Raw genomic sequence first — 72089 nt, forward strand, 5'->3', positions numbered from 1 at the left:
CCTGGCCTCTGCGTCCCCCGCCTATGATGTCTCTGTTTGAGTGTTTGTTAATTTTATCACCACTTTACCTTGCTGATGGTCTATAACCAGTGTCACCAACCTTTTTAAAGGAATAGATCCCTGACCTCGGCCTTTATGAAAGACAAGATCTACCTATTGAAGAATTTAAATAAAAAAACAAGCCATACACCAATCACAATTCCAATCCAGAATAATAATTACTTTAATTAAACAAGCAAACAATCATATCCTAATCATAATTTTTTAAAGCTCTTTTTTCAGGAAATTGACTGATATCTGATACTGATCTTTTAAAGCAAATTTATTTATGGGCTATTTGCTTTTTAAAAAAAAAAAAAAAAAAAAAAAAAAAAACCAAACTGGCCTTAAAAAAAATATCTTAAACCATTTGAAATTAGAGGCAACTACTATATTTTAATCACAATCCAACAAAGGTTGCTACGTACGTTGTACAAGCAGTTGTTGTTTTATTTGAATTAGATTGTAAGAATTCAGGATTTAAAACAAATTTTATTTTTGCTACATAAAACCATAGATATATTGTTTCCTTGGTTACAATTATATGGAGGTAAGAGGAGATTAAAACTCTATTGCCATCGAAACTTTTCTCAAGACAACTCTCTTCAGTGATACATTAACATAACCCCACAATTCAATATTTATATTTCTCTCCTATATTTTGACCATTGTGAACACAGTGGGGCTATTGTTCTCCCTGCTTGCTAACAGTATTTTCTCCTCTTTGCGCTCGTCTTCAGTGTCTCTGAGCTTTGATAATGTCCATTGCCCCAGTAGATTCCAGTACAAAAATATAAAAAAAATTGTGTTTTGTTCTTATTTTACTATTATTTTCGGGTTCTACTGGGACAGTGATAAAGAGCTACCAGTTGATCACAATTAATGGGTTGGCAACCACTGGTCTATTCTGTCAGTGCTGTGAGAAAGTTCATGAGTGCATTGCTTGCCTGTAATTTTGTACTAGACATAAACTGTTTATATTTTAATATGTTTTAAATTATAGGTAGGACTTATTTTTTCTTGATTTGTTTTCAGGATCTTGAGAACAAAATAATTGTATTTCTGAAGAATGAGCTAGAAAAGTTTAAGAAAATATTAAATAGAGAGAACACACAGTACTTTGTGCAGGACTTTACAGAGGAGATGTGTGATATCAAAGAAGCAGCTCTTGATATCACACTCTTCTTCCTGAGAGATATGAAGCAATATAAGGCTGCAGATGCTCTACAAGGTAAGAGGTTCATAGGCATAACAATTTGTCATTGTCACTTATAAAATGTAAAATGGTGCAAATCTTGATAAATATCTTTCTATTTTTTTTTTTGTTCTTTTTTTGTTTATTAGATGAGCTGGTCCTCTTTCATCAGCGACCACTAAAATCAAACCTGAAGGACAGATATCATTCTGTATCTGAAGGAATTGCAAAGCATGGTGACTCCAAGCTTCTGAAGAACATCTACACAGATCTCTATATGACTCTGAGTGTTAGTAAACAAGTCGATGAACAAAACGAAGCAGGACAAGTTCAGGCTGCTGACAAACGACATGAATCACGAGAGATTCCAGTTGAATGCAAAAATTTGTTTGAAGCACTTGAACAAGACAAAAAGATCAGAACTGTACTGACAAAAGGAGTTGCTGGAATCGGAAAATCCATTTCTGTGCAAAAGTTTATTGTGGATTGGGCTGATGGTAAAGAAAATGAGGATATTACTTTCATATTTCCTCTTGCATTTCGAGAAATGAATTTAAAGGAGAAAGAAACACAAAGTATGTCAAGTCTTATACATCAGTTTTTCCCAGAGATAAAAGGGCTGAACCTTGCAAGAAATGATAAATTTAAATTACTGTTCATCCTTGATGGTTTGGACGAATGTCGTCTTCCTCTGAACTTTGAGGGTAATACGATTTGCCGTGATGTATCATTACCAGTCTCTCTGGATGTTCTCCTCACACACCTCATCAAGGGAAATCTGCTTCCTTCTGCTCTCATCTGGATCACCACCAGACCAGCAGCTGCCATTAAAATTCCTCCCGAGTGTATTGACCGCGTGACAGAAGTACAAGGATTCAATGATGCACAAAAGGAGGAGTACTTCAGAAAAAGATTCACAGATGCGAATCTGGCCAATGAAATTATTGATAATGTTAGACAATCAAAGAGTCTTTTTATCATGTGCTACATCCCAGTCTTCTGCTGGATAACAGCCACTGTTCTCCAGAACATTTTAGAGGAGAAAAGAAATAATGATCTGAAAAATAATCAGCCTGATGATGACTCCAAAACACTGCAGAAATCAAATACTGTAGACACTCATAAAACTCTGACACAAATGTACACACACTTTCTCCGCTTTCAGATCCTGCAGAGCAGACAGAAGTATGATGGGCAATACACACCAGATGTTTCTTGGGATAAAGATGCCATGCTTTCACTGGGGAGACTGGCATTTTCATCAGCTGAAAAGAACAATCTGCTCTTTTATGACACAGATCTGAAAGAATGTGGTATTGATAAATCTAAAGCATCAGTGTATTCAGCCATGTGTACCCAGATGTTTAAGGAGGAAAGAGGAATCATTCTTGGTACCACTTTCTGCTTTGTTCACTTGAGCATTCAAGAGTTTATTGCAGCCCTTTATGGGCATCTGTTTCTAGACCTCAACAAGAAAAGTGTGTTTGATCATCATGAATCTACAGAACAGGAAAACAAAAATGAAACCATGATTGATTTGCTCAAGACTGCAGTGGACAAGGCACTCGCGAGTGAAACTGGACATCTGGACCTTTTCCTTCGCTTTCTTCTTGGTCTGTCACTCCAGACCAATCGGCTACTCTTACGAGGTCTATTATCACCGCAAGATGGCAATGACGAGAACTACAAGGAGATAGTTCGATACATCAAGGAGAAATTGGGAGATAAGAAGATGTCTCCAGAGAGATCCATCAATCTGTTTATTGTCTGAATGAACTGAATGATCAAACTCTGGTGAAAGAGATTCAGACGAAACTTAGAGAAGGAAGTCTCTCATCAAATCTTTCACCTGCCCAGTGGTCTGCTGTGGCCTTCGTTTTGTTGACATCAGAGGAAGAGATGGAGGAGTTTGAGCTTCAGTGGGTGATAAAATCAGACGAGTGTCTCTTTAGGCTACTGGAAGTTGTGAAAATCTCCAAAAGAGCTGTGTAAGTAATATAAGTCATGTTTTTGCATCTTGAAAAAAAATCTCTATAGTTCTTAATCATTCATTTAAATTGGGTGATATGATATTTTTACACAGTACTCAGAATACTTTGTATTCTGTTTTTTTTTTTTCATCCAGGCTAAATGATTGTGACTTAACAGATGAGAGCTGTTCAAATTTGGCTAAAGCTCTCAGATCAGATAACAATCTGATAGAGCTGAATATGAGCAGTAATAATCTACAGGATTCGGGAGTAAAAAAGCTCTGCATTGGATTGGAGAATATTATGTGTAAATTGGAGATACTGAAGTAAGTTGTGACAACAGATAAATGCCATTATTGTTTTAGATAATCTTTAAACAATTGTGCAAAAATTAATAAAATATATACAAAAAATAAAAACATAATAACTATCCAATTAACCACCTAATTATCTACTAAACACCGAAAATAATCTTAAATATGACCAAATATGACCTGCTTTTTACCTTACACCAAAATGTAAAATAAGTCTCTGATGTCTCCAGAGTGTGTAAATGAAGTTTTAGCTCAAAATACCCTACAGATAATTTTCTATAGCTTGTTAAAATTGCCACTTTTAAGCTATGAGCCAAATTGCTGCATTTTTGTGTTTGTACCTTTAAATGCAAATTGAGCTGGTGCTCCTGGAGAAGAGGGTGGAGCTTCTAGGGTGCTGGCCTTTGCAAAATAAACATCCCACTATTAGTAAGTACAAGTCTGTTAAAAGTCAGTCATCTGATTGTACTGTGCATAATAATACGCGTTTATGAATTACACAAACAAGAAGCACGGCTCGATAAAAGTAACTCATGATGCTTTCACGTGTTATCACAAATACACCGCTTCATATTGCTTTCACGTGCAATTTTTAACTACCACATTCCTATTTACAGTCATTCTGGTAGCACATGAAGGCAGCATCAGTGAAAACAGACAAGGGTAGCTTTAGCAACATTAGCCTTACAGAGTGCAAAGAAGTGCTTTCGGAAAGGCATTTCAGAAAATAAACATGTAACTTACTTTTTCTGGAGCTAACATTTGCGCACAAAGCATTGGTATTGATCCCTAAACATAGAGAGGACTTTTTTAGGACTTTTTTAGGGTATTGATCCCTAGACATAGAGAGCACCAATTTTTTCCCAGGACATTTCCTTAAATTAAATTGCCTCTGGCGCTGACATTGTATATCGCCAATGCTAATCTTGCTCATAAATTATATACCTCAAAATCTAAATCAACAAATTAACAAATATCCCCTGTTTGGCACTGACATCGTATGTCGCCAGTAATAGCGGACTGCTGCTTCTCAACCAGGGCTGTGTCTGTGCTAATAGAGCAGAGATCATCGCAAATGGGCGGGACTTCTTCCCCTATGATGATGTGTACTTAGGGAGAATCTGAAATTGCTTGTTCTGAGAGGCTGTTCACGATTTATTAGGATTATAAACAAATGAGTGGGTGGATTTTTACCATTATAGACTGGTTGTTTTCACACAACTGTGGCAGTGTTTAATATTAATATTACATTTTCTCAAAGACGAAACGAGACGTAAAAAAAAAGTAAAAACCAGTTTTTAATGACAAAAACTACAACGAAAAATATACTCTCATTTTCGTCAGCAAATAAAAATGAGACGGAAATGTTAGGGAAGGACGATTTGGGAAGATATCATCTAGTCAGACTTACTCAGGAGGACTAATGTCTTATGTGGTAGTTACGCACATTTGTAATAACACCAGCATCAAAGACTTTTAAAATAAGATGAGCTCAATAAAACTCACTTTCAGACAGCAGCGATTGTTTGAAAACTTCTCTTTGAGATACAGTGTGGATTCACCATACAAGGCAGAATATATTTTATTTTATATATTTTTATTTCATATAGTTTATAAGCTTTAGCTGAACCTGATATGCTAAATTAAGCAAAACAGAAATAAAAAAAAGTAATGCAGTAATAAACAGTTTAACTAAACCCTTTAGATTTTAGTTGACTAAAACTAGACTAAAACTAAAACAGTTCAAATGATTAAAATATGATTTAAAACTAAATCAAAATTTGCTGTCAAAATTAACACTGCGCTGCGGTCACACAACTGTGTTCAAACTCCTTATAAAAGGGATTTTTGCATAATAGGTCCCCTTTAATTTACATCTTTTGTTTGACCGATAAGGATGTTTAATGATAAAAATCATGGTGGTGTTGATCACCCCATGAAAAATTACCTGCTCTTTATCTTTTTTCAGTTTTTTTTTTTTTTTTTTTTTTTTGTGGAAAAAAACATGTTTTTGTGGCCAGGCTCATATTAAAAGAAACAAGGAAAAATTATATTTATTGTAGCATCAGCATAGCTATATGTTAGCCAGTCATAAGACATGTGAGAGACAAGACACATGTGACATGAGAGCATTAAAGACAAGTGAATTGGGAAATTAGTGGCAGCAGAATATATTTACTGTAGCATCAGCATTTTTGCCTAGCTGCAGTAAAGTACTTATCACTACTCATTAAATATTATAGCTGCACTACAACTACAGCAAATTTGAGAATGTCTATACATTTACAAGCTGTTTATTTTCAGGCTCAGTAAGTGTGATCTAACAGAGGAAAGCTGTTCAGCTCTTGCTTCAGTTCTCAGTTCAGACTCCAGCAGTCTGAAGGAACTTAATCTGAGCAATAATAAACTGAAGGATGTCCATTAGAATACCCTCTACCACCTACTGAAAAATAACTGCCAACTGCAAAAAATAAAATAAAATAATATTAATTCAAAAATATATTATCATTCACTGCCAGCACTTTTAAAAAAAAATGCCAGTCACCTCCAACATTTTTGAAAATTTAATTTTCACAACATTTTCATGGCCATTATAATATTTTGGTGTGAATATTACACAACAGATGTTCTGCTTTTTAATAAAAAATAAGATAAAAAAATAATGATAATCATTGCATTCTGCATGATGCATTCTGTTTTTATCAACACTTCAAATCAAAAAGCAAACAGTTTGAACAAATTCATGTTTCTGTCAAATAGTATGACAATGCTACAACAAATTTTGAACAATGTTTAATGATCACGTTATTTTACATTTGCGTCTGGTTACATATTCTGTTGCTCATATTTGCTTCTTCATGTTTCGATACAGATGTTCAATATTCTTTACTGATAAGAGTAACAAGAAAGCCAACAAATTCTGTCAGTAGCAGGGAAGAGATGTTAAGAAACTAAGAGGAATAAGCATTTATTGTTCAGTTCATTTCCAGAATAATAGATTAATTAGCATAATGGACTATTTTCATTCCTGATTTAGACTCTCAGACTGCAGTATCACTGAAGAAGGTTATAAAGCTCTGGCTTCAGCTCTGAGATCAAACCCTTCACACCTGATAGAGCTGGATCATCCTGGACAATCAGGAGTGAAGGAGCTTCTTGATTCTATAAAGGATCCAGAGTGTAAAGTAAAACTCAGCTGAAGACACTGAAGTGAGATGTGATGAAATAATAAAAATATATGAAATGCAAATGAATAAATTACAGAAATATGATATAGAACACAGTTTGCTTGTTACACCAAATTTTTTTCAGTCAAATTGAATTTGCTTCACCTTCTCTTCTGCAGGTTTTTTGGGTTCTGCTGCAGATAAAGCCTGTCAGTATGTGACTGGAATTGTGGGTAAAAACCTGTTACTCCTGAGAGAGCTGAATCTGAGTGAACATAAACTAGACTTGAAGCAGCTCGCTCCTCTACTGCACGATAAACACTGTAAACTGAACAAACTGGTGTAAGTTTTACCACTATGATGTCACATTTTAGTTAGTATTTAACCTGCTGCTGAGTGTTTTTTTTAATTTATTTGATGATTTAATTACCATATGGTGCTTTTATAATATTACCATCATCCACTGTCATGTGTAATACATGTAATAGTAAAAGTAGGGTCTAAAACTGAAAATTAGTTTTCTCTTTATGCAGTCTGAATAACAGCGATATCACAGATGAAGACTGTCGTGTTCTGGCTGAGGCTTTAAATTCAAACCCTTCAAATTTGAAAGAGCTGGATTTGACTGGAACTAAACTCAGAGACTCAGGAATGAAGATCTTCTCGACTCTGTCAAACAACAAACAATGTAGACTGGAAAAGCTTAAGTAAGTAAATCTAAACATATAACAAATGGACAGTGCTGCAAAACAAGGGATTTATGAAAATCTCATTAGTGAATAAAATTTGCATGCATAGCTTAGATTTTATTCTCTTTTTTGTTCTCTGTTCTACAGATTTAATTGTATCTGTATTACAAAAGAAGGTTGTGCTGCTCTGACTGCAGCATTTAATTCAAACCCCTCAAACCTAATAGAGCTGGATCTGAGTGGGAATAAACTAATAGACCCTGGAGTAACAGAAATCTCCACTCTTCTGGAAAATTCACAATGCACACTAAAGATACTCAGGTATGCATGAAAGCCCTTTAGCTAAGAAATCCATTAGTTAGAAGGTTAAGGGAAACCTTAGTGCAACTTGGGTTGCAATTAAGAAACCTAAGGTCAACTCAAGGAACCTTATGGCTGTCATTAAGTATTCTCCTTAATTATTAAGTGTTCCCTTAAGTGTATCTACAAAGTCTTACTAACCTTTTTACCTTAATAAATTTAAGAGACCAAAAGCTCCCTTAAGTCATCTTAAACTCATCCGCCATGGCTGATTTTATGTTAACTGAAGATGAGGAAGTACCAAGGCACATTTTTAATCATCTAATTAGGCACGTGTTTAAATGATTGAAATTTGCACAATCATTAAAATCACACTCATTTTGATAATGCAATTATTGAGGGAGTATCGGATTTGTGCTCTTGGAATCCTTCGTCTCACCACTGTCCAGTTTTATGTTTTCTGTGCTCTTGGTATTCTCCATAACAGAAATATATTTGTACAACTTGGTTGTTTTGTTGTTTATTGTGAGATGTAGTAACTATAGCAACCACGGTGCCCACTGCTGTGTGTTGCCAGAAACTACAGTGAAACACTTAGTATAAACACTTAAGGGATGACAGTTAAGAACTTTGTTATGAGATCTCTTAATGAGATCCCTTGCCTCAGGATGGGGGCAGTTCCCCTCAGGGATACCCTTAAGTCAGAATAGGACTTTCATACTCTGGTAATTAAACTTTGACATTACAATGAGTAGTTAATATATTTGGTTGTTTTTGTCTTCCTCTAGACTCTCAGACTGCAGTATCACTGAAGAAGGTTATAAAGCTCTGGCTTCAGCTCTGAGATCAAACCCTTCACACCTGATAGAGCTGGATCTCACAGGAAATGATCCTGGACAATCAGGAGTGAAGGAGCTTCTTGATTCTATAAAGGATCCAGAGTGTAAAGTAAAACTGAGGTAAGATATGATGAAAAAAATTAATCAAATCATGCTTATTATTTATATTATTATTTATGGAAATATTATTTAATTATTGCAGTCTGTTGCATCAAAAATAATCAAAGATAACACAAAGTTAGCTGATATTTTTCAATCACGTTAAGTTTAGTAGTGAATTGAATTTAACTTGTTTCATCTTCTCTTCTGCAGGTTTTTGGGTCCTGCAGCAGATGAAGCCTGTCAGTATGTGACAGGAATTGCTGATAAAAACCAATCAAACCTGAAGTAAACTAGAAGACTCAAAATTAAACAAGAATACTCAAATACTAAAAAACAAACACCTCAAACTCAGCACAAACACTTTAAAATCATAAAACATTACATGATCATTCAAAACGATTATATGCTCTGCAAAGCATCTAATCATTTTCAGAGTCTAATCAAATGCTGTTATTGCTGTTCTTTAAAGTTTTTGAGGGCTCTTAGATGAACCATCATTTAGATTTATCTTTCTGTTATTTTAGTTGTTTATGGCTAAAACAAACTAAAGAATGTTTCCTGTCTTTGTTTTCTTTCTCTGCAGGCTGTATAATATCAGTATTACAGAAGAAGGTTGTGCTGCTCTGACATCAGCGTTTAATTCAAATCCTTCAAACCTGATAGAGCTGGATCTGAGTGGAAATAAACTAGAAAACTCAGGAACAAAGAATATCGGTCCTTAAAATACACAATGCAGATTGGAGAAACTCAAGTGTGCATTTTTATTTTCTGAATATTAATACACATTTGTTAATGTTCCTTTAACCAGAATAATTGAAAATGAAAACAGTGGCTTAAATTTCAGTTTTACTATTTGGACAATTTAACTTTTCACGTGTCACATTTAAAATATCGTAATAAATTACGTAACTGAATAAATTATTTAAATGTGGTTTAGTTAATGTTGATTTCAGTAGTTTGTTATAATGCATGTTAAATCCACTACTAATCTTTATCCAAACAAACAATAAACAGCTTATTTTTGTTTAACAGACTCTCAGACTGCAGTATCACTGAAGAAGGTTATAAATGTTTGGCTTCCGCTCTGAGCTCAAACCCTTCACACCTGATAGAGCTGGATCTCACAGAAAATGATCCTGGACAATCAGGAGTGAAGCTATAAAGGATCCACCAAAAAAAACAGAGATGTAATCTAATATGAGGTAAGTGAGTGTCTTAAAATTATAAATCATGCAGTATATTTGGATGGACACTATTAGGGGTGACCACGAATATCGACGAATCGATGCTTTGTTTTGAGGAACCAATCTAACAGTCGAATATTCACGGGTGTTATTTTTTGATTATGCCATTTTGACTATATGGGGGAGCTCAAATGTCTGATTTCACATAGAACATACCGGTGTTTTCTCCTCCAATAAGTTAATATACAACCTATCAACCAATATAGATTTATGTTTCACTTTCCATAATCCGTGACCGAAAAGTGAGTGAATAAATCCAACCAATATAGATTTATGTTTCACTTTCCATAATCCGTGACCGACAGAGGAGCATCTTGGCGGCAGGGATTTAAAACTTTAACAAGACTCAAACTGGCACAGGCAGAGACTGGATTTTTTCTAACAGGTAGGGTACAAGTGATTTCAAAAACATTTCAGCCGGTGTATATATATCGTGGATATATTATTTGACCTGATTATAAGATGCATTTTCTGTTTTTTAGTCAAGCGCTTCATTGTAGTACTATGGTGATATCTGTTTTTTATTACAGTGCGAGCAGGTCAAACTACAATGCAGAATTAATAACTATGAGGGGGTGCTGTTATATACATACTATTATAATGAGAAGACCATTATACTAAAATGCTATGAATTTTTTTAGTTTAGCTGCCGTGTTTCTGCACATTGTTACAGCTCTATTTATTTGCATTCGGGCTCTTTTTGCAGATTTTTACAGCATATGTTTCATGTGCATTCGGGCCCCTTTTTGCAAATAGCCTATAAGTCTTAATATTAACATTATGTTTGTATAATGAACGAAGCGTATTCTATATGAAATTTTGACTTGAATCCCATTGATTAAAAACTTGCTATCAAATGCGTCACTCTTCACACGGTCACTTATGCTAACGTTTTAGGCTAACGTTATAATCAAAAAAATAAACTAACAAAATAAAAAAAAAAAAATATAAAAATAGCAATAACCTAAACAAAATAAATAAAAAAAAATCTTTAAATCAAAACATAATCGCCGACGTTACAGTGTTAGCTTATTTTTTAATCAAACATAAAAACACTATTTAGACCCGGTTTATATCTGCAAGGTGTTCGTTACACATGTTCCCTGTGTGTTAACATCAGTAATTATGTTAGTTGAATGTCTGGAAATTGACTCTTGTTAATGTATTTTGCCCCCGCCCCCAAACGTTTGATTCAACAACAACTATCAGTCGAATATCGGCAAGATTCGAAAATTCCGATTTCACTATGTTCTCTTAATGCTTATAAGGGGTCCTGGGACACTATAAATCAAATTCTCTTAATGCTTATAAGGGGTCCTGGCCCCCATCAGCACCCCCCCCCCCCCAATTCAAACATTGGTTAAAGGGCCACTTGAAAGGCAGTGAAAGGCAGCAAATACCCCTGATGTTGTCACTGTGGGGAAGGCAGTGGTGAAAGTATTATTCTGGTTGAGTACCATCTTTATGTACATTAGCTGGGCTCTTTAAAGAGGAACAGGTCTACAAAAGGCATACAATTTTAAGATTAAGTGATATAAATTGATAATCTGTTTTGTTTAGATTTTTGAAAAGTGCTGCTGCAGAGCAAGCATGTGAGTATCTCACTGAAGTTCTGGGTACAAGTCCATTATTACTGACAGAACTGGATCTGAGTGAAGATAAATTAAGAGACCTGGATGGAGAGAAGCTCTCTGCTCTTTTAATGGACTCTCATAGCAAAGTGGAGAAAATGAAGTGAGTGAACATGACTTTATACATTATAGCTAATGTTTATTTATTATTAAAGACTGTCAGTCAGATGTGTTATCTGAAATAAAGAGCTGTTGGTGTGATGTATGTTGAATATGTGCAGAATAATAAAAAATGCTGTTTTTGTGTTTCAGGCTGAATAATTGTGAGCTGACAGAGAAAAGCTGTTCGGTTCTAGCTACTGTTCTCTCCTCCAAAACCATCCTGAAAGAGATGAACCTGAACAACAGCCGTCTGCTGGACTCAGGAGTCAAAGAGATCTGTGAGGGACTGAAGAATCCTGTGTGTGAACTGAAGATACTCAAGTTAGTACATTTCACCAACAGCTACAATCAACACTACAACAATCACATGACATTTACACTTTTGGTGATGTGCAAAATTCTATGCAAAAGTAAGCATAGATATTTATAAATTCATTATTATTATTTATTTTTTTTATTATTATTATTTTATTATTATTATTTATTTTTTTTTTTTATTCATTTTGAACTCAGTAAGTGTAATCTAACAGATGAAAGCTGTTCAGCTCTTGCTTCAGTTCTCAGTTCAGACTCCAGCAGTCTGAAGGATCTTGATCTGAGCAATAATAATCTGCAGGATCCAGGAGTGGAGCTGCTCTCTGATGGCCTGAAAGAGAACTGTAAGCTAGAGAAGCTCAAGTAAGTTGATTTCTAACCCATTAAAGGTATCTGGATATTTTGTTTGTGCGCTCATATTCATATTTTTTTACATTAATTTGTACAAGGAACAATATTGTCTAGCATTTCTTTTTAGCAGTTAATATTAGTCAAGACATTTCTAGAATAACTGTTAAATCAGCTGAATATAACATTTTAATTCCCTTTCTAGACTTTCAGACTGCAGTATCACTGAAGAAGGTTATAAAGCTCTGGCTTCAGCTCTGAAATCAAACCCTTCACACCTGATAGAGCTGGATCTCACAGGAAATGATCCTGGACAATCAGGAGTGAAGAGAGCTCAATGATTTACTACTGGATCAAAACTATTCACTGAAAACACTGAAGTGAGACATGTTGAAATACTTAAAATTTATGCAGTCAATTTAATTATATAAATATTATTCAGAAATACAATTTGTTGCTGCATAAAAGTTAAAGTGATGTTATAAGAAACTACTGGGGATGTAAGCAAAATGTTTAGATTGTCATTGTACCTTTAAAAGGTGAGAACTGAACTGAATCCTGCTTCATCTTGCATTCTGCAGGTTTTTGAATTCTGAAGCAGAAGCAGCCTGTCAGTATGTGAAAAGAGTTTTGAGTAAAAACGCATTACTTGTGAGAGAACTGAATCTGAGTGAACATAAATTAGACAGCACACATAAAGTGAAGCAGCTCGCTGCTCTACTGGAGGATAAACACTGTAAACTGAACATAATTCAGTGAGTATATATGTATTTTTCATTTTCACTAATTAATCTTTATAAAAAAAATATCAAACAAAATATTTATTTGTTTTGCGTTGCATTTTCATTAACTGGTAAAGATTAACACTTGTAATATATGTATTCATTTAACAGACACTTTTATCCAGAGCAGCTTACAAACTAGCCTCATACATGAAACTTCTGTAAATATAAGAGTAAATTTAGACCAATAATACAGGTGTTCAGAATAATTCATCTACAATAAAAAGGAAAGTGGTTTATGCAGCTGATTTCAATTTTGTTAATGAATTAAATTTCTGACATTTAACTTACTGGTTAACTAATACGTTTTGTTATTATATGAAATTCTGAACACAGTTTCAGGTGGAGTGAACTCCTCTAAAGTTTCAGTTTACTTGCTGTAGCCTAAGCAGTCACTCAGCTTGCTCCTTGGCATCTGTCCACTTCCTCAACACCACCAACGTAATTCAAGTATATTGCAATCCACACTTATCTTCTAAGCACTAGTAGTCCTGAGGGTATATCAGAGCTTGAGTTGAAACCACTCTCTTGAGTCACAATATAAGTGTTAGATACTAAAATAGATAAATGCAAAGTTATCAGTTCACCAGAAAAAAAACACAAAATGTTTGGAAGTTTTAAACACCATTTACATGTGGTTTGGAGCAGTGAAATACACTTTCATGAATCCAAAAATTTACTTCAGAATGTGTTTATGACCAATTTATGATTTACAAACAAAAAATTAATTTTGCTTGTGTTTCATGAATGAGGCTCAATGCTATCAGAAACTATTAAAGATGTAATTACTGTAAAGTAGGTCTTGAGATAAATTGAATATTTTTTTTTTTCTTTTTTGGTTTTCTTTCTCTGCAGGATGAATAAAAACAGTATTACAGAAGAAGGTTGTGCTGCTCTGACTTCAGCATTTAATTCAAATCCTTCAAACCTGATAGAGCTGGATCTGAGTGGAAATAAACTAGGAAAGTCAGGAATGGAGAATATTTGTTTGCTTTTGAAAAATCCACAATGCAAATTGGAGAAACTGAAGTGAGTATTTTCATTTGTGTTTTCTTATTAAAGGGATCTATTATCCTTTTTATAGCTATTATTGTATTTAAACAATCTCTAAAGCACGGAATCCATGCCAGAGTTAATCTATCCAACAGAACACGCCTGCCTTAAATGTCTCCTCTCTAGTCCTGCTGTTATTTCTGTTATGTAGAGATACATTAGCATGTTGCACATTTATTTAATGTTCACATGCTGGCTACTTGAGCTCTCCCTCAAACAAAGGTAAGGCCAGGAAGACTATCACTATATCATGAAAACACTGTATGATTCATTGTGTCATTACATGGACATCCAAAGGCAAAGGAATTTAGTGGTTAAAGTTTATTTTTAACACTTTTAACTTTTGTTGTCTTCTCAACATTTTTATAATGACTGCTTATAAAAGAGATATAAAAAGAGGTATAAAATAATTAACACAGTGAAATTTATTGCACAAGTCATGCTTGTGAAGGTGGTTCAGGTTGATTAGCTTCATCTTGAGAGTCATTGTCAGACCTGGGCTCGGACTGATATGGCATAACTGATATTATAAAAGTTATTATGGGACCCAAATATTAATTTGTAAATGTGTGTTTGCTTGACTGAAACACTACTACTAGTGAAATGGTATTTTCAACTGATTTATTTATTTATTTATTTATTTTTAACCACTTGTTGTTATCTTTAAATATTGTATTTGATATTTGGAAATTCATATTAAAATAATCTTATTTAGTATCATAAATACACTATAATAGTTTTATTAACATTTTATATTAGTTTATATTTTTATATTTACCTTTTATATTTTCATTTTATTTTAACAAATAACAGATAAAATAAGTTTTAGTTTTCTATTCTATTTTATTAAGGTGTTTATACTTTTATTTCATTTAAAATTAAGGGAACAAAATGGTTTTAAAAAATGCAGATGTTATATGCATTTATTTTTTTCCCATTGGCCAATAGTTTTTCAAATATGAAGATGAAGGCACAAAGGCACAATTTGCAACTTTTTATATGATCTATTTTTCTATTTATATTTTTCATATTAATATATTTTTCTGTTTAGTTTTTAAGCCTTTATTTAAAAACAACAGTTTACTTATTTTTATGTAGCGCAGAACATGCTGTACATAACATAAGCCTTTTTTCCATTTACAGACTTTCACACTGCAGTATCACTGGAGAAAGTTATGAAACCTTGACTTCAGCTCTGAAATCAAACCCTTCACGCCTGATGGAGCTGGATCTCACAGGAAACTATCCTGGAAAATCAGGATTAAAGTGGCTTTTTAATTTACTAGGGAGTGGAAAGCGCTATTTAATGAACATCAGGTAATAACAGCATTCAATCATTTTAAAAGACACAGAAATGTAGTCAGCTGTTTGAAACATATTAGAGGGGACAGATTAGTTGATGTGAAACTGAATAACAGGAAGATTAATTAATGGAATTGCAATTAAAAAAAATCAACAGTCACAAAATTAAATTACATGAGTCTGACAAGTTTTGTTACATAAACTTAATGTCAAACAATTATTGCAATTTTGACAGATAATGGTTTTATTTATTTATTCTCTGAAAAGGGTATTTTCTCAGTGAAATGAGATGCAATTGTCACAACTAACTTAAATATTACACTGGACCCATAATGAGGATAAGAGTTGCAAAGTTAAACAGTTATCTAATACTAATTCTCTTCTAATTTCTGTAGCTTTTTGACAAGTCCTGCTGCAGAGGAGGCGTATCAGTATCTTACTAAAGTTCTGGGTACAAATCCTTTACTACTCCAAGAACTGGATCTAAGCACCATTAAACTCGGAGACCTTGAGTGGGAGAAACTCTCTGCACTTTTGATGGACTCTTATTGCATAGTAGAGAAAATAAAGTAAGGGATAATGACTTTTGACATTAAATCTCTTTTGATGTGTGGTCAAATTTACTGTGTCTCTGCAAACTTTTGTGGGTGAAGGCAGCTATGGTAACCCAGGTAAAATGGTTGTCACTTTGCTATCAAGCATAACACTAACTACATTGTGTAAATGTACTTAATAGTTTATTTATCTAAATACGTTAAAATGTTGTTGGTTTAAAACTGCATTTATCAGTTTTGTTATCTCTTTATGTACTCTAGGGGTAAAGGATCAAAATAGTTTTTTTTTTTAAGTACGATATTGGAAACTAAATTTTGTGATGCTGTATCTGCAACAATATCTAAAGAGCAATTTTAGCCTTTCTCAGGTACATGTAAGCATATGTGAATATCTGATAATCTGATCTATTCTGAGTAACAAATAATATTGATTTTGTGTTCAGGCTGAATAATTGTGAGCTGACAGAGAAAAGCTGTTCAGTTCTAGCTACTGTTCTCTCCTCCAAAACCATCCTGAAAGAGATGAACCTGAACAACAGCCGTCTGCTGGACTCAGGAGTCAAAGAGATCTGTAAGGGACTGAAGAAATCTAAGCTTGAAATACTAAAGTGAGTGTATTTGCTCATTGTGAAAACGCAAACCATCACTTTAATGCCAGGAATATAATAATGTAGTAATGTATGATTTAGCCATAATTTGTGAATTGGACCACAATTAATACATTTGATCTTTTCTGTAGACTCTCTAACTGCAGTATCACTGAAGAAGGTTATAAAGCTCTGGCTTCAGCTCTGAGATCAAATCCTTCACACCTGATAGAGCTGGATCTCACAGGAAATGATCCTGGACAATCAGGAGTGAAGGAGCTCATTAATGTACTAAAGGGTCAATCGTGTAAACTGAGGTGAGTATTCTTATAAATACACGATAGTAGTTTCAAAACTTTAGCAGTAAGAAAATTAAACCATTTATTTAAAAACATCTATTGAAGCTTTGATATGACTAAAGGGCCTTTCACAAGCTTGGGAAAAAAATACTGATTTGTTAGAATGGATGTTAATGGTTAATCGATTAACCAACCTTAAAAAAAAAAATTGTTCAGCAAATGTTTTTTTTTTTTTTTTTTTTTTTTTTTTGCTTTTAAGAAAGGCTACTCCAATTACAATTGTGTTAAAAAATAAACAATACAAATATGATAGTGGTTATCTGGAGCTGATGAAGTTTAATTTCACATCAGATCTTGCATGGAGCTAGATTTCTTATTAGCACACAAATAAAAAAAAGTACTATTGCAAGTTAAGCAATGGTATATTATTCTTGCTTTGTTCTTCATTAATCTGCAATAATTTAGAGTCTGTATCACTATCCAGTCACAGGCTTTGTTTACACTATATTAACCTGGACTTGGCAAAAAAAAAAATAATAATAAAAAAAAAATCATAACCTGAAATCATGGACAACTGACAAGCGCAAGTATAGAGACTAAAGAAGCAGTTGTTCTGTTCATTTGTTTATTATTATTTATGTTGGGGAACATACATGTTACATATCTATGTTATTAATAAATGTCTGTTTGAACATGCATTTTGTCATGTTCATAGAAAATTTTAATAATTCTAAAATATTCATGTCTAATGGCATGTAATGTTAATGTATTTCATCCTATGTCTCCAGGTTTTTACAAAGTCCTAAAGCAGATGAAGCCTGCCAGTATTTGACTACAGTTCTTCATATAAAAGACCCATTACTCCTAAGAGAGCTGAATCTGAGTAGACGTAAACTAGAACTAAAAAATGTGGAGCAGCTTGCTACTCTAATGCAGGAGAAACACTGTAAGCTCAACAAACTTCAGTAAGTATTATTTTCATTTATTTTTGTATATTTACAATATCTTTAATACATCAATATTATGTGTAAAGTGAGTAAAATGCAATAATTCACCGTAATCACTGAATGTTGGCATTAAGTACCTTGTGTTGGTAAATGTTATCTCTCCTGTCAAACATTTAGGCTGTGTGATTGTGGTCTAACAGAAGAAAGCTGTTCAGCTCTTGCTACAGTCCTGAAATCAAATTCCAGTCTGAAAGAGCTTGACATGAGCAAAAATAATCTGCAGGATTCAGGAGTGGAGAAACTTAGCCAGAATGGCTTAGAAAGTAAAAACTGCACACTGGAAAAACTCAGGTGAATTAAAGCATTACTGTAGTAAACTACAGAAAAGGAAAATACATGCTTTTGTCAGATGATAAATTATTCAGATGAGAAAGTAAAGATGATGCATTTTCTTCTCTGATCAGAAAAGGAAAGAATAAATTTATTTTTTATGATATAAGTAATGTATATTATTAAAGCTGTAAATGCTAGTTTTTGAAGAGTAATGTCAGTGTAACTCATTCTTTTCACAGAATATTTACTGTTCATATGAATGTAGTAGGTGGAAATTAAATTTAACATTTGTATTAAATGCATTATATGTATTGCATCTAACTCTGTGATTTATTTTCTTTGTAGGTTAAATGATTGTAACCTCACAGACAAAAGCTGTTCAGCTCTGGCTACAGTTCTTCGATCAGATAATAATCTAAAAGAGCTGAACATGAATAATAATAATCTGCAGGATTCAGGAGTGATTCACCTCTGCACCAGACTGAAGAATGTAAAGTGTAAATTGGAGATACTGAGGTAAGTTGTGTGAAAATAAAAAAATAGTGTTATTCTTTTCTTTGTATGATGATGCCTAACTGACATTATCAGTAACTATTTTTCTTTTACCTTATTGTGAAAGGCACTACCAGACACTATATTGTCTCAAATTAACTTTGAATACTTCTCATTTCATTCTAAAAATTGAAACACAAAACTAATTGTTGAACCACACAATTTTCAAAATTGAACATGCAACTTTTATACCAAACAACTTTAGCTCTGATTTTCCATTTGTTATCAGTTAAAGGGTTACCCTTTAATGAAGACTGCTGACAGAAGCTCAAATCCACACTAGAAAAATGCATGATATTGGAAGGAGAGACCATTTTAACAGTTTTCCAGTCAAGCCACTATAGCGGTCACTCATAAGCATATCATTTAAAGAAGCTTGCCCTGTCAGATATGTGTGCTGTTTAATGTGTTAGATACATGTATTCCGTAGTGCATAATACTTGATGCTTTAATGCCTTTGTTTTTCTTTTATTGCCATTTATAATTTAGTGATTTCAAAGTTAGTTGTAGTCATAGTGTACAGTGAGAATTCAGATCTGTTTATTTACTTGGACCTGGTAAATCTGCCACACAACAGATGGTATGGTAGTTAACACTTACGGTAAGATTATATGTAAGGATTTGTGTATTGTAGTGCTTTTCATGAATCTAGATGTCTCTGTGCTTTTGACATTGCAGACTGTCCCAAACAAACTCTTCCTGTAGTTGTTTATAGGTTTTACACCACTGTGGAGGTATTTTGTCTCATTTCGTCCCACTGCTTACTGCAGCTGAGTGAAATTTGTAAAATTTTTGTTTTGTTCAAGAGGTTTAAATCTGAACTATAATTCAGCTTATTCTAAAATTTTAATTTTCTTTTTCTTTGCCATTCTGAGGTGGAGTGGCTTGTATGTCCTGAATCATCCAGATAAATGATATTTACACATGTAGAGTAGAAAACCCTTGAATCCCTGTAGTAAATCCTTGGAAATAACTAGCTCTCTTAAGGTGAATTGATGTCTAACATAAAGTTTTCTGGGCCACTGTTTTTCTCCATATTCAGTCATCAGTTTTTGGTTTGAACTAACGTTTAATAAATTTGTACAAGAAGCAACATATAATTTATTTGAGGGATTTATATAGTTTATGTAATTTCTGGAATAAATTAAGATGAATTTTACATTTTAATTCCCGTTCTAGACTTTCAGACTGCAGCATCACTGAAGAAGGTTATAAAGCTCTGGCTTCAGCTCTGAGATCAAACCCTTCACACCTGATAGAGCTGGATCTCACAGGAAATGATCCTGGACCATCAGGAGTGAAGGAGCTCAATGATTTACTACAGGATCCAAACTATTCACTGAAGACACTGAGGTGAGATGTGATGAAATAATACAAAATAAATACAAATATAAAAAATTATACAAATGTTACAAGATCTGCTGAGTTGGGGTCTGTAACAATAAAGAACAAAGAGAGAATATTTGTTGTTGGTCAGTTGGTCTATGCATATTCAATGCTTACACTTTATAACAAAGTAATTTAAAATGTAAATAGATGTGCAATTATGAAATTATATAATTTAATATCATTGTAAATAAAACCTTATACAGGGGTCAGGGCTCTTTTTTTCTAAATTAATACAATCTCCTGCATCAAAGTAAATTTAAGATAAACAAAATTACACTTTTTTTCCCATCAGAATCAGCTGGTATTTTTCATTACACCAAAAATATTTGAAAACTGAACCGAATCCTGCTTCATCTTCTCTTCTGCAGGTTTTTGGGTCCTGATGCAGATGAAGCCTGTAAGTATGTGACTGGAATTGTGGGTAAAAACCCGTTACTCCTGAGAGAACTGAATCTGAGTGAACGTCAACCAGACTTAAAAAAGCTCGCTGCTTTACTGAAAGATAAACACTGTCAACTCAACACACTTAAGTGAGTATATTACAAGATTTAATACTTTAAAAATGTTTAAACATATAAAAATGGGTTAAGACTGTCAATGTTGTTCATTAAAGAAGGTTTGGAAACTAAACAATGTAAACTCTTTCTTTCTCTGCAGGCTGAATAATAATAATATTAGAGCAGAAGGTTGTGCTGCTCTGATCTCAGCATTAAATTCAAACCCCTCAAACCTGATAGAGCTGGATCTGAGTGGAAATAAACTAGGAAACACTGGAATTAGGAATATCTCTCCTCTGCTAAAAAATATGCAATGCAGACTGGAGAAATTTAAGTATGTAGTTTTATATATGTATATTTCTGCATGTTAAAGGGGTCATGAAATGAGAAACCAAATTTGCCTTGATCTTTTGGAATATAAGAGGTCTTTGTACCATTAAAACGTCCTGCAAGTTTCATAGCTTAAGACGTCCTCCCCATTATAAACGAGCCATTTACTTAATCAAGCTCTAAATACAGCTCGTTCTGGATCCATGGTAAGAAGTGACGTCACGGTGCGAAGTGAGGTTCCAACCATTTGCATATGACCACCTCCAGCACAAGACAACTACGCTCATTTGGTATCGTTGTCGCGCCGCGCGCCTCACAAGTGTTCAGTCGACGGACAGCGAGTGGGTCTGTGTACAGGAAAATTACAATGCCACGCAGATGTGCTCAAACATATAAGGTTTTATCATTGCAAGAGCCATCGCTTCGAATGCATCACCCGCTACTAAACAGTTACGCTCAATCCACAAATGTTCTGGCTGGGGGTGTTAATAATTGATTCATAGGCACTGTCGTTAGCCAATCATAACAGTGGGCGTTAACACTGAACTCTTAAAGGGGAAAAAACCCAAAAAAAGACTGTTTGAATAAAAGGATGAGAAACAGGGTGGGAAAATGTCATAATTCACTACATTTTAAAAGTTAAAAAAAAAAAAAAAACTATAGTAATACTATAATTGCACCTAGGGGACCATAATAATAAAATAAAAAAACCCATGTCATGACACCTTTAATACATTTGTTATTGTTAAATAGTGAGATTGAGGTAACATTCATCTACTGTACAAGTATGCTTAATCGTCTGAATGGTTTAAATCAAAACACTTTAATGCACAATTTCTTGTGAAGATCCCAAATCGAAATTATATTTGTGAAATATTCTGCAGCATTCTTCTGTTTATGAAGATGATATGGCTTTAAAGAATAGAGTTATCTTTTCTGCTCTCTTTCTCTCAATGTAGATTCAGAGGCTGTGATGTGACAGATGAAGGTTGTTCAGCTCTGGCTTCAGCTCTGAAATCAAACCCATCACACCTGAGAGAACTGGACCTGAGTGGAAATAAATTAGGAATGTCTGGAGTTGAAAACCTTGGTGTTGTACTGAGCAACTCACTGTTCAAGCTGGAAATACTTAAGTTAGTAACCTTACTAACTATGGGGAACTAAATGGCTACTGTAAATGTTCAAAAACTTGATACTCTTGGGTCTAAGATGTTGTCCTCTCTCTTTCTGTACACAGTCTATGTGGTTGCAAAATTACAGAGGAAGAGTGTCTCATCCTGACTTCAGCTCTGAAATCAAACCCATCACACCTGAGAGAGCTGAACCTCAGTGAGAATCAACTAACAGACTCTGGAGTGAAAAACCTCAGTGATCTACTGATGAACCCACAATGCAAACTTGGAAAACTAGCGTTAGTAACATTCCATGCTACATAATAGTAATTTTGCACTTCCTCGTTAGTCACATGGTCCTAATAGCTAATGGCCAGAAACTTTATACAGCATTGAATTTCCACAGCCTGAATTTTCTTCTCTAGTTCATCCGTCAGTGTCCATGATTTACAGGCATACAGGAAGATAAAAATAACTGGAACATGAATATGCCTAGATTTAATTTAAGGGTGATGTTCTTGTCCCTTTATATTGACTTTAGTCTTTAAGTGCTATTGTAGTCTGGGCTATCCTGGCCATAATTTCTGGTTTGGATCTCTAATCAGGTATCAGAGTACCAAGGTATTTGAATTGAGACACTGATTCCAGGCACTGGTTCCGGATGGTTTGGGACAATCAAATCCTGCTCCATGAAATAATACCCAAGGTTTAATGATGTATGACATATGTACTCAAAGATCTGAGTCTTTTTTTATTTTCTTTTTTGTCTTCAGTCTGTGTGGATGCAGTATTACAGTGAAACAGTGTCTCATCCTGACTTCAGCTCTGGAATCAAACCCATCACACCTGAGAGAACTGGACCTCAGTGGGAATAAAATAGAAAACACAGGAGTGAATCTCTTATGTGACGTACTGAAGGATTCACACTGTAAACTGGAGAGACTGAGGTGAGGAGCTATATATATTAGAGTCAAAATGAATAACGATCAGTTTAAAACAAGATATTTTATACTCAGTATTTTGTGAAGAGCCTGAGTTAGCAGTGTATTTATAGAAAGTTGTTTGTTATTGATATTTGTTTTTAAGACTTCTCTTTCTCTGTCTGTCTGATTCCTTCCAGTCTAAATGACTGCAGCATTACAGATGTTGCTTGTTTGGCTCAGTGTTTGGATAAGAAGACATCATTACATTTTCTAAAAGAGCTTGATCTGAGTAACAATAAAATAGGAAACTCAAAGAAGCTCACTGAGGTGCTAAAAGAATCAGACTGTGAACTGAGGTGAGTAAACACCACTTTGTGGGATTAAAGAGATCTTTATTAAATCGAGATTGTTGTGTAAACAACAATTTAAAATGAATTAGCCTGTTTCACCAAACTAGTAAAGCACAAACCTTGCCCCACAGCTAATTTCATTCATCACACAGTCACCTGTCAAAAAAATTTTGACTTCAGAAAAAATCATAGATGGATCCAGTCACGACAAACAGTAATGCTATCAGGATGTGCTATCAAGGCAATAATAAGGCAAATGTTTGGGTTTAGGTTTTGGGGTTAGTATTTGTTTAATCTTCGTGTTGATAATGTGGGGCAGCTGTGGCCTAATGGTTAGAGACTTGGACTTGTAACCAGAAGGTCGCAGGTTCGAGTCTCGGTGCTGGCAGGAGTTGTAGGTGGGAGGGATGAAATGAACAGCGCTCTCTTCCACCCTCAATACCCATGGCTGAAGTGCCCTTGAGCAAGGCACTGAACCCCCAGTTGCTCCCCGGGCGCTGGATATAGCTGTCCACTGCTCCGGGTGTGTGTTCACGGTGTGTTCACTTCTCACTGCTGTGTGTGTGCACTTGGATGGGTTAAATGCAGAGCACCAATTTCGAGTATGGGTCACCATACTTGACAAATGTCACGACTTTCACTTTCATAATTAGCACTGCAACTGACATAAAATCAGAGTCAAATCATTAGAATCAGGCTGGGTTTGTGCTAAACTGGTATGGGGGGAAAGCACTTGATTAATAAAATGTTGAACACAAAGAAGGTCAGGATATAAACCATGCAACTACAACAATAGCTTTATTAAATGCTTTAACAGAAGAAAATCTTTGTTCTGAAGATAGGCTGATAATTGTGGGCCGACTGTAGGAAAATGCTGCACTCCTGGTAAAATCAGTGCAGATACTAGGCTCAGCTCACAGTCGTCCACCATCACATGATCAATGTCTCTGTCTTTTCAGTTCTGTTTAACATCATTTATTTTACTTTCAGTTACTGTAAATTAGAAATCCCCAACACACAAATGGACACTTTTGTCTAATAAAGTGCATGCACATGAGATCTCATGCGCTAATAAATAACTTTTCATGTTCAGGCTTACAGAGTTTTGAGTTCAAAATAGTTATGTTTTTATTAAAAATAACATGTTTTTGCTCCTTGACATTTATCCTATGTAAACTGTGGGATATAAGATCTGTTTTATTCCTAATTTGTAGGAATAAATGTAAACCATACACTCATCCTCGTCTTTTTCCCTTACAAAGACTGGATTTATAGATCCTTTTGTAGTCACACTAACACAAAGACAGAAATATATGAATGTTATTTGAATCAGTCACTAGTCTGATTATAGCAATGATAATGTTAGTGTAATCTGTTACCCTTTTTGTAGAAAAGTAATGGCAGAAATGTCGTAACGAATTTGCAACTTGTTACAGCCAACACAGATTTTTTTCTCTTATCCGATTCCTTCTTACAGACTAAACAGTGAAAGCTGGCTAAAACGATTTGGTGGATGGCTTGGGTTTTAAGCTCAAGAAGCTGTACAAACAGAACCTGTCAACTTCAGGTAAGAGATCATCAGAAGAGCCTCACTATAGTACTGTGTCTATGGGGATAAAGTAATATGTGTGATGTGAAGTTTGTACAGCATAATCTACAATGTACATGATGTATTCATTATCTCTGAGTTTTATGTCTTTGAGAACAGCACTGTGTAAGTTTGATAGGAAATTTAAGCAACTTTAAAGGATTAGTTCACTTCTAGAATAAAAAATCCTGATTTTTAACCACAAATGCTTGTCTTGCACTAGCTCTACTTCACGCATTACGTAATTATGTTGGAAAAGTTACTCGAAGCCAACCCATTGTTTATAATGTTAATGTGCAAAGAAAGTCAAACGCCCTTTAAAAAAAAAGTAAAACAGGAAAAAAGGAGTTTTTTGCCCTACCCTACCTTTCTGAACTGAAGTACACAGACAAAGAACTAACCAAGTGTGACTGCATATGCATCGCAGATCTAGTGCAAGATGAGCATTTAAAAAGTATACAAATTTTTTTTTACATGTTTTTTTGAAAATTAGTGATCATTCCGCTAGCTAAGACTCCTTGGCTGTGATCATGTCGAGCCCTTTGAAGCTGCATTGAAACTGCAAATTGGACTTTCAGCCCACTGGTCACCATTGAAGTCCACTAATGGAGAAAAATCCTGGAATATTTCCCTCAAAAACCTTAATTTCTTTTCGACTGAAAAACGAAATACATGAACATCTTGGGTGACATGGGACTGAGTAAATGAACAGGATACTTTTATTCTGGAAGTGAACTTATCTTTTAAATTGGCCTGCTTTAACTAATGTAGAGGTTATTTTACAAGCTTTTATTTGTTACATTTTCAAATTATTAGGTTTAGACCTTCAAATGAGACAAATTTGTTTTAATGAAACTAAGCCTATGTGATTGAATTACAGCTGTTGGTTTAGTGTTAATACAAATGGTCATTTTGTTTTATTTACAGGTTGATCAGAGAACAGATGTGTACAGTAAACAGGAGACTGGCTCTTTAGTATAAATTCTTCATCAATCATGTAGTGGACAGTAGGATGATAACACTTAAAATACACCTTCCACTCAACAACGAGGAAAGTTGAGTTTCAAATGTGTCTCTGTTCAAACTTTGTCAAGACTCTCCCTTCTTGTTTCTTCCCCCTCTACATCACTTTTGCAACAGTGCTAAGTGCTATGTGTGGACAGTGCAGTAATACATAATGTTCATTTATTCAACAATCCTCCTTTATTGTATTTATAGTGTAAAGGGGAAATTCCTTAGCTGGTGTGCCAAGGTAATTCATAACTGGATACTAATGCTTTAAAATTGAATATGAATTGATATGGAATGTATTTCTATGTAAATAAATACTTTATACTAAGTTTTATGCACATATGCAGCATTGACCTTAAACATTTTGTACAAGACCTACATGCGATTGAGCATTTAGTGGATTTTTCTAGGACTAAAGTCTAAGAATTTTTAACTTCACAATGTTGTATCTATTATTTAGCGTGTTAAGTGGAATACCCATAATTCCTTGCACTTCAATAATTTAAGTGTGGTGTTTGGTCAAAGCATGAAGCATGAGATCCTTCTGTGCATAAGTGGTATTTGTAATTAACAGGTCTTTGAGCTTTAAGTAATATTGTGATTGTTTTGTTGTGATGTTGTGGTTTTTGCTTCCACTTTGTTCAAGTTTCTAATTGTTTTTGTGCATGTTCATAATGTTTAACTGTAATCTCTCTATGTTAATTAAACATGTTCATGGCGATTACAAGGGAAATATTCTGCCTCAAATGATTCTCCTCAGGACTGAGTGTTGCTAGTCAAACTGAGCTCAACAGTGTTAAGTTGTTTATACTAAATTATATAGTGATGGCAAAATGAAAACTTCAAGTTACAAATATGTATATTCATTTTGTTCATATACATATTTTAGACTGATGATTTTGAGGACTGTATTTAATGATACAAACAGGCAGAAGAGCTGAAAATATTAGAGAATAAATTAAATTTATAGTAAATTTGAGATCCTCTCATTGTTATTTATAATTTTATTAAATGGTCAAATGTTATAGTAATTATATAAATAGATTAATCTGTACTGTATAATCTGTCGATTTTACATAATTCTCAATTATGACTGTAAATTTAATATTAAAAGGTGCACATATATGAAACTGGTCAAGTAATTATCTACTCAGAATAGACTGTGATATTGAATATGTCGAGTGGCTTCTCTGTTCTGCTGCTGTTACTTCAGAAAGTCCAAAGTCTCTAGTTCTGATGTCTGTGATGATTGTTTTTTCCTCATTTATTTGAGCTATGAGAATGTCTTTAAGTCCAAACATCCACAGTATCAGATCATTTCTCTGTACTTTAACACCAGTGTGTAGCGAGACAGAATCTCCCTCAGTCACGGATACTGACTTCATAAAAAAAAAAAAAAAAAAAAAAAGGAACAGTTTTAATTTGTCTGTCTCTGTCAGTAACCGATTCAGTTGAGGTTAGTGAATTTTTTAACAGACTGTTATCAGTGTGTTGAGGTGCTGTGAAGGTTATGGGGATCTTTTGGTTTTGTTGTCTTGATTTTTGTTCAGACTCTGTTAGACTTGGTCTCCTGCCCTGTATTTTCTGTAAACGCAGACTCTTACTGCAGGTAAAGACAGTAAGGAAATCAAATGAACTGAGAAGTTGTTAAATCTAATTGTTTTTTATTTTTATTTAATTTTTTACACACTTAAAGGCTAAAACTTTTTACATTAAATGTTAAAATGGCGTATGCATATTGTAGAAAAGATAATGTGCCATCTTAAATAAAAGATAAAACAGAAGATGCATTGCTATAGACATTATATTTACTTTTATCTACATAGTATAATGGTGAATAAAAAGTTTTATTTACCATTATTTTTTTGTTTTATATTAACAAAAATATTTATTAACTAAATAATTAAGTTGCTGTTTTGTCAGAAAGTCATTTTCAAATGCGTTAAGGATCAAATCCCAATTTTTTTCTGATTTACAAAAATTCTATGAAAAATAGGCAAGGCAAGTTTATTTATATGGTACATTTCACACACAAATTCGTTTTTCGTAAAAGTGCATAAAATAAAATAGTAGTAAAAAAATTAACAAAAAGAAGTAATAACATGTACAAATATATTCAAAAGTATAAAGAGATACAGTACACCAGGATGCAGAAAACAAACGGTTTGTGGAAATGAACTGAAAGTGTTCAAAACAAACAAAAGAAAAAAAAGTTACTGTAATCAACTGATCTATTGTTTCTAGACGGCACTGTTTCCATGTCCCAAATAGACACTTTATTACTCCCTTTTTTCCCCTAATGACCCTGAACGCCCAGTCAACCCTGTTTATACTAGAGCTAGGCTTTTCACAACAGCGATCAGAAATTATAAGTGCTTCACAGAAGTCTGGATTACTCTCTCTTTTTTAAACAAGATTGTTACATGGCAAGTAAGTTTTAACTTAAACTAGTTATTTGGGTTTTTAAATAAATTTGAATTTACAATATTTCAGATATGTTGTAGATATGTTTTATTCCTGTCTCACGAAGAAAAAAACAGGGTACTGCAAATACATTACCAAGTGTCAAGTCGTTGGACACTGGACAATCATCACGTAAACACGGTACAAATGTGTAAGGAACGACTTGCAGATACAAACGGGGTAAATTATGTTTTTTGTATGTGTTTGTCCTATAATAAAGTTAACATTGGCTGGCCGCATATCACGTTATTACATTATCAGCACTGTTGAAAACATGTTTCAGAAATACAGTGACACCCATAAAGATATTCTGGTATTTGTGGAGGTTGTCCGGAAGGAAATTGTTGCCATAGCCATGGGCATAGCTTGACATTTGGGCTATAGGGCAGTGCATCTCAAACTCTGAGGGTTTAAAAGAGACAAGGGAATCGTTGTTGGTGCAAGAGTGTCAAAGACATTATTCAATATAATCTGTGCATTATAAATGTTTTGTGTGCTATAAATGTTTAAAATGTTTGTTCGTATTACCTACAAACACATAAGACTCAATGCTAAAGAAATAATTTTAATTTACTTTTGTTATATTGTGCAATGGCAATTTCAATGGCTTGACTTCAATTGGGATGTTGCTATTTTGTCAGGCAGTCTTTCTGTCAAATTCAGTTTTCTAGAAATTCCCGAGAATTACGTAATTAAGGATTTTGTAATAAAAAAGCAGAGAGACTTAATGGAGTGAAGAAAATTAATGCCATTTCATTCATAGTAACACGTTGGTCATCCCCAGATCATACTGAATGGCTGATTGTCTTCACAAATCAATGCTTTACTGTATGCACTGGCATTTTTACTGCAGTATGTCAGAAGAGTTAGGAAATGACTGTCCATCTAAGATGAGTCTCCCAGAGGAAGAGAGGTAAGACTGTTTCTGTCTTCATTTAATTATTTCAAACTCTACTTTCTGTGAAGAACAAAACCTTGTCAACAAAGAGTGTTTAGTACATGATGTATTTTACATTTGGAAATACTGTGCAAATTGCCCAAAAGTATTGTATGTACTTATGGTTTAAAAATGAAAGAAGAAATAAAATTTATGTATGACAAACAGAGCTTTATAGATGTGTCACAGTTAACGTACTTCATAATTATAATGAATGTGCCCCTGCACACTACAGACACTACAAATTACTAAATATTAACATAAAAAATACTAGAAAAACTAGACAATATACATTTAAATTTTAAAGTGTTGAAATCTGAGAAAAAAAAAACAAACAAACAAAAAAACTCTTTCCTTAGCCTGTAAACATTTCCAGCCGTTCATTCACTGCATGCAGTTCAAATTGTTTTGCTGATATAACTAGTTGCTTTAACTTATTTATGGTATTTTTGTTGGTACTAATTCAATGCACATATGGATTCATTGTCGTAAAGTTTTAGAATCACAGGTGTTTTACAGGAAAGTGTGAATTGTAAAGGGTGAGGAACCAGCTTCAACTGGCTGTTAGTTTAACCATGATTTCATTGCTGCAGGCCTGATCATTTATTATGATGAAGTCTCAGACCAGGACATAGCTTGTGTTAAAGTTCTAAGTGTGGTGCTAAAATTCTTCATATTTAGATTCCTATTTTTTTCCCTCTCTCTGCTCTTTGTGTCATTAGTGTAAGATCGGGCTCACATGTGTTCAGCTCTGTGTCTCTTAAGAGTGACGGGTCAATTATTTCTCCACCAAACTTAAGTGAGAAAACACCATCATCACCTACCAAAAGGTATTTCATGTGTTTTACATTATAGTGTTACATTAGCTCCACTGTGGTGTACATGTATGTAAAACTTAATAAAACAATAAATCATAGAATGAAATCTAGAGCATCTGGAGCTTCTTTCCAATAATACAATTACACAGGTAGCCACTGGGGGACATAAATTCACCATGGAACATACATCAGGCAACTGAACATTCATACATGAGAAGGACAAATGCACAGCTATAGTGGATTTAATTACACTAAATCTCTTAAAATTAGACTGAAGCAGCTCCTGTAATAAAGTGTTTTCTTTCTCTCTCTGTTCTTCGTGTCATTAGTGTAAGATCAGGCTCACATGTGTTCAGCTCTGTGTCTGTGAAGAGTGACCATTCAAAAACGGATATACCCAACTTCAGTGAGAAAACTCCAACATCGCCTACCAAAAGGTTTTTTTTATGTGTGTTTGAATTATGAATTTGTGTTAACTGTGATAAAAATGACAAAATAAACAAAACTCTGAGAGTGTTGCATGGCTTTCATTCTTCCTATGTAATGATTATAATGTTTCTGCCTGCCTCCATTTGCAGCTTACCATATACCAACTTCTTTCATATTTTTCATATTTTTCTTTGTGATAACTCACTGGTGCTAAAATAGAGAGCTTCATGAACATTTAATGACCTCAGTCTGAACGTATTCATATGAGATCGAAGAACCTAATAAAGTGTTTTTTCTCTCTGTTCTTTGTGTCATTAGTGTAAGATCAGACTCTCATGTGTTCAGCTCTGTGTCTGTGAAGAGTGACTGTTCAGAAGGTAACAAAAAACCAAACTTCAGTGAGGAAACACCATCATCACCTACCAAAAGGTATTTCACGTGTCTCTTGTTGTTGATCACACAGACTGTTAAAAAATAAATCTTTGACAATATTTCACAACTACATTTCACATCAACCCTTTTTCTTTACTGATGAATGCTGGGTAGGAATAAAATATTGGTTTGATTGGTTGATGGTTTGACCCAAATGATGAAGACAGCTGTGATCCTGTTAGATTCCATGTGTTCTTTCATTCTTTCTTTCTTTCTTTCTTTCTTTCTTTCTTTCTTTTTTCCTTCCTTCCTTTTTTTTGGTGTGATTTAGTTATAAAGGACAGAAGACCACAATAAATATACAAGCAGAAAAAACACAAAAGCACAAAAGGGATTGAAGAGTGATGAAGAACAATGACTTAGAACTGGCAACTTTTCTTCTCAACAGGTGTGGACACAAGATACCACAGTTTACCTTGCACTGTTAAATTAACAACATAAGCTACCATGCCATAATTTGTAATTAATTTTTGCAAGAGAGTAAGCCATAACATTTAATTGGGCTTTTGCACATTTGCTGCTTTGAATAAAAAAATATAAAAAAACACTGATTTCAATATACCTTTTTATACTATTTTCAGCATGCCATTTATCTGCTTTTTCCAAAGGATATTTTTTGATATATCAATATATTGTCTAGAAACACACCATTTTTATTTTTATTTACTGTAAACTCTGGACAAATTTATTTTGCTAACAGGGTTCAATATGAGAAATCAGCCTCAGAATTCCAGACGTACCGCCTCCGTAAAGAGTTCAGTGAAAATCGTCTCTGGATCTTCCAGGTAGAAGGTCTTCCTTGGCTTTTTAAACAGCTTTCATTTTAGAACTATATAAAAAAAAATCACACAAAATTATAATGGTATAGCAGAGAAGTGTAATCTCTCATGTTAGGTTGTGTTACATTTTTAATCTCACAAATTTATCAAATAAAAAATAGGCTATTTATAAAAAAAAAAAGTCGTTTTGTCTATTTTATGTTCTGGTAAATTTGTAGTTAAATGTGTAACTAGCACAACTTCATTGATGTATGTACTGTTGCTTGACTGCAGTTCATTTTAGATGTAAAATGTATGTTTTAAGCATAAGATTAATTTGTTCTACTGCTTTTTTGTATGTTTTTTAGGATCTTGAGAACAAAATAGTTGTATTTCTGAAAAATCAGCTGGAAAAGTTAAAGAAAATATTACAAAAAGAGAACACACAGTACTTTGTGCAAGACTTCAATGAGGGCATGTGCAGTATCAAAGAAGCAGCTCTGGATATCACACTTTACTTTCTAAGAGATATGAAACAAGATAAACTTGCAGATACTCTAGAAGGTAAGATGCTCATAAAATAAGAATCTGACATATCGTCATGAATGCATTCTAAAAGAGGTACATACCTTTGTGCTTTTGCTCCTTTTTGTGTATTTAGATGAGCTCGTCCTTATTCATCAGCGACAGCTGAAATCAAACCTGAAGAGGAAGTATCAATGTGTGTTTGAAGGAATTGCAAAGCATGGTGATTCTACACTTCTGAATAACATCTACACAGATCTCTATGTCACTCTGGGTGGTAGTGAACAGGTCAATACTGAACATGAAGTAAGACAGATCGAGGTTGCTTTCAGGCGTCATGAATCACAAGAGATACAGGTTGAATGCACAAATTTGTTTGAAGCACCTGAACAAGACAAGGAGATCAGAACTGTACTGACAAAAGGAGTTGCTGGCATCGGAAAATCAGTCTCTGTGCAAAAGTTTATTGTGGATTGGGCTGAAGAAAAAGAAAATCAGGATATTAGCTTTGTATTTCCTCTTCCTTTCCGGGAGATGAACTTAAAGGAGGAAGAAAACCAAAGCTTGATGAGCCTTATAAGTCAGTTTTTCCCAGAGATAAAAGGACTGAACCTTACAAGAAGGAGTCAGTTCAAAGTCCTCTTCATCCTTGATGGATTGGATGAATGCCGACTTCCGCTTAACTTTGATGGTAATGAAACATGGCGTGATGTATCGTCACCAGCCTCTCTGGATGTTCTTCTAACTAACCTCATAAAGGGAAATCTGCTTCCTTCTGCTCTCATCTGGATCACCACCAGACCAGCAGCTGCCAGTAAGATTCCTCCTGACTGTATCGATCGGCTGACAGAGATACGGGGATTCAATGATGCACAAAAGGAGGAGTACTTCAGAAAAAGATTCACAGATGAAAATCAGGCCAACAAAATTGTTGATCTTGTTAAACAATCAAAGAGTCTGTTTATCATGTGCTACATCCCAGTTTTCTGCTGGATTTCAGCAACTGTTCTCCAGAACATTTTGGAAATTAAAAGAAAAAATTATATGAAAAATGCCAAGTTTGTTGATGCTTCAAATACTGAAGATACTCCCAAGACTCTGACACAAATGTACACTCACTTTCTCCGCTTTCAGATCCAGCAGAGCAGACGGAAGTATGATGTTTCCTGGGATAAAGATACCATCCTTTCACTGGGGAAACTGGCATTTCATCAGCTGGAAAGAAACAACCTGATCTTCTATGACACAGATCTGGAAGCTTGTGGTATTGACGTCTCTAAAGCATCGGTGTATTCAGGCATGTGTACCCAGATCTTTAAGGAGGAAACAGGGATCATTCTTGGTACCATGTACTGCTTTGTTCACTTGAGCATTCAGGAGTTTATTGCAGCCCTTTATGCACATCTGTTTCTAGACCTCAACAACAAAAGTGTCTTTGATCAAGACTCTAAAGAACAGGAAAACAAAAGTGAAATCTTGACTGATTTGCTCAAGACTGCAGTGGACAAGGCACTTGAGAGTGACAATGGACATTTGGACCTTTTCCTTCGATTCCTCCTCGGTCTGTCACTTGAGTCAAATCGTCCACTTTTAAGAGGTCTGTTAACTCAGCAAGACAGCAATGACCAGAGCTACAAGGAAATAGTTCAGTACATCAAGCAGAAATTAGACTCTAATCTATCTCCAGAGAGATCCATCAATCTGTTTCATTGCCTGAATGAATTGAATGACCACACTCTGGTGAAAGAGATTCAAAGCCAACTTAACAAAGGAAGTCTTTCGTCTGCTGATCTTTCTCCTGCCCAGTGGTCTGCTGTGGCCTTTGTATTGTTGACGTCAGAGGAGGAGCTGGAGGAGTTTGATCTACAGAAATTCAAGAAATCAGACGAATGTTTCTTTAGACTTTTGGAAGTTGTCAAAACCTCCAAAAGAGCTCTGTGAGTTATTTTTGCACTCATTTGAAAAGTACATTAAGTCACCTATAGTTAGTTCTGAATCTATAGAATGCATCTTTAATATCTATATACATACATAATATATCTTTCATATACCATTTAGTTCTAATGCTTGCTCAGTCAAATCAGATCACAAAGTGGAATTGCTTTTTCTTAATAGCTAGCAGAAAATAAGTGCAATTTGCCTCACTGACAATAGCAAAAATTGACAAAAAACAACAAAAATGAAAGCTTGGTACTTATCTAAATCAAGCAAACAAATGCTCTAATGAAAACTATAGAACTGTATTGATTAAATGCAGCCACTGAGAAGACATGTTTAATTTCTAAGTAACTGTTGAAAGAACAAGCAATAAATGCTCCACACACTTGCCATATAGTAGCCAGGTCTTGTTCTTTCTGTTTACGTACATGACATAACCACGCAAATGTGAATGATTAATATTTGTATTTAGCAAATATATGGTGTGTATTCAATTTCAGCTTGTTTGTTGGTATTTTCCTGTTGTAGGTTAAATGAATGTGACTTAACAGACAGAAGCTGTTCAGCTCTGGCTCCAGTTCTTGTATCAGACTCCAATCTGAAAGAGCTCAACATGAACCGTAATAACCTGCAGGACTCAGGAGTGAAGAAACTCTGCATTGGACTGAAAAGTACAAATTGTAAATTAGAGATATTGAGGTACATTATAAGACCACAGACAACAAGTGTAATTTGTTTTACATATTCTTTACAAGATGTGTTAATATAATGTATTGAAATACTGTCAATTAAGTTCATGTAAAGTCTAATAACTAATGCTCCTGTGAAAGACATGTAGGGTAGTGTTTACCAACCCTGTTTCTGAAGATAGATAACAGGGGAGTGTCTCAACAAAATCTGAACACATATGGTCACTAAAGATTTATTTGAAATGCACATTAATACCAGTTGGTAACATAGGTCATATTAGTATGTGTTAATTGTGGTACAGACTGAACGACTTTTTTGGGGGCCCCTTCAGGAGCATGTATTGTACATTTTCTACATTTTAGAATCTATACACATTGACAAGCTGTTTATTTTTTTAGGCTCAGTAAGTGTGATCTAACAGGGAAAATCTGTTCAGCTCTGGCTTCAGTTCTCCGTTCAGACTCCAGCAGTCTAAAGGAACTTGATCTGAGCAATAATAATCTGCAAGATTCAGGAGTGAAGCTACTCTCTGGTGGACTGAAAGAGAACTGTAAACTGGAAAAACTCAGGTGAGTTGATGTGTAACATATTGAAGGTCTCTAGGACTTTTTGTTTGCCTTATGTTCAGCCGGGCTGTACAGTGTGACATATGTTGCACATGCTAAGAACAAATCAGTCTGTGTGGTGAATAAATTTACTACAGTAGCATGTGTGCGATAAAATTTTGCAATGTGTATGAGCCTGTTTACAAACCTGTTGTCCAACACAGATCATTTAACGACGGGATTTCACTCCAAAGTGTTTTCAATGCTTTTTTGTGTTTTGAGGTGTTTTCATATCAGAGAATGAGGTAGAATACATATTATTTTGTAGTATTCTATACAGTGATAAAGGCTATGTTGATTAGCATTGCATTAAATATATGCTTGATTCTTATAAAATAACCAAGATGGATGGGTGAACATGGATAAACCATATATTGTCACAATTGTATGTTTATTTTCTTCATTAAGTAATCAGTTAAAAGTCTCTATCTGTGTTTAATTCAGCTGCAGCGAGAGCTGAATGCCTTTGTCAATTTTATGTTTTCCTGCAACATCATAAGTTAAATTACTTATGTCTCACTTGTGGAGTTTGTGCATAAAGGTTCCCTCTGGATTCCAGTATGAATAAATCAGACATTAAATTACACATATTTACTCACTAATGCTCATAACACCCTGTTTTGGGTAAAAATATGAAAAATATATCTTCTTTCTAAAGAATCCTCTCAGGGGATGCACAGTATTTCCTGACAAAAATTAAATTACTGTTACAGATTTGTTATTTTATTTTATTTTATTTTTTAATCTTAAATAATTAAATTTTATAACAAAACCTTACACTGTAATTATTTATAGTTCACCCTGCAGTTTTCTGAGAAATCTAATGCTGCTAATAATTAAATAGCCTTATATTCATTACTGGATACACTGCTTTGTATACTATAATGAAATATTATTACAATATTAATAATTCTCATTTAGTTTATTGTTATTTAGTGATAATAATAATCATAATTATGATTGGTCACATTGATATAGGAAAACAGTTTGACCAAATTGTGCAGCCCTATAAACTAGCACAACTAACCTGCTGTTATTTATTTATTATTTTTTTTTCCAAATAAAGAAAAGGTTTGTGTTTCTTATTAAATTTGGATTTTGTGTGCCATGTATGGAACAATAATTTCACATGCTCATTTACATGATAAACTGCACTTGTCGTTGTTTTCAGTGATGGTAACAGATGTTTTATTCTTGTGCTGTAATTGTGTGGCCTTTGGTACAAAAGTTTCATCCTCTACAGCAACAGTGCTATGAAAAGTGAACATACAGCCCTATTCAGTTATGAGTTTCTGTTTGAAAATATATATTTATTTTTTATTTAATTGATTTATTTTATAATCGTTTATTAAGCTGAATGTTACATTTTAATACATGTTCTAGACTCTCTGAGTGTAATGTAACAGAAGAAGGTTATAAAGCACTGGCTTCAGCTCTGAGATTAAATCCTTCACACCTGATAGAGCTGGATCTCACAGGAAATGATCCTGGACAATCAGGAGTGAAGGAGCTCAGTGATTTACTACATGATCCAAACTGTCAACTGCAGACACTAAGGTGAGACATAATGCAATGATGCAAAGTATTTGATATATAGGCAATTTATTTGTAAAAATATTTAATTAATACTGTTTCTTAAAGTATATTAAAGTTTATATTTAAATTCTCTTCTCCAGGTTTTTGGGCCCTGCCGCAGATGAAGCCTGTCAGTATGTGACAGGAATTGTGGGTAAAAACCTGTTACTCCTGAGAGATCTGAATCTGAGTGAACGTGAACTAGGAGACACACGAGTGAATCAGATCACTGCTCTACTGCAGGATAAACACTGTAAACTCAACACACTGATGTGAGTATATTTTACATTTATTATGGTACATTTAAAGTATCTTCAAGATATCATTATAATTAATACTCCTCATTGATCACTGAATGTTGGCATCAAGTATTTTGTGTTTGTAAATTCTCTCATGTTCATCATTTTAGGCTACGTGATTGTGGTCTAACAGAGGAAAGCTGTTCAGCTCTCGCTACAGTCCTAAGATCAAACCCCAGTCTGAAAGAACTTGACATGAGCAACAATAATCTACAGGATTCAGGAGTGAAGAAACTCCAGAATGGACTAGAAAATATAAAATGCACACTGGAAAAACTTGGGTATGTAAATTAAATTTAAATATTCTAATCCAAAAACATTTTATTTGGTTCATATTTAAAATGACTCTAGTAGACCAAATAGAAAGGTAAGATTCTTCTTATGTCAGCACTTATGAATAGTTTTTTTTTTTTCACTAACCCGAAGAGGTGCAAAAAAGTTCTAATCTTAACTTTTTAACAAAGCAATATGTATTTTAACAATATTTTATAATATTTTATAATAATAAAACAGAGATTTTTAATAATATTTATTATATAAAAGTATTATTATTATTATTATTATCATTATTATTATTATTGTTAGACACATCTCTTTTCTGCAGACTTTCAGGATGCAGTATCACTGAAGATGGTTATAAAGCTCTGGCTTCAGCTCTGAGATCAAACCCTTCACACCTGACAGAGCTGGATCTCAGAGGAAATGATCCTGGACCATCAGGAGTGAAGCAGCTATATGATTTACTACAGGATCCAAACTGTAAACTGAAGACACTGAGGTGAGTGATATTAAAATAATGAAGTCCAATAATTTTGAAACTTTTGCTGAAAGATTATTAAAGTATTAGATCACTTCCAAAATAAAAATGTCCTGATAATATACTCACCCCCATGTCATCCAAGATAGTCATGTCTTTCTTTCTTCAGTTGCAAAGAAATTACATTTTTTGAGGAAAACATTCCAGGGTTTTTCTCCATTTAATGGACTTAAATGGTTCCCAATGGTTTGAACTTTCAAATTGCAGTTTCAGTGCAGTTTCAAAGGGCTCTAAGTGATCCCATCCAAGGAATAAGGATCTTACTTAGCAAAACGATCAGTCATTTTCTTAAAAAAATAAATATTTATATACTTTTTAACCACAAATGCTCATCTTACACCATCTCTTTGATGCACATGCACATCGTCATACATTGCGTAATCACGTTGGAAAAGTTACATGTGGTTAGTTCTTTGTTTGTGTACTTCGAAATCCTCTTCAAAATCCTCTTATATTGTTATTTACCTTATTTTGTAAAGAACATCTAATTTTCTTTGCACGCTTGCGCATTTCATGTGTGCGTGATTATGTAATGCATGAGGTTGAGTTAGTGCAAGATAAGTGTCTTTCTCTGTTCTCACTCTCATGCTCTTAGGTACAACCCTTCTTGGATTCTTTGATTCTATCCCACTTCTGACACCATATTTAATGTTACGTCTCAAATGCAAATGTTTATCTTGGGATTAAAAGAGGTAACATTAAATTGATATATAGAAATAAGACAGGGAAATGAGTGGCAATGGAACACATGATGCGAAACTGCACTACAAGAAAGATTTATTGCCCCTAAGGAACTAGTTAAACAAACAAGACAAAGGAAAAGAAGGGAAGTTAAAGTGGCCCTTAAATCATAAAACAAAATAAAAGAAAAACCCCACTAAATCCCAAAACCCCTAAACTGTTAAAGAAAATGAAAGAAAAAGTCTTCAATGCAAAAGTGTCATAAACTACACTGAATATACAAAATCAAAGCATACAAAAAAAGTCCACACAAATAAACTAGTGTGTCTAATACATCAAATATCCCTACGTGCAGGTATGTAGGTCACGTGATTTACTAAACTTTTCCAATCCTTCCATGTCTTCCAAACCAGCGGTGAGCTGACAAAGACATCAGCTCACACAGTGGCATAGCCAGCCGTTAAAACCCAAGAGCGTAACACAAACACATTCAACGAGTGCACAAAACAATCACAATACAAAACGTCACACACTTCTTCCCGCTGATGTTCTCCTTTTGAACCTCTCGGACGAGAGCATGATTGGTGAAGGAAACATTTTGTCATAATTAACTAATGATTACTCACAGCACAGATAGCCAACAGAATCCAAGAAAGGCGATACCTAAGAGCATGAGAGTGAGAATAGAGAAGAGATGAAAATAAATAACATATGTACAGCACAAAAGGTCAAATAACATTTGTGGTTAAAAAAATTATATAAATTAGTTTGTTTTTTTCTTAAAAAAATTGATTGTTTTGCTAGATAAGAGCCTTATTCCTCAGCTGGGATTGTATAGAGCCCTTTGAAACTGCATTGGAACTGCGATTTGGAAGTTTAAACCATTGTGTACCATAAAAGTCCACTTTATGGAGAAAAATCCTGTAATATTTTCTTCAAAAACCTTAATTTCTTTGCAACTGAAGCCAGAAAGACATGCACATTGTAGATGACATGGGGGAGAGTAAATTATCAGGATTTTTTATTTTGGAAGTGAACTAACATTTTAAAATATATATGCAATGTATTTTCACATATTAAAGTGGAAAGATCTAAAAGCTTTGAAATTATAAAAGGCTCTGTCACAAGCATTTGAAAACAATTCATAATATGGCAGGTAATGTCAATGTACTTCTCCTCTCTGCAGGTTTTTGGGTCCTGCTGCAGATGAAGCCTGTCAGTATGTGACTGGAATTGTGGGTAAAAACCCGTTACTCCTGAGAGAACTGAATCTGAGTGAACATGAACTAGGAGACACACAAGTGAATCAGATCGCTGCACTACTGCAGGATAAACACTGTACACTCAAGACACTTCAGTGAATATAATTAATTTATTATTACATATTTAAAGTATCTTAAAGAAATCAAATTACCAAAACAAAATAATTATCAGAACCCACTAAATGTTGGCATCAAGTACTTTGTGTTTGTAAATGTCCCACTCATGTTCATCATTTTAGGCTGCGTAAGTGTGGTCTGACAGAGGAAAGCTGCTTAGTTCTCGCTACAGTCCTGAGATCAAACTCCAGTCTGAAAGAGCTTGACATGAGCAACAATAATCTGCAGGATTTAGGAGTGAAGAAACTTGGATTAGAAAATACAAACTGCACACTGCAGAAACTCAGGTGAGTTATTTAAGTCATAGTGTTAAACCATTTTTAATGCTAGAAAACTAAAGAAAGGGTAAAGATTTTTCTTCTTTAACAGAATTGTGTTTTTTTTTACAATTTAAAATAATTTCTCAACACAGTGTCAAGTTTTATATGTTTCAATTGTATTATGTAAGACATTTTAATTTGAACTTTTCTGAGACTCTCTAACTGCAGTATCACTGAAGAAGGTTATAAAGCTCTGGCTTCAGCTCTGAAATTAAACCCTTCACACCTGATAGAGCTGGATCTCACAGGAAATGATCCTGGACAATCAGGAGTGAAGGAGCTCATTGATTTACTACAGAATGAACATTATCAATTGAAAACTATCAGGTGATTAAAACCTCACATTTTTTGAACTTATTGAAAGACATGAAGTCCAATGTACTGTATGAAACTAGATAAATGGCTCAAATTGTCCACTGTGGAACTGGAATGACAGGAAGAGGAATTTACAGACTCTCAATACAAAGAATTTCAACACAATCACACCACTGAATTTAATTTAAAAAAGTTTCATGGAAAAATAATAATTGCTTTAATAATTTTAAAACAAATACATTCTACTGTAGAAATGCACAATACATAAAATTAAGATGAAATTGTATATAAATATATTTTTTATAACATAACAAAACATAATTTATTAAAAAAAAAACATTTCTTTAGGTTTCTGAAAAGTCCTGTTGCACAGGAAGCATGTGAGTATCTCACTAAAGTTCTGGGTAAAAGTCCATTACTTCTGACAGAACTGGTTCTGAGTGAAGATAAATTAGGAGATCTGGATAGCGAGAAATTATCTGCTCTTTTGATGGACTCTCATAGCAAAGTGGAGAAAATGAAGTGAGTGAACATGATTTTATATATTATATCTTCTGTTTATTCAGTGTAAAAAAAAAACCTGTTGGTCACGTGTGATCAGATATGAAGATCTGTTGATCTGATGTGTGTTGAATGTGTGCTGAATAATAAATAATGCTGTTTTTGTGTTTAGGCTGAATAATTGTGAGCTGACAGAGAAAAGCTGTTCAGTTCTAGCTACTGTTCTCTCCTCCAAAACCATCCTGAAAGAGCTGAACCTGAACAACAGCCGTGTGCTGGACTCAGGAGTCAAAGAGATCTGTGAGGGACTGAAGAATCCTGTGTGTGAGCTGAAGATACTCAAGTGAGTACATTTTACCAACAGCTACACTTAACACCACAGCAATCACAGGAATATTATATATTCATTCAGTCTGCTCAAAAATACTTTGCATTGTGATTATGTCTTTAACTCTAGTGTGATTTAGTCAATTTATGATTCAGACTATTGTGCAGTTATTAATTTGATCCACAGCGTTAATTTAATGAATGTTTTTATTTTCTGTAGACTTTCAGACTGCAGTATAACAGAAGAAGGTTATAAAGCTCTGGCTTCAGCTCTGAGATCAAACCCTTCACACCTGACAGAGCTGGATCTCACAGGAAATGATCCTGGACAATCAGGAGTGAAGGAGCTCAGTGATTTACTACAGGATCCAAAACTGTCAACTGAAGACACTGAAGTGAGTGTTCTTGATATAATAAAGTGCAATAGAACTAATATAACTAAAACTAGTAGTAGTAGTCAGTTGTCATGAGGATTAGTAATTGATTTTCAATAAAATTAGCTTTTATTTGACAACTTAATTGTTTTATACCACCAATGTTAAAAATAGAAAAATAGAAATTTGCAGCAAAATAGTATACATGGGAACAAGATGGATGTTGCGGCACAATTCTTTATTTTTCCCCTGATCTTGCGCACTCTGAGAGCCATGTTGTCCTCAGGCATTAAAGATGCACAGAAAGCACTCACCTCCAGTGATGCCAATTTAGCAATTTTGTTGCTAGATTTCACAACTTTTTTATTTTTTATTTTTATTTTTTAAAAAGCACTAGCAACAAAATTAGTTTCTTTTAATTGTATTCATCATCTTTTAGCAACTTTTGAAAAGTTGCTAACTCAAATTCTACAGTGCATGCATTGTCACCCTTAATGGCATGATTTTCACTCCAATTCTCTCTGTCACACACTCAGTCACAAGATATGGACACGTTCTGACTGAAAGAGTGCATTGTGTGTGAAATCATCTGCGGTGGAGGCTCAGCTGACTTCAACTGCAATAACATACATTCGAGACAAACTTATTTTGAAATCACTTAGGATTGTTACTCTGTTTCCAAAGAAATAGTTTTAAGACTGCAATGTGAGGCTTATCATTTAAAATATAATTTTTATCATAAAACCTGGTTTTGTCAAAATGTTGATCACACAGAAACTTTTGAAATGATTACTGGTCCTTTCACATACTTTCACAAAAGTCATTATATGGCCGGTAATGTCCTTGTACTGGTTCTGTCTGCAGGTTTTTGAGTCCTGCTGCAGATGAAGCCTGTCAGTATGTGACAGGAATTGTGGGTAAAAACCCGTTACTCCTGAGAGAACTGAATCTGAGTGAACGTGAACTAGGAGACACACGAGTGAATCAGATCTCTGCTCTACTGCAGGATAAACACTGTAAACTCAACACACTGATGTGAGTATTTTGTTTATTATGGCATATTTAAGCAGTCATACTGGGATGTTTTGGCTTCACTTTTCTATAGTGGAAGGAAGTGGAGACACGTCATCCATCTTTTTATTTTATTGTTATTATTTTTTATTTTTTTTTACAGTTTATAGGTGTGTCCCAATTCTCATACTTACAGTGTGCACTATTCCACTGTATGTTAACTCTGAAAATTCCAAAAAGAATAAGTGCATTTTAAATACCCAGATGATATACTTAAAGGGTTCCTCCACCCCAAAATGAAAATTTTGTCATTATTCACTTACCCCAATCTTGTTCCAAACCCGTAAAACTTTGTTCATCTTCAAACACAATTTAAGATATTTTGGATGAAAACTGGGAGGCCTGTGACTGTCCCATAGACTGAAAAGTAAGTTACACTGTCAAAGTCCAGAAAAGTATGAAAGACATCGTCAGAATAGTCCATCTGCCATCAGTGGTTCAACCGTAACGTTATGAAGCGACGAGAATACATTTGTAAGCGAAAAAAAAATTAAAAAAATAACGACTTTATTCAACAATTCCTTTGTCAGCAGTCTTCTCTGTGTCTCTCCATATCACTGTATGCTGTGTATGCTCTTCTGTATCAGCCGTGCCACAAGGATGCTCTACACGGTTGAGTGGACAGTGCATAACTATGGATTACTTTGGTTACTTTGGAAATGCAATAGGTTACAGATTACAAGTTATCTTATTTAAAATGTTGGAAGTAGGGTAACTATTTAAATGACTCTATTAATATAACTGATTACATTTGGTTACGTTTAGATTACTTTTTTATATTTCTAATGAATGTGTTCAAATGTTAACTATGAAAATTATCCAAATTAGATTGTTCATCTTTATCTTTATTATTATAGTTGTGATGTGGTTCTTTTAAATTTAAAATGATATTATGAACTTCATCTTTATGCATATAGTTATTGTTCTTGTTGTGAAAGGGCCTTAATGTTTCTGCCAGATATGAAGTATATGTTTTTCTTCTCTGATCAAAAGAGAAAAACAAATAAAATGCATTTAACATTTTTTGGTAAAAAATTTTCTTCTGTGTAATGAAATTGATTACTATTTAAAATATGTTTTTTGTAGACTGTCAGACTGCAGCATCACTGAAGAGGGTTATAAAGCTCTGGCTTCAGCTCTGAGATCAAACCCTTCACACCTGATAGAGCTGGATCTCACAGGAAATGATCCTGGACAATCAGGAGTGAAGGAGCTTAATGATTTACTACAGGATCCAAACTGTCAACTGAAGAAACTGAGGTGAGTGATTTTAGTGTGTTTTAAGCAATATTTTCTATACTTTCTAAGTTGAATAGTTGCAAACTGAATTGAATCCTGCTTCATCTTTTCTTCTGCAGGTTTTTGGGTCCTGCAGCAGATGAAGCCTGTCAGTATGTGACAGGAATTGTGGGTAAAAACCCGTTACTCCTGAGAGAGCTGAATCTGAGTAAACATGAACTAGAAGACACAAACATGAAGCAGCTCGCTGCTCTACTGCAGGATAAACACTGTACACTCAACACACTGACGTGAGCATTTTACATGCTCTAAAATGTTACATTGCTTTTAATAGTAATGTTACAGTAGTTGATAAAACTATTTTCTCTTTTGCCTGAATTAGAGACACAATAAAATTATGTATTTAAAAATGAATTGCTTTCTACCCAGAGCTCTATGGAAATGAGTGACATTTTTCAGTTGGCTAAACAAATTAAAAAAATATATATTTTCAGTTGTCAACAAATATTTCAGTTACTCTAGAGCAGCGGTTCTCAATTCCAGTCCTCGCACCCCCCTGCTCTGCTCATTTTGTATGTCTCTCTTATGGCTTTAAATGATTGTTTTATTCGAAGATAAGTGCCCTGCGAAGTGGACATCACAGGATATTCCGTCATGATTCTAGTTCGAAGTGAACCGATATGTTACATTCAGAGTGCATTTAAGTGTGCGAGACGTGAATTTAAATTGTATTTATTTACAGAGGTATATGATGTCACACTTGTGTGAAGAGGTTGTGCAGCGCATATCCGTGAATGAATGTTCCAAAGTGAGGTAAACTTCAACAGATTTCCCCTGCTCAGGGAGTAGAAAGTAATGAACACCGTGTAGGGACCATGTCAATGTGAACACCGTTCATACATGGAGCTCACTTCTAAAGAGCTGATTATCTGAATCAGGTGTGTTAACAAAGAGAGACGTGCAAAATATGCAGAGCTGGGGTGCGCGAGGACTGGAATTGAGAACCACTGCTCTAGAGGAAAAAACAGTTTGTAGAATTACAGTAGAATATTCTGAAAAGTACATTTTATGATGCTGAATTCTGAGCTGCATTAATTTATAAAGTGCTTTTCAAGTGGAAAAACTACTGTCATGGGACTCAAACTTTTAACTTTATTGGGTCATCATAGATCTGATTCATTGTTTTTTTTTCTCTCACTCTCTTCAGACTCAGTAGATACAGAAAAACAGAGAAACATCCTCACATCATCACTTAAACCAAAAAAACAAAACCAGATAAAACCTAACCTCAGTGAGAATGAACTACAAAACAGAGGAGTGAAGATCTTATTCATGAGTTCACATATTTGTGAAAAGGTCTTCAAATTATTTGTGTTTTATTTCAAACAACACCCAGGCCCTCATGAGTCATGAACATTTTTTGTCTTCATTTCACTAGGAGCTTTTCTCCAAAGGTCTTCAAATTTTATTTTTTTTTATTTTTTTTTGGTGATATGGTGAAATAAAAATGATCTCTCTTCCTTTGTTTATTTTTTTTGTTATGAAGTTTGCTTCTCTCTTATTTTCTGCTCTCTTTCTCAATGCAGGTTAAGATACTGTGATATGACAAATGAAGGTTGCTCTGCTCTGACTTCAGCTTTGCAATCAAACCCATCAAACCTGAGAGAGCTGGACCTGAGTGGAAATCCACTAGGAGTTGAAAACCTTGGTGTTCTGCTGAGGAACCCAGAATTCAAACTGGAAATACTAGCGTTAGTAACAGTTTACTGTTTAGGTGTATTTAAAGACAACACAACTCATGTTACATCATTTATAGCACTGCACATTCTGGAATTTCCTCAATGATCACACTTTATATTAGGTGTTTAACATTTTGACCCATTCAATTAGACTAAGTGGTCATTAAAAAGTCACACATTGGCTTTAACAAAGAGCAATTCTTTTTAATATATGTTGAATTAAATCTATGTATCCCCCAAAATGTTGAACAAACAAACACAGAAATGGTGAGACCATAAAATATCCAGAGTGCAAAACATTCTCACTCTTCACACATACTCTTACACAGACAGAGAGAAAATAAAATGAATGGCAATCTATGACTGTTAGCGTTACTGGAAAAATTATACTGCAAAAAAAGTTGGCAAAAAATAACAGTATAATATCTGAATAGATATACAAAGTATAACGTCTAAGCATAAAATCTAAAATTCTTACACATCAAATTAGACTGGGAATTAAACTAAAAGTCTGTAGCTCTTCAATAAGATAGTCATTATAGATCTGAGTCATTTCACTTTAACTTTTTATCTTCAGTATGTGTGGATGCAGTATTACAGAGAAACAGTGTCTAGTCTAAGTTCAGCCCTGCGTTCAAACCTTTCACATCTGCGAGAGCTGGACCTCAGTGAAAATGAACTAAAAAACACAGGAGTGAATCACTTATGTGACGCACTGAAGGATTCAAAATGTAAACTGGAGAGACTGAGGTGAGGAACATTTACATGCATGAAATAAACTATTCATTGTTTTGGTGTTTCACTAAGACAGAATGAAAAATGTTTGTTCTTTTGATCATATTTCTCCCAATCTAGGTTAGGATGCTGTGATGTGACAGATGAAGGTTGTTCTGCTGTGACTTCAGCTCTGAAATCAAACCCATCACACCTGAGAGAGCTGAACCTCAGTGGAAATCAACTAGGAGACTCTGGAGTGAAATACCTCTGTGATCTACTGATGAACCCACAATGCAAGCTGGAAATACTGGAGTAAGTAACATTATACTGTACAGCAGCTACAGTATGATGAAAGTTTATTATGCTGTAACTAATGGTTTGATGATTTAGTATGTGTCAGTAGCAAGAAATTTAAACTCTGAAACATTTGAAACTTTGTAACTAAAATTTGTTGAAAATTGTTTTATATGCTGAAATGGGACAAATCTTTACTGTGAAATGAGAAAGAAGTGACAATAGACTAAAACAGTCTAACATGAATGGCGTTAGATAATTTTGGCAGAGTTACATGGTTTTCCAGCACTATAGACCTTTTGACTGCATCTACATTTATTAAGCAAAATTAGTATTTAGTGGTGGTAAACTACACTCAACAAAATTTGATTAATGTACCAAATTTCCTTGTATTTTTTTATTGTTATATAGTTAATCCTGTATCTCAATTTACATGAATAATATGTAGGTGATTATACAATTACGTTCCCATATATTAGCTACTGTATTACATACATCAAGTAATTAATCAATTAACAAATTAATTCAAAAAAGAAAGTGACTGTATGGCATTTATCCAGTATGTATTTAATTCACACATGAACTGAACATAGGTTTGATTCATTGTCTTTTCTCTTTCTGTCTTCAGTCTGTGTGGATGCAGAATTACAGAGAAACAGTGTCTGATCCTGATTCTAGGTCTGTGTTCAAACCCATCACATCTGAGAGAAACCAAACTCAGAAACAAACAAAAAAAAAACTCAGGAGTGAATCACTTATGTGATGTACTGAAGGATTCACACTGTAAACTGGAGAGATTGAGGTGAGGAACATTCAAACACAAGAATCAAATTGTTTAAAATCACTTCGACAGGTATAACCTGACATTTTAAGGCCCTAATATATTTGAAGTAAAACTGAAGAACATATGGATATGACGTCATTTCAGATTGGTTGAATTCACCCTACTCTGTTTTCCATGAAGATGATATACCGTTATGGAATAAGAGGTTTGTTTGTCTCATTTCCCCTGTTTTAGGTTAAGATACTGCGATATAACAGATGAAGGTTGTTCTTCTCTGACTTCAGCTCTGAAATCAAACCCATCACACCTGAGAGAGCTGGATCTTAGTGGGAATAAAGTAAAAAACAAAGGAGTGAAGCACTTATGTGACATACTGAAGAATTTAGACTGTAAACTGGAGAGATTGAGGTAAGAAGCCTTTGTTCATTAGAGGTGCTCCTGGAGGCCAACTTTTTGCAGAGTTTAGCTCCAACCTGTTCCAACACACCTGTCTGCTGTAATCTTAAATATATTTAATTATATGCTTCAGGTGTGTTTAATTAGAGTTGAAACCAAAATGTCCTACTAAAGGACACCGTGGCCCTCCAGGAGCAGGATTGGACAAACCTCTGATCTACAAGAATCAAATACTTAGTTACGTAAACAGTTTAAACCAAAACACTTTACACTCAATATCACTTAAATATTTCACATTTTATTTCAGGATGCATCGTGAAGGTTTTTTTTTTTTTTCTTTTCATGACATGAATTTTGAAGACATAAAATTCCCTTTTTTTATTAATTCAGTGATGAGATGGTCATTTGGTCATTAAATGACCTGATGTTCTTTTCTTTTTTTTAAGGGACTAGGAACATTTCAAGGAATGAAAATTGCAAACAATCACATTAATTTTTGGCAGAAATAAAAAACTAAATCCAAAAAAGCCCAACCCCCCCCCCCCCCCCCCCCCCCCCCCCCCCCCCCCCCCCCAAAAAAAAAAAAGAAGAAAAAAAGAAAGATTTTTTTTTTTTAGACCAGGTTGCTTATTATTCTAGTGAAATCTTAAGACACTCAGCAGATTAGATTCCCATTTAAATTATTGATTTCACTTGTGAAATTTTGTTAATTTAAAAAAACTGGGTTAAAAGTGGAAGTCTCTTCCTCTGTCTTTTTCTAGCCTAAATGACTGTGGCATATTTTTTAATGCTTGTTTGGCTCAGCATTTGGCTAAGACGAAAGCTTTGCATTTTTTAAAAGAACTTGATCTGAAAAAGAATAAAATAGGAAACTCAAGGAAGCAGCTCAGTAAAGCACTTAAAGACTCCAACTGTAACCTGAAGTGAGTAAACATGTTTTGTCATGTCATATTAACATGATAACTAATAAGATTACAGAAGTTTAATATTAGTGTGATCTGTTACACTTGTTATTAAAAAAAAGTAATTGAAATACCGTAATATTCAACTTATTACAGCCAACACTGGTTATTTTCTCTTTTGACTTCTCCTTAACAGCCTAGACAGTGAACAGCGGCTGTTCAGATCTGGTTGGTTTTACATTGTGAAATCAACAGGACTGGACCAGACACCATCGGATGAGGGACCACAAAAATGAAAATAAGTATTTGTATTGCTTTTAGAACAGGAACATCAATTCATAAATATAAACTATTCAAAACCAACAGCTAAACCTGCAGCATTTAACAAAGGTAAAATGTATTGTAGTAGCTTAAATGTTTTGCTATTTGAATAATTCCTAATGCATAAAGGTGGAACAAATTACAAATGAAATAAAGCAGCATTACAGAGCAAAAAGAAATAGAGCAAAAGGGCTAAAATATATCTAAGCCAAATATAAAATGAAAGATGATAGTAGGCATCATTATTATTATTGTTTTTTATTGTTATTATTGTGCAAATGACATTTTTTAAGTGAAGGCTCAATTTTTATGGAATAGTCTTCCAATCCACAGAACTGTCTCTGTTTTTAAAATGTTTTTATTAATTAGTTCATTCTTGACAGCGTATTGTTTTATTGAGTGCCTTTGCATTTTAATTGTGTATTTTGTGCTTGATTTATTCAGCTGTAAAGAGCTACATGTCTGTTTTATTAACACCAGTGTGCCCATACTTCTTTTAAGTACTTGAATTTCAGACACATGGATTCAAGGACTGGAAAATGGGAAAACAAACATAGGTCTTACTAAAAAAAAAATTTAGAGAAAAATGGTGCTATTACAGAAGCTGACCTTTATGCACCGCCAAAGCCAGAATGAAAGCGCTACTTCAAGAAAACCTGGAAAAGTAGCATGAGTGGATCGAATGTAGCCTATCGTGAGCCACAATATTGCCTATTAGACAGTCATCAACTCTTGGTGATTTTACATTAGTGCTTGATCATACGTGAGTGTTGAGAGTCACAGATATTGTTTTTTTAAGAGTATGAAGATGTTTTAAGAGACTTTATCACACTAAAAAGTCTGAGAGATGTCTTTTAATTACTTACTACTTTTGTGTACAATAAACAAAACAACTGTGGACAACACCTTTGCATTATTATGTGCTTTATAAATGAACTGGATCTGGAAGTAGATTGTGACCTTGCGCAGACAGCCCTTCATGGTGAACCTGTGATAAGCATGGTGCAATTTAGCTTAGTGTCAGGGAAGAGCACATTCAGTGCTTGACTCAGGGCAAATATTGTTATTTAGTGCAAAAGAGCTCCATCTATGTCAGTAATTGAATTTGCATTTTCATTCAGCATGTCTGCCATTTTTGTTCGATTTCAAAGGTCCTGACTGAGATTCAGTCAGTCAGGACATCTGAAAACACATGAGGAGCTCCACACTGGATAGAAGCAGGCACATGTGATCAGTGTGGGAAGAGTTTTTACATATTTACTGTAAATGGTCTTCTTATTTTTAGGGAAAGATGATGCTAGAGTAGGTTAAAGAAGCAGTACAAGACGGCCAGCATGTAAAAAGAGCCCAACACAGGAAATTCCAATCCTCTCACTTCAGCCATAAAAGCCATAATTGCTGTCAGTGTGGCACTCTGCCTAGTTTCAAATAAAGAAACAGTTGTGGAGGCAGCACAAATGAGATATTCTCAACAGAAGGAACCCCTCCAGAATTTCAGTGTAGGCAGTTAACCCAGGATAAATGGGTCTGAAAACAAGTACATCTCTTGGAAATCTGTGAGGAGAGGAAAACATGTTTACACCCCGAACTAAAATAGGCATGCACATTGGTTGGCATCAGAGATGTGGATGTTAAACTAACAGTGTTGCATTTCTTTAGAATTTACTTTGTATACTGCATGTTGAAGCTCATTTAAACAAACAAAAAACAGCTGAGGCAAACTACACCATCAGCATAAATCTCTTCATTATATTCTGATAAACCATGTAAAAACAACCTAAAACCAAAAACGTGAACAAAAGCTCTACCACTTTGACGTACAAGTGCAGATGTAAAGATAACTGTCATCTAGCTTTGTAACTGCTACTGCTTTGATTCTCTTCTCCTTGTGTTGCTCTTGCAAGTAAATAAAGAGAGAAATCTAATTTGTTTTTACTTTTATTTAATTTTTATATTTGTTCACAGACTAATCACTGACTCAACTTGTTTTATCTACCATTTTTATTCTAGGACAAGGACAAAAATATGAGAATGGAGGAAAACTATTTTACTTTTGTGCTCCCTCTATATGTTTTTTGTTCACTTGCAGAATGCACAGTTTCTCAGGGTAACACAAAAACCTTTGTCAGCAAATGTTTATGCAAAAAAAAAAAAACATTGTCAAACGTTGTCAAGTGAACAAAAGTTCATCTTTAGGCCGAGCGGTTTCAACTTTCATCCTTAAGTTTGTTACCAGAGGTTGGCTGTTGCTCTTTCATACTAGAAGGCCTACAGTATATGGTGAAGGTGAACGTTCAGGTTGACGTCATAGAGTTCGTTTTTTGTTTTTTAATATTTTTTTCTGAAAGTTTTCTGAACTCAGGTGTAGGACCGAAGCTCAAAGTGCAAGTAAGAGGTAGTCTGAATTTGTTTGCAATGTATGGTGGAGGTGTAGGAGAACAAAATCGGCAACAGATGTTGGGTGCATCTTAAACGGAAGGCTGCATATCGACTCTAGGTTGTCACGTCATAAACCTCCAAATTATAATTTTCTTGTTCCCTGTCCGCGGAGAACGAAACATTTACAAGGTATAGCTACATTCGCACTTACTAGATAGATCGTCTTATTCTAGCGTTTAATGCTGAGCAGGACTCTAGCATTGAAGGTTTAGGAAGAGCATGTGATCGCTTGCATCCAGCTTTCTGTTTGACAAGCACCCATATTATTTTTCTCTCTGTTGGTGGCGGTAATGCACCTGCAACCGCGAAGGAACCAGAAAAGAAAGAAGAAAGAAGCGGTCTCCACGCGCAGCGCCTTATTCACTCACTTAGCAGTGAATCTTCTGAGGTGAGGAGGGCTTTTATATATTATACAATCATAAACATTATCCTATCATGACACAGGTAACCATTTTCGAAGCCATTTTGGTACTGTTTTTCGCGGATTATAGCGCTATTTGTGGGTCTTTTCAGGGTCTGCTGACTAATATAAACATAGGGGGATATATCGTAAACAATTGGGAGGAATAGTTAAGACACCTCCTGTGATTCGGAATAATTGTCTGGACGTTTGATTCTATTCCCATTTTCTCTTATTCCTATTTTTAAAATTAACTTTTGCAAAATAAATTTAAGTTAGGTACTTTACGTCCTTGTACAATTAATGTATGTAAGGGTTAATGCCTAAAATACTTTCTATTGAGCCCGTGTGAGGACTTTATAAATTTATTACAAGAGGGGGTAGTTTGACATAAAAACTGTGTGTATGTGTCTAATTTTGTTGAGGATTATTATAATGGGCCACTAAATTCGTCATGCTATTAATATGTCATGGTGGGGACATTACAAATTAAGGGGAAAAAAAAATTATATTCATTATTACAAAATTATTTCCATATTGTTTTATTATTAATTTAATATATATTATGACTAAATATTTTTTGTTACCCATGCACTTGTTGGACCTTTTCAAAACAAACCTTGATCAATGAGACAAACTTGGCTGTCATCCTTTTGCCATTTTTAAGCCGAGCGATGATTATATCCCTACTAAAGCAATACTCAGTCTAAAAGCGTTTTAATTTATTTTTTTTAAAGATATTTGAAACAACAAATCTGTGGTTCTTTTTATGCGTGTCACATCATATGGACGTTATGAGACACTAACCGGAGCATAAAATGTGTAGTTTTTGCTTTAAAGAAAAAGTTAGAAGTATTTTTATAGAACTTTTGAGTGTCAAAGAAAGTAAGAAAATGTAATTTTTGATGCAAACAATATCACTACAGTAATGAAAAATATTATCAATAAAATGTATTAATTTAGTCAGTATGTTAATGAAACTTTCTATATATATATATATATATACATACACACACACATAAAATGTAGGAGTTTCTATGGTTTTAGAAATCTTTAGATGAAAAAATATGATTGCCATTTACTTAATATAGACACATGTAAAATTATGTCTGAGATATTTATTAACATTTTTATGCTTAGCTTTTTCATTTATAAAAGTTGTAATTTATTAAATTCATGCTTGAGGCAAAGTGAAAAAAAAAATGTTAGAGAAAACATGAATTTTCAATTATCATATGTGAAGAACGCTAAAAACTAATACATAGTTAATTTAAAATTAGTTAGTTAAAAAGATTTAGCTAAATAAAATTAGCCTAAATGTTCAAGATATAAGTTCAAAGTTATGGCACTATTAGTCTCCGCCATAGCTAGACCTACAGACGGACGTTATAGAGGTCTGGGAGCCATGGGCCACTTTGAATGACCACCAAGGAGGCATAATAGACTGACCAGATAAGCAACTGATCATGATTCGCTTTATGCCATCAATTATACAGACCTAGTCTATGCTGTAAACTTTAAATGTTTCACATACAGGGATTTTCCTGCATAGAGAAATGTAAGGCGGTCCTTTCTGTCATTCTTCGTCCTGCTTCTGGCTGTCGACAAACTCAAACAGACAGTCATGTGCAAGTTTCACTTCACAGCGTCCATTAGGGCACAATTGATGATATGTGATTGTCATGTGCATCTTATCAAAAAAACCACTTCTATCATCAGTAAAAAAAACTAAACGGAGCAACATATGGACAAACTTTTACAAAAAAAAAAAATAAACAAACAACAATCTACTACTACTACATAAAACAAAACGAAATCAAACCACAATCATGATTAGGCAAAAGCTGCGATAGTCATGTGCGTGTTGTCAGTGAAGCAAGGTCTGTGATCAGTAGTAAATCTCCATCTGAAGGCGAGAGGGCGCTCTCGTGCTGAAACTCCAAATATGCCACACAGAATAGGCTTATTGGAAGTTACCTAGCCGGGACTATTTTCAGGTGCTGAGGAATTAACTCTTTGGTCATTTTTGAGCAAGATGCTAGCAGTCTAATCAGATTCAATGATCTATGCTAAGTTAAAGGGGTACTCCATCCCAGAATGAAAATTGTGTTATTAATCACTTATACTCCCCATGTCGATTCCAAACCTAAAAAAGCTTTGTTCGTCTTCAGAACACACAATTTAAGATATTTTGGATGAAAACTGGTAGGCTTCTGAGACTGTCCTATAGACTGAAACCCAGTAAGTAACACTGTCAAGGTCATTTTGCAGTGGAGTAACCCTTTAAGCTAAAAGTGCTACATGAGATCCGGATCGGCTGAATGGATCGAAAATGGTAAAACTCAGCTCTTTTAACTCTAGGGTGAGTTGGAAAATGAGCCTATTTTTTCAAAAAATAGTGGAGTATTCTTTTTTAAGTGTGCAGCCCTTAACGTCCATTAGGGCTTTCAGTCCAAAAGTGCACATACTTTGAGAAATATTGACACATTTACTTAATATTTCTTAAGACAGAATGGTCATTTCTTTTCATTTTCCACTGAATTATGCAATCTGGTGAGCATTAGTGGCTTTCAGAGCTCTCTCAGTATGTTTATTCTTCCGTGATCACTGTTATAAGCGCCAGAGCAAGCTCATTACGCTGTTCATATGTTCCTCCTCGAGATTACTGCGTTCATAACCCACCCTGTCTCTTCCTGACAACGAGGTTCCATTACACTTCCATGTTCCTGTACACAACAAATCCAGAGAAACAACTGTCTCAGCTCCTGCAGCCTTATTCTCAATTTTTTTTTTTTATAGATAGAGGGCCAGTGATAGCATGGGAGGACCAATGCTTCCAGACAAATAAAAAAAAAAAAAAAAGTCATTTTTTACAGGAAAATTAGTCTTGCAAAACTTTCTTTCTACTGACAGTATGTCATTATAAAATATGTTTTGTTGTCATGATATTATCAGTAAACATTAAATCCCTGCCTCCCTCATCCCCCCTGTTACTTTGTTCCACTATTACCCCTTGTCCAACGCCCCTGACTTTGATGTTTATGGTAAGAGATTATATGCGAGTGCAAGTGGGAATTATGTATGCATAAACCAAACACCAGAATATTTATGACAAGTACTTATTTTGTTCATTGTCCAAAAGTTATGGAAAAATACAAATAAAATGCACTTCATGTTACTAGATTTCCAGGAATAATAAAGATGAAGTTGGGGAAATTACTTGCTTATTAAGCTTCTCTACCTTTTCAGTATTAAAGCACCTAAAGCTGGTCTGCCAACTGCCAATAAACAGAAGAGAATAAGATGCATCACCACTAAACCCCTTCTCACACTCCTACTTTCTCAGAGTTGAGTCTTCGGAGGTAAGTTAGGCTGTTCAAATTGTTTCAGATTGCATTTATACAACCAAAAACTAACTATTTATGTAACATTATTGATGTCATTTCTGTATTGTTCATCCTTCTTGCAAACCACCATTTAATAGCTTTTTCGGCATCTGCTCACCGAAACAACAGTGTGTGTGGATCTAAATGCTAAAATCTACTTAATTAGTAGAGGGTGATTTCGCTTGAGTATATAAATCAAGAGGACCGGGTTATAGTTAGAACACCGGCCATTAGAACTCTATAACCTACCAAACGATTGTCATTAAAATATTTTTTATGGAAACGCATTTTTTATCAAAAATTATTTTCATTTTTAGATAGGATCATGGGATGCGCACATATCGAGTTATGGTTTTTACTACTTAATGAAAGTTTTGTAAATCGGCAGACATGATATTTACCACTTCATTAAATTTTGCTTTGTAGAAAACCCTTCTTAAAAACAAATTTTGTTTTGTACAAATTTTATCTTAATTTTAATAAATGTTTCATCAACCAATTGCATGTATTTGCAGACAATATAGCAGACAATGATAACCGTGACATGGAGCGCTAATGCGCCGCCTGGGCGCTCACTGCACTGCACTGTGAACTAGAGCGCGATCTCATCATAAATTAAACTCAGCGCACAGGCCAATGCCTCATACATTAGCATTAAATATCTTTGCAGCATCCTTTCTAGAACAGACAAAGGGCTTTTTTTTTATGTTCTCGTGATCAGCATAAAGCAGCATTGTGATCGCCCATAGTAGAGATCGACCGATATGGGTGGTTTTCTATGATCTCTATGCCGATGCCGACAGCTTATAGGTCGTATCAGCCGATGGCCGAGCATGTGGCCGCGATTTTAGGAATATATCAAGTTTTCCCTCATTTGCATAGCACAAATGTCACACTAATAATAAGTGGATGCACAACATTTCTAAACTTATTATCATTTATTGAGCACTGACTTGAACCATCTCTCAGATCTTGTTTATGTGCACTGCACGGTATTACAAATAAAAAATATCTAAAGTTAAACGCCAAACAAACGTCAATAAACTGACCAAGTATTAAATAGTATAAACAGGTGGTATATATATATATATATATATATATATATATATATATATATATATATATATATATATATATATATATATATATATATATATAATCAATCATTTACATAAAAGTTTTAGAGCATTTATCAAGCAGAATTTTTCAAGTTTATTGGAACATAAATGCAAGCTTAAATATACATTTAAATAAAGAAATAAAATTTTATAAATGCAAAAATCAATTAAACTGAAAAATATGCACAATATATATAAAAAAATAAATAATAGTAGTGCTGCAACACACTAGCAACCAGCAACATTTGTGTTTGGTATAAATGACACAGAACATCTAAAGTGCATTCCTAACTTCAAACTTGCATACGCGGTCTGTTTTCATTATTAATTAAGTACAGTCAACCAAACATATAAAAGGTTACACTGGTCGAGTTTAAATGAACCGTGAGGTATACCGGTCCACTCTGCTGTTATGCCAAGGACTGCGTTTTTGCCTCATGTGAAGAGGGGATGATCTTTTCCGTCTAGTTTACATTGGAAAAAATTAAAAAAATATTATAGTTTAACATCCAGATACATTGCAGATAATATGGAAACATCTGGATATGTGCAGAACGAGGCATAATAACCTCCAAATACATCTATAGCTAAACTCATACTCGCTGCTTTCACGCTAATACACACTTACTGTCGATCTAATGCACTGTAAATGCCGGATTTTTAAAACAAATAGGCCTACGGATGCAAAAATTTAAATCGAACATTTTGCAGAACAGGATCAAATAAAGTAATGTTCATGATACTCGGCATAAAATGTTTAATGAAAAAGCGGCTCACTGATCATGCACAGCCTTTACGCGCCTACAGTTACGCTTTGGGATAATTTATTTCTTACTTCACGCTTATAGTGTCATTTGAAAGCATTGCAATTGGCGCTTTTAAAATACAAACAACGATAGTACCACGAAACCATTTAAAGAGGCGATTCAATGGTCTCCTAGACTGAAAACAGTCAACAAAGTAAAATGATCTCAAATGTACAGCCGCTTCCTCCCTTCATTTCTCTTATCAAATTATCATAATCCGCATATTCATTTTACAGTCCCGCTACTAGCATTTTATTCAGACTAAAACCCCTTTAATTCAGGTGAGAAAAACTTTTTCCAAGTGCGGCTTTTTGCACATAATATCACTACAGCAGACGATATTTGCAGCAGTAAACTATTCATTGATTGTTAATTTAAGCGGTGATCGATCGACGTGGAAATGATCAAATATTGACATCCCTAAATGCAAATGAGTTGGATGGAAACCTGGCTATTGTCTGCGTCACAAACCATGCTTCAGACAAACGTCATTCACCGTTCTGTGCTGCTCCAGGACAGCTGTCTTCTCCCGAGCACGGTGCTGCAATCTGTGAGCTGGGGCTGATGTAACGAGCCCTTAATCAGCTTGCAGTGTTTGTGAGAACTGCCACCTACTCCACCTCATTTACAGACTACCATTATCCCAGGACTGTTGCTGAATCTTCCAAAGTTTTGGCTTAGGGTCCTTCACATCGCTGACAGCAGCACTTTCCCACAGCTAATCCAATAACATCAGGCTGCCGCCCGGCGTGGCCTGAATTTAAATCGGCGCTTACTAAACACGGATGCTCGGCCCGATGCCGATAGTATTAAAAAATGACAAATGTCGGTTCGCGATATCGATACGACCGATATATCGGTCGACCTTCTAGTCCATAGTCCATAAAGATAATCCAGCAGGATGGCTATGGGCGCGACTTGGAAGTTACGCTCAAAAAACGCTATTGATGATGAGTTTTACTGTGATGGGCTGCGGATGAGATAATACCCCATCTAGTATCTCTTATCGACATAAATAAACATTTAACACTACACAAATATTAATTAAATTTTTAATTTAGGCGATTGATTTCCCATAGTGATGATGGGACTGAGGTGCCGGATCCAATAAAAATGTTCTGATCCAACGCCGGTGTGACGAACATGTTCCGCTCACTCAAGAAAGGTAAAAACCGATGGATCTCGCATAAAAATGTTACATTTATATGGGCTATTTCGGTTTAAACCAGATGGCATGGAAAATAGAAAATCTTTGATCAGCCTGTGTGCAGAAATATGTGGAAAAACGGGTATGTTCATTACGCATCACTGTTTTAAAAAGGTTTTGTTTACTGTGTGTGTATTTACTAGTAAAGCGCTCATTGCAAAGTTTTTTTTTTTTTTTTTAGTTGGCGATCGTCACTGTGTAGATTCATTTAATGGAGCACATTCACTGCTAGTTGTCTCTTGCTGTTAATTTTTAACAAACCGATAGAGCGCAGTAGCTAATCGGTGTCTGCTCGTTTATTCAAACTAATACCCCTGACCGGTTATGTTATAAACCGTCACATTTGACTCACGTCATAACCGTCATCACCAATTCTGAAACCGGCACACCCCTACTAATTAGTGTCTTTTGTGTTTTTGTGCTGGTATGAATTATAGTTTCAGTGTTTGGAATGATAATTTGACTGTCAAACCTGGATTTGGGAATTTGATATTTTATTATTTTGCTTTTGACATGTACTTTTGTGTAATAAATCAGTTTAAGTTACTTTGCATTGTTAATTTAAAAAATGCATTGGAAGGGTTAGTGCGAAAATAATTTCCTATTTTGAGTCAAATTAAAATAAGACTATTTTAATCCATCACAAGTTGGAAACATTTAAAAATAACATCCTGTCCAATGCACTTTTGTGTGAACTGCTTGTTGAATGTTATTAGAAAAAGCAAGCTATATCATAATGATATATTACTACTATACAGTAGATGGTTAGCCTTTAATATTGTAACTGTACTATTTTACAACCACTGTAAAGGATGTGGTGCCATTTGTATTTTGTAGTTTGATGTTTTAATTGATGGTCTCACTCATCCAGTTTGCTAAGGGAATAATGGTCTTAAAAGTATAATAATAGGAATTTTAGAACACTTTTTGCATATATTTCCTGTCTCAAATAGTCTGTTTCTACCACAAAACACTCAAAAATGAAAATTGCCTGATGACTTTTTATCTTAATTTTAGACCTGATGGAGGAGAAAGAAGAGGAGACGCGAATAACCAAATTAGGTGGAACGAGAAACGTCATCATGTCAAAAACTGGAAGAAATCTTTCAGTTGCTCACCGAAAAAGAAGGAGCCAAAAGAATCCTTTTCACCTCGCACCTCACGTGTGGGAAACGAGTTCACCCACCAAAAAAAGTCTTAAACCCTCACTCATGAAAAATCCACATGGAGAGAAACCACACATATGTGAATCAGTGCGGGAAGAGTTTTGCACGAGCACACACTCTTAAATTACATCTCGTTTCTCATCTGGAGAAAGACAATTTAACTCTGATCAGTGTAGCAAAAAAACTCGGAAGAGGGCCTTGAAAGTTCCTACAAAGAAGAAGCTTCACGTGTGTTCTCTGTGTGGAAAGAGTTTTACTCGGCTGGATAATTTAAAATTTCACTGGAAAAGACACAACGGTGTGAAGGATCATATTTTGCTTAGATTGTGGGAGGAGCTTACTAGATCTGATGCATTGAAAGGGCACCAGAGAGTTCACACTGGAGAAAAACCTTACAAGTGTTCACACTGTGACAAGAGATTCAGTAAGACTGGGACTCTGAAGATACATGTGAGGACCCACACTGGAGAGAAGCCTTACAAATGTGATCAATGCGGTAAATGTTTTACACAAAAAGGAGGCTTTAATGATCACCTGAAAATTCACACTGGAGAGAAGCCGCACACATGTGATCAGTGCGGGAAAAGTTTTGCTCAAACAAAAACTCTTAAATTACATCTGCGTTCTCATTCTGGAGAAAAACCATTTAACTGTGATCAGTGCGGCAAAACATTTCTGAGGCAACAAAACCTGAAGAGGCACCTGAATGTTCATACAAAGCAGAAAACGTACATTTGTTTGTGTGGAAAGAGTTTTTCACGAATGGATTATTTAAAATTACACCAGAGAAGTCACAGCGGTGCAACAGGATCACATGTGCTTTGATTGTGGAAAATACTTATACAACAGCAGCTGTATTGAATCGGCACCAGAGAATTCACACTGGAGGGAAAAACATTACAGGTGTTCACACTGTGACATGAGTTTCAGTCAGGCTGGAAATCTGAAGAATCATGAGAGGATCCACACTGGAGAGAAGCCGTACACGTGTGATCAGTGCGGCAAGAGTTTTACACTAAAAGGAGCCCCTTAAGTCACACATGAAAATCCACACTGGAGAGAAACCATACTAATGTGATCAGTGTGGGAAGAAGTTTTCAGACATACATACACTCTTAAAATACATCTGCGTTTCTCACTCTGGAGAAAGACCATATAACTGTGATTCAGTGTGGTAAAACATTTCCTAGGGCAAGAACACCTGAAGGTCCACCTGAAAGTCCATACAAAGGAGAAGCCTTACACGTGTTTCTTCATGTGGAAAGAGTTTTAGTCAGCTGGGTAATTTAAGAATTCACCAGAAAAGACACAGTGGTGTGAAGGATCACATGTGCTTTGAATGTGGGAAGACCTTCACCGCAGCTGTGTGACATTGAAAAAGCACCCAAAGATTTCACACTGGAGAAAAAAACAACACGAGAAGGTCCAAAGTGGAAAAGAAGCCTTTTACATGTGATCAGTGTGGGAAAAGTTTCACTCAGTCAGGATCACTACACCGTCATACTAAAAACAGCTGTCTGAAATTAAAGTAGCTCAAGCACATTTAAAGTGTGTTGCTGCATCCTCATCAAATATGACCCAATTACGCATTGAGTGATAAAAACTCTCTTTTCATATTAAATCATTCAAAACATCATTATTATAGAAGATGTTATATATATATAAAAGTTCATCTTTAAGACCAGCTTCAAGAAAATTTTCTAAAAATGTTTTGTAGAAAACGTTTTTTTTTTTTTTGGACTAAAGCTGAATGTTATTGTGGACAGAGTTTCACGTGGAAATAATGTCTGAAAATTCATCTGTATTTTCACTTTCATGAGATTTTTGTATTTGCTTAAGCAATTTATTAAAATCAATGTTTATTATTTTATCAACTTTTGATTACATATTTTATTGCTCTTAATATGTGTATTTGAAAGCCATGAAGCACCACGATTGTTTTTGAGAGCTTAAAAAGGTTGTCCATCATTTTCCAATTTCTTTATTGATAGTTATTAGAAAATTGAACCATGTTTCACAAGAAAATATTATAGTGTTGTATGGTAAATGTAGCACTTAATAAACCTGTTTTTCGATGAGGTTTTTTTTTTTGCTGATGATCCTGTGTAATAGTTTAAGTCAAGTCAAGTCACCTTTATTTATATAGTGCTTTAAACAAAACAGATAGTGTCAAAGCAACTGAAACAACATTAATTAGAAAAAACAGTGTGTCAATAATGACAGTTAAAGGCAGTTCATCACTGAATTCAGTGATATCAATTTAAAGATGAGAGTATAACAGAGCTGCTAAAAAGCTTCAATAGTTCCCGTTTTTACCTCATTAATTATGCTGTTGTGTTTAAATCACCTGTAAACTGCCACTTTAAGCTCATTTTTGTTTGGTTTGTTTCATTCTGACAACAAACCACACCATCAATATAAATCAGCATTTCATTCTTATTTTGTGATAAACCATGTTTCATTAAAAAAGAAAGGATAATAAAAAACTGGTATGACTAGGTAAGTGAAGTTTAAAGTGAATTGTTATTTCTTTTTAAAATCATTCTGATTTTTTTCCCCATACTTTTTTAAAATGTGGATTATTTTTTATTGTGGATATGTGTAATATTTGTCTTTATTACTCTGTTCATATGTCCATATGAAGATTAAAACGTAATGAAAAATATATAAAATCATCTTAGAATTTGGGAAAATCATTAAAAAAAGTTTAGAAAATAAAACCTCAGGTAAACCACATGGCATATCAAACCGTATCATTTATGTAACAAAATAAAGCCAATATGGTAAAGCCACATGTGACAAACTAGGGACACCGTAAGATTCAATTGCTTGATACACTTTTAGAAGCAATAATGTGATTGTAATCATTTTCTGTTTGATTTTATCTGTCTTCTCATATCATTCTGCAGGAATTCTGGCTCACTCTTCTTTACAGTGTTGCTTTGGTTTATCAATGTTGTTGTTATCCAAGCTCTCGCCACAGCATTTCAGTCAGGAAGAGGTATGGCAAAAGTATTAGGCCAAGGACCAGCTCACACCAACATCCATGCTTCAAATCTACCTATCCAGCATACAGTACTGTGCAAAAGTATTAGGCCAATAGTATTTTCACCACCAACAACAAAAATGTTTTAAGACGGTTCTTTATGTCTTTATGTCAGTAGAAAATTACAGTTTACATTTCCAAACACTCCTTTTACCATTCATTGTAATTATCTAGTGAGATTTTTGTATGCACAAGCAGTCTGACAGCATCCAGTGCTCCACACAGAGATCTGATCTCACCATCATCCACTCTGTGTGGGTGTACCAGAAGAAACAGAAAAAAACTGAGGCAGTCTAAATCCAGAAAAAACTGTGGCAACACCTCCAAGACACTTCAAGAAACCTTCCTGCAAAGCAACCTGAAAAACACTATGTGCAAGTGTGCCTAGGACAAAAAGCTTCTTTAACAAAAATCTGATTTGATTTAGTTAATAGAAAGTTAATTGATAAATAAAATCTTATTATGGCTTTATTTTTAAAAATGATTTCACTTTACATATGTTACACAAGTGACTAAACTTTTAACAGTATTGTAGCTTGCAGAAAGGTTTCATCAAGCATCTGGGAGACATTGCTACAGTTTTTCTGGATTTAGTCTGCTCAGTTTTTCTGTTTCTTAATGTAATCGAAGACAGACTGATGATGGTGAGATCAGATCTCTGTGTGGAGCACTGGCTGCTGTCAGACTCCTTGTGCATAAAATCTCACTTGATTATTACAATTAATGGGAAAAGGAATGTTTGGAAATGTAAACTGATATTTCCCACTGACACACTGTAGCAAAAGATATAAATAACTGGCTTAAAACCATTTATTGTTGCTGAAAATAGTAATGGCCTAAGACTTTTGCACAGTACTATATGTGCAAAATACAGGTTTTTTTTTTTTTTTTTTTTTTTTTTTTTGAAGCGGTTTAACAGCCATTGCAAACCTTTGGAACAACCGAAATAAACGCCAAACAAACTTTTTTTTTTTTTTCAGATTTCAGAAAGACATAATTTTTTGTAACTTTTGTTATATGAGCAATGATTACATCTATATATCATGACTACTTCTGGGGCTTTCTGTGTTTTAAATATTTAAAATGCCTGATAAATTATATTTTACCCCAAACATAACAGATTGAATGAGGTGTCTGGGATTTGCAGTGTTATTGTCTGTCTAAATTTTTTACTATTTTTATCTTGATATCCAGTATCACAGACCAAGTTGCTTCTGAGGATATAACAAGAATAATGTAAATGAAGAATTATTAATCAATCGTCTTGTGATTGCTGCTGATAACATTTGGCTAAGGTTTCAGTTATTAATCTAACAGAGGAAACAAGGAAAAATAGAGCATCAGTTAAAAGAGAAAATCCTGAAGTATTAGAGAAATGTAGCACAACGCTCATAAAATATTCCCAAGCAACTGCTTGGCAAACAAGAGGATATGCAATGCATGATTAAATATCGATCTGATGATGCTCAGAACTGAGGTGACACTGACCTCTGCTGGTGAAAATTAGTTATTGGTTGTGGTTATTGTATTGACTGAACTCATCACACAGACTGCCATTCTCAACGAGTGCTTTATTGCAAAGGCAACACAGCTAAATGAGTATCAGTACATCTCCCCCCTTTTTTTAACAACAACTTAAGGGTCTGTCAACTTTAACAGCACTTACGTTAACTGCACAAAACTTTGTTGCATATGAGTCAATACTCAGTAAATACTATGTTATTTCTAACGTTAACTGCACAAAACTTTGTTGCATATGAGTCAATACTCAGTAAATACTATGTTTTTTTTTTTTTTTTTAACAACCTAACTTAAGACTCTTCTATCAGTTTTTTAGGTTTCATTGTGTGATGACGTGGTCTTCCCCCCACCTATCTCAGTGGAAGGGTGAGTTTTTCTGTGATGTTGACTGCTGTAGAGCTAGGTGAGTTTTTTTTCTACTCGCTTTTGCTCCGTTAGTCCATCAGAGATAACTATGTCTGTACTTTCAATACAGGTGCTTGGCACTTTCAGCAGGTGACGGCGATTTCTTCGCAGTGTGTTACATACTCTGTAAGTACCTCATAGGATCTTGGTGTTGTCTCTTTGATGACCTTCGCAACAGGTCCCCATTTTCCATCACATCTGACACGTACCGTGTCCTTCCAGTGGGCATAACTGTTTGGCATTTCCTGTCATAGGCTCTGCTCTGGCTGTTTATCTTTGTATAATCTCCATGTCTCTTCTGAAGCAGGTGTTCTGCTGAGGGTAGCCGTATTCTCAGCTTCCTGTTCATGAGAATTTATACCTGGCGACCGTCCACATTCAAGAGGGGATGCTCTGTAGTTAGGGGATGCTCTGTAGTTTAGCAGCGCTAAATAAGGATCCTCCCCAGTCTCAGCAGCTTTCTTTATCAGACGCTTTACAATCTGTGCTCCTTTTTTCAGCCAAGCCGTTTGACTGCGGGTACAGTGGGATTGATGTTACATGTTCAAACCCATAAGTCTCTGCAAAGTCTCTGTAGTCCCTGACGGCCTGAACTGTGGTCCGTTGTCACTTACCACAGTCACCGGAATTCAATGTATTGCAAAGATTTCTTTAGTGTGTTTTGTATCACCTGCTGTGCTGTTGTGTTAATCAGCATCGCCAGCTCTCGATAGTTTGACTTATAGTCCATGATGACCAGGTAGTCCCTCCCTCCTAGGGGAAATAATTCTGTTCCGACCTTTCTCCATGGTTCCTTAGGTTGCTGGTACCTTTCCCGCTGACATGTCTCGCAGCGCTGCACCAGTGCTTCAATGTCCCTATTCATGTGTGGCCAATACATCAAAACTCTTGCATGTCTCTTGCATTTCTCAATGCCTAAGTGTCCTTCATGCGTGAGTTTTGCCATTTGTGAGCGCATGGAGGTAGGTATGACAATCCGTTCACCTCTCAGGAGAACCCCATGCACAACTGACAGCTCATCTTTAAAGCTCCGATATGGATTTGACAACTTCTGGTCTTTTGGCAGGTGGATTTTTTCTATTACAGCTTGTAGCTCACGGTCATCTGCTGTTGCTTCAGCAATCTGTCTCCATGTATCCTCAGAACTGGGTAGGTGTTTTTGTATGCAGTCTACATGAAACTGCCCACATCATGTTCCGTGTTACTTGATCCTGTATGGCTCTACCATGCTCTTCCCAGTACATAACCCAAAGTGTTGCTTTCGTCAACGAAAATTATGACTAAATATCGTCGTCAACGAACCTTTAACATGTGACGAAAATGAGACGAGACACAAGAATATAATGAAGCTGCAGACTCGGAGCCTGCTGCATCTACAGTCCCGCACCCAGAGTCCCGCATTCTCAGACGCCTTGCAACCCGATCTCACGGTAAATTCGTACATATTTTAGGAGGTGGCTAATGACCACACTTGTACAAATTCATATGATTTTTTTGCCAAATTGTACGTATTTTACGAGTTGTACAATGCGTATGAATTTGTACGAATGACCTACACCTAACCCCCCGCCCCTAAACCTAAACCTAAACACACAGGGGTATAGACAAATCGACCAATTCATACGTATTTTACGAGGTGGCTAAGAATGCGGGACTCTGGGTGCGGGACTTTAGATGCACAAGCAACGAAAATGCTGGTCATGTGACGATGACTATAAATGTATAATGCAATATTGTTGACGAATAAAAACGAGCCAAAATTTGGTTTACAAAATAAAAACTATGCTAAAATGTCATTTTCGTTGACTAAAACGAGACGAATTCTGTTTCCTAAGTCTCACTCATAGACTGTATAAAAACATGGACGTAGTGTCTGTAACGTCACCCATAGACTCCTGAAGAGGTGTCCAGCTGTGTCCCGTGTGCAGAGCGGGCCGTCGCCATCTGGCAAACACGTCACCGCGTGACTCTCCCGGATCATCGAAAATGGGCAAAAAGGCAGGAGCTGATTGCTGAAGCCACGCCCACCTAGCTCGACTGCAGCGGCAATCCACCTGTCACTCAAGTGGCCACGCCCTTAATTATGCAGAACTTTAAGGCTTAATATAATTTAAACGGATGAGTTATAAAAAAAATTCACCCCCCTCACAGTTGTCAAGAACAAAAAAATCATCATAACAAAAAAATCATTTTTTGAACCAGGCTGTAAACATGTTTTTTTCTGCTGTAAAGTTGGGCATTTTAACATGGGGAGTCTGTGGGATTGACTCCCTTTTGCAGCCAGCCTCTAGCGGCCAGTCGATGAATTACAGTTTTAGTCATTTCCTTGTTGGCTTCACGAGAGAGAGCGGTCACTTCCTTAAGCCCCAATCGTGTAGTGATGGGAAGTTTGGTTCTTTTCAGAGAACCGTTCTTTCGGACAGTTTGATTCATTACCAGTACTTATCTGGCTCTGCTCGGTGTTCATCTTCAGTTCTCTCTTCACAGCAGTTCAGTTAGTGTACTGTTTGAGTAAATTAATTACTCCTGGATATTGGTTCATTTAGACTCAGAGGGAGTGTCAGCCACGTTGAAAAAGTTAACAGCTTAAGTAATTTGTGGATTAATACTTATTGGAGACGCGAACCGTTTCAAACGATTCAGTTCGATTTGGTGAACTGGTTCAACCGGTTAAATCGAACGATTCGTTCGTGAACCGGACATCACTACAATCATGGGATTATTTAGAAAATGACAACAAACAAAGTTAAACAGAATTTATACTTTCGCCTGGCTCCACTGACTGCGAGTGCTCTTTCCCAAACGGAGGCTTTTATACTTTATTTATACTTGTCGCATTCACCGTTGTACTATTCTTTGAGACGACAGGGGAGCGACGAGGAGTATTGTCCTCTAAAACCGTCGGGAATCACCGGTGAGAAGTCATTTGACAGTATTGCCAGTACAAGTCTTGTGATGAATGAGTTGATGAATTTATTTATGTACAAACAATCTTAAACTATTGGCTGTATTTCGCATCAAACACAAGACAACTTTAAGCACATAGTGTTTAATTAATATCTAAACAAATTCTAATTCTATTTCATACAATAAAAATAAAACGTTCTTCAAATAAGAAGCCTTGGACAAACTATGCAAACTTTTTTTTTTTAAACGTTTTCCATCAAAAAGCACCTGATGGATTTTGAACTTTGAGCACATTTAACTGCTTCTGTTAAACACAAAATCATAAAATAAAAAAAAAAATAAATTAAATGCAGGTGAATTATTTATATAAATATATTATTTTACTTATACAAACCTGCTGCATTAAAGTAAATTCAAGAATACTATTTTACACTCCTGTCCATCATATTTGGAAGTAGCTACAAGCTGGTCGTGCTTCCTTCCCTGATATGGTCTTACAATAGGCTTCATCAAATGCATAATTTTATAATTTTGTATAAATGCATAATTTTCATCCTCAGATTTGAAATGATTTGGAGAAGTTTTAGAAATGGGCTGATAAGATATTTTATTGCCCTGTAAACAACCATTGATGGCCCAATCATCACAACCATGATGGCCCAATTTTTGTTTAAAAATGGCCCATAATTTGTGTAGATGGCCCATTAAGGGGTTTAAAATTGGCCCATTTTCATCCTGTAATTGGCCCATTCAGGTCAAGGTTTAAAATGGTGTATCAGCTTCTGCAGAAAAAGGGGTGGGACTACCAAGTGGTCAATAAAGGTGAGGCTCAGAGGCACCAGTTACTCAGTTCTTCAAGAAAAGGGGTTAAGTCAACACCGAGGATTCCTCCTGCACTTCCTGCTTGTTAAACCAGCTTTTTCATTTGTGAAGAATGGCTCCCAAGCGGTAGGTTACAATCATTTGATATACATGACATAATAAACTGTAAACATATTCTACGAACGTAATATGAATTTTGTTTGTGTATGTCAAAACACAACAGCATGTTGAAACTTTGCATGCATGTTCATTATAATAAATGAGAAAAGTCACCTAATATCAAGAATAGCTTTCACAAGTCAACTCTCTGGATTCTTTTGCTTTCTCTCACAGTGAAAAGGACCGTCGCATCATTTCCTGTCTGCAGTGTTTCAGGCCACAGGAGATGCTGCCTAACCACCTGTTAAGGGTCTGCATGAAGGACCAGACTAATGAGGAGAGGAATGCAGAGGTGGAGAGAGCCAAAAAGTCCATGAAGGCCTGGACCCTCCGAGGCAGAACCTGGGACTACAACGTCATGGTCAAGCGGTACCCCGATGAGGCCTCCAGACAGGCTCTTCTGGAAGACCTTCGTGAAATGCATTTTTTAAAAATAAACCCACCCAATCAAAGCACAAACCCAATCAAATAACACAACACCACTCCATTCAAAACAAACAACAAAAAAAAGAGGTGAGTTGTTATTCACTAGTATTACTTTTCATTTAATGCAGAGCCATTAAATTTAATATTGGAGCGTGCCAGGCACAACATACAGAAACATCTGTAACTCGCCTCCTTATTTGTTTTTTGTTTCATCTAATCATTCTAGGCTTGCTCAGCCCGACTCTCCAAGACTGCCAGAGAGTCCTCAGAGTATCACAGGCGCGGACATGCTGGACATCCACAGGAAGCTCCTGGATCAGAAGCATGTGGAAGAAGACCAAAGGACGCTGTTCCGGTACTTCTGCGAAGCCATCCTGGTCCTGAGATACTTTCAGCGACCAGAAGCAGTGAAGGCATTTAAAGTAAGTATTTTTACTTTACAGTGTTTCCTCAGTGTGTATGAAGTCAGTCACTCACTGTGTTCTTTATTTGTTTTCCAGGCTTCAGACTGGATCAACAAGAGAAATGTTGATGGACGAATTCACATGGAGGTGCAATCCACAAAGCAGAGTGCAACATTTTCCCTCACAGAGGAGGACTCCGCTGTAAGTTCTCTAACAGGATTTCTGTCCAGCATTTTCAAATATATGGTTAATGATACACACATATAAAAGCTTACACAAATTATACTAATAAAACTATACTAATTAATTCATTTGAAGACTAATAAAAGAAAATGTGCATTGTCCCTTTTAAAATAAAGAAAAAAAAGAATGTGCAGTTAGGTGGTACTTTAAAATAAACCTAGGTCAAATTTGGTGACGAGCGGGGATAAGGATGCAACACACCTGGCGAGAATCTTATCAGGGTCAGAGGTCAGATCTCTTAAAGTTTTCGGTATGCATTAACCTCATATTTGATCTCCACAGATGCTGGATGCATATTTCCAGAAGATTCGTCCAGGATGTCTGCAGGACAGTGTGGACGACCAGGGCAGATTTTTCCTGTCCAAACAAGGGCTGCCAGTTGGCAATGTCACGAGTGACCTCAGGCGTCTGCATGAACAGTAAGTTTTTAGCAGAATCATGTATAATAGTGTTTGCAGTTATATGCACTGTACCGAGAAATATAAAATGATTAAGGTGATAATCTGGCTTATGTACTACATAAAGTTAAAATAATACTATTTTCTGTAAGAAAAATATACTGCAAGATTTGAGGATTAATCTGAGATTTGTTCTTCATTGCAGGTACGAGTTACCAAAATTTTCAAGCCAGCAAGCCAGAAGAGCCCAAAGTACTATGGCATGGTATGCATCATCATCCAAAACACACAACATTTATATATTTTCTGTTTGTCAGCTACTTCCAAGGTCTGTCTATTTTGTCGTCAGAGATTGAACATGAAATCTTCTCAAATTTTTTCAGCTCTTCTTCTGATGAGCCGGCCGATGGGAGGAGAGTTCGGAAACAGAAGAGAGGCAGAGGCGCAGCTGACCAGTATGACAGGGACTTTGGAGCGTTTCTCCTGCAGTTTCCAGCGACAGCGAGTAGCAGCCCCCCCACAAAAAAGAAGCGGATCCGCTGCGGGGTTTCCATCTGACAAAGTGTTTTTATAACAGGTGGAGGTCTATGCAGTTTGCCAAGCGGGAGGAGTACCTCTCGTGTAAGTTGATGTGCTTTATTATAAAAAAAAAAATGAATACATATTTCTATAATCAAAGTAACAATTCACATTTTGGACAAGAATATTAATTTAACATTTGTCTTTGACAGCCCAGTGTTCAAGACGGCCCCCGACTTTCAGCAAGGTGTCACTGCTGATCCAAAAAGAGGGTTGGACTGGCAACTGTCCTCGCCCCGAAGACATAGTGGCAAAGTGGAGACCCGTCACTAGGGTGCAGGTGGAGTCGGATCCATGGATCATCACTAAGATCCAGAATCAAAAGTGGACAGGCCTGGCCCTCAAGGACTTTGGCTCAAAAGGACAAGGTATGTAAACATAAAACATAAAAATACATACCATTTTTGTCTTGTAAGCAGAACCTGTTCTTTTTCCAGGCTGCTGGTCGGGACCTCTCTTTTGACCACAGGAGTTGTTGCCACCAAAGCCTTTGCCATGGGCTCCATCGTTTGTGATTACCATGGAAAGGTAATCACAGGAGCAGATGCTGGTCGGGACCTCTGTGTGGACGCTGAGACTTTCCCCTACCTGTTCTTTTTCCAGGCTGCTGGTCGGGACCTCTGTGTGGACGCTGAGACTTTCCCTTGTGAGTGTCACCCAACAGAAAACACCATGGGCCGGATGATCAATCATTCCTCCAAGAGAGCAAACCTGAGGCCAGTCCACTGCATGATGAACTTCCCTGAAGGACAGAGGGATGTCATCCTGTTCCAGGCGAAAAGAGACATTCATTTATGCGAGGAGCTGCTGTTTGATTATACATCGTCAAGTGCAAATCTTTTCGAGGAGAAAGCAATGATCTTCGACTGGCTGGATGAGTGAACACATCAGGCCATTCATTCACCAGTCCGCTCCATCACATCAAGGCCAAGACTGATGGACCATACGGACCACAAACATATTTGCACTCTGAAAAAAATATATACACTGCATGTTGTTTGCACATTTTTGACACTGTTTTCAATTTTATTATGTGCATAACAGACAATAAAGATTCTATTCTATGCACTAAAACAGCTAATCATTTCTTGGAAGCTTCTTGGTCTGAGACTGAGACTGACAATACAGCATTCTGCAATAAAAAAAA

General features: G+C 35.2%; 4 protein-coding genes and 1 long non-coding RNA gene across 7 annotated transcripts in view; all 5 read left to right on the plus strand.

The window, feature by feature from the left end:
* Positions 1-1038: 1038 nt before the first annotated feature.
* On the plus strand, positions 1039-26591 carry LOC109077471 (NLR family CARD domain-containing protein 3-like; the record flags this gene model as incomplete). The annotated part of the gene is given in 16 exon segments (XM_042756174.1): positions 1039-1270; positions 1384-2991; positions 2994-3222; positions 3360-3530; positions 8463-8633; positions 12837-13010; positions 16686-16850; positions 17983-17988; positions 19053-19063; positions 19852-20017; positions 21840-22013; positions 22118-22291; positions 22766-22939; positions 23113-23271; positions 24743-24832; positions 25781-26591. Coding segments are annotated over 15 exon segments (3666 nt in total), but the record flags the coding sequence as incomplete, so codon positions are not given.
* Positions 26592-31619: 5028 nt separating this feature from the next.
* LOC109077470 (NACHT, LRR and PYD domains-containing protein 3-like) lies at positions 31620-48428 on the plus strand. Its single transcript, XM_042756170.1, has 12 exons — positions 31620-31728; positions 32070-32265; positions 32363-34163; positions 34693-34863; positions 35253-35423; positions 36843-37016; positions 37136-37306; positions 37938-38111; positions 44205-44378; positions 46952-47125; positions 47736-47909; positions 48126-48428. The coding sequence occupies exons 2-12, from the start codon at positions 32178-32180 to the stop codon at positions 48301-48303; spliced, it is 3450 nt and encodes a 1149-aa protein (XP_042612104.1). The 5' UTR covers positions 31620-31728; positions 32070-32177; the 3' UTR covers positions 48304-48428.
* On the plus strand, positions 40129-41946 carry LOC109077474. Its single transcript, XR_006159988.1, has 3 exons — positions 40129-40188; positions 40333-40497; positions 41894-41946. It is a non-coding gene; the product is annotated as an uncharacterized LOC109077474 (long non-coding RNA).
* A 21177-nt stretch (positions 48429-69605) lies between the features above and the next one.
* On the plus strand, positions 69606-70921 carry LOC122144953. The gene is made up of 5 exons (XM_042756175.1): positions 69606-69740; positions 69819-69923; positions 70248-70384; positions 70569-70628; positions 70747-70921. Exons 1-5 carry the CDS (start codon positions 69606-69608, stop codon positions 70919-70921), a joined length of 612 nt encoding a protein of 203 aa, XP_042612109.1.
* A 14-nt stretch (positions 70922-70935) lies between these two features.
* Positions 70936-72089, plus strand: part of LOC122144934 (N-lysine methyltransferase KMT5A-A-like) — a 5542-nt gene continuing 4388 nt past the window's right edge. Inside the window, exons 1-4 of one of the 3 annotated variants that reach the window (XM_042756166.1) lie at positions 70936-70984; positions 71095-71310; positions 71412-71470; positions 71546-72027. In XM_042756166.1, coding sequence (XP_042612100.1) covers positions 70951-70984; positions 71095-71310; positions 71412-71470; positions 71546-71824 — 588 coding nt within the window. In that variant the 5' untranslated portion in view covers positions 70936-70950 and the 3' untranslated portion in view covers positions 71825-72027. Of the gene's footprint in view, positions 70985-71094; positions 71311-71411; positions 71471-71545; positions 72028-72089 lie in introns of those variants that run through there. The other 2 variants (XM_042756168.1, XM_042756167.1) reach the window with 2 other exon arrangements.

The sequence above is a fragment of the Cyprinus carpio genome, unplaced genomic scaffold (assembly GCF_018340385.1).
Source record: "Cyprinus carpio isolate SPL01 unplaced genomic scaffold, ASM1834038v1 S000006809, whole genome shotgun sequence".
Classification (NCBI taxonomy): Eukaryota; Metazoa; Chordata; class Actinopteri; order Cypriniformes; family Cyprinidae; genus Cyprinus; species Cyprinus carpio.

Bases quoted from the DNA above. Each gene is read 5' to 3' on its own strand.
- LOC109077470 (XM_042756170.1), top strand. From the start codon at position 32,178: ATGTGCAGTATCAAAGAAGCAGCTCTGGATATCACACTTTACTTTCTA. The intron at 47,126-47,735 runs GTAAGTAACATT...TTCTGTCTTCAG, and splicing joins TGCAAGCTGGAAATACTGGA to TCTGTGTGGATGCAGAATTA. The intron at 47,910-48,125 runs GTGAGGAACATT...CCCCTGTTTTAG, and splicing joins TGTAAACTGGAGAGATTGAG to GTTAAGATACTGCGATATAA.
- LOC122144953 (XM_042756175.1), top strand. From the start codon at position 69,606: ATGCTGGACATCCACAGGAAGCTCCTGGATCAGAAGCATGTGGAAGAA. The intron at 69,741-69,818 runs GTAAGTATTTTT...TTTGTTTTCCAG, and splicing joins AAGCAGTGAAGGCATTTAAA to GCTTCAGACTGGATCAACAA. The intron at 70,385-70,568 runs GTAAGTTTTTAG...TCTTCATTGCAG, and splicing joins CTCAGGCGTCTGCATGAACA to GTACGAGTTACCAAAATTTT.